Consider the following 72,089-nt stretch of genomic DNA (forward strand, 5'->3'; position numbering starts at 1 on the left):
AGAAAATCATATCATTATTCCGCATTTAGAAGATCGAACACTTCTATAATAATTCATCAATAAAGATGATGAAATATTTTTGTCTGGTAGTGGAGGTTGTCGAGAAAGGTCACAGAGATCATAGTGGATCCTTTTAATGACTGCATGTGCTATTTTGTGTACTTTCCCAAAGTACACCTTTTACATGTATCCTGCTACTCTAGTGCTCCTTTGGGGAGACATGTGGTAATCTGTTGCATTATTTTCAAATTTCAAGGATGCAAATGACAAAGCCTTCTATGCTAAATTTCACCGACATCGCGACTATGCACCTTATCTGTCTTTGTGCTCAATGCAACAAAATTATCCATATATAGCTTGTAGAGGTTCTTCACACGAACCCCAATCTGCTTCACTTGCCCCGTGGCTATGTGTCTTAGGCACTCCTTTCCTTTGTTGAAGACCACATCATAACCATGGTCTACCAAAACTTCAACATAGACAAGATTCTTCTCTAGACCTGGAAAAAACATCACATCCTTGAGTCTAAGAGGGAATCCTGGATCCCTCTGAAAGGAGGTTTTACTAATATCGGTCACGTTGTATCCTCCATCATCTCCCATATCAATGTGCACCTACAAATCATTCTCCTACAAATGATTAAAAAAATATCTATTCCCCGTAATATAGAATGAGGAACCACTGTCTAGGTACCACTGTCCAGGTACCACACGCTTCCTATCACTATGATAGCCATGCATGCAATGAGAGCAAAATCAAGCTTGAACTTTGAATCCAAAGCTTTACTTGCTACTCCTCCTCAGGTATTCTTGCTTTTGTCATTGTGTGGATACTTTGTGGCATAGTGCTTGAATTAATAATAGTGAAATACATTTATTTTGGACACGTCTTTCTTCTTTGCCCCTTGACTAGATTATTCTTGTAGGTTTTAACCCTCTACATAAATTACCCGCAAATGAATTCTTAAAGCATGAAATAAACAGTGGTGAGAAGATAAAACAAATATACAGATAGCCTTTCCCATGGATCCCAAAATCGGGGCTACCAGTTTCATTTTTTATTATATTCCTTCGAATGTTATAATACATATATATGCATGCAAATGCATTCATAAACCCCAATCCATTAACCCTAGATTAGAACATAACCATAGTTCCCTTGAATGGATCTACAAAATAGCATGGGCATAAAACCATGTACAAAACCATAGGAATATATGTATATTGGTGTGGAAAAGAAAACAACAAGTGGGAAAATGTTGGGTGTGTGTTATATTCTTTCCACGACTATTTGCATGCAAGACAGCGTCACAGGGGGGTGAAAGCCAAGTCCCCGCATATACGTATCAAATTTCTCATGCCACATCCTTGGTGACTGTTTTAACCCATACAAAGACTTTTTTAACCTGCATACCAGTTCTTTCTAACCCTTCACCAGAAAGCCTTCAGGTTTCTTCATGTATATCTCTTTGTCCAGATCGCCATGAAGAAATGATTTCTTCACATCCATATGTTCTACCTCACGATCAAAAGTAGAAACAACAGATAAAAGTAATCTAGTAGAAGCTAACTTGGAAACAAGAGTAAAAATGTCACCAAAATCAATTCTCGACACCTCAAAATAACCTTTCACTACCAACTGAGCTTTGTATTTCTCCACCTTTCTTTTTGCATTCATCTTCTTCTTAAACACCCATTTGTTTACAATGGGTTTCCTTCGAGCTAGAAACTCCACCAGATCCCAAGCCTCATCTTTGTCCAAAGATGCCATTTCATCAAGCATGGCCTCCTTCCAAAGTTTTCCATCCTCTTAATCCATTGCCTCCCTAAAATTTCTAGTATCATCATCAATAATGGATAAAAAAAAACTTTAATAGAAATAATATGGACTATATCTCTCTGGCTACCTTCTTTCTCGAATCGATCGTCTCAACACTAGAGTTTGTGGCTCTTCATCTTCCCATTCTTGCTCTACTGTAGAGTCTGATTCATCCTCCTTTACCTCAAACTCTAACTTCTCATTTTCCTTTTGTAGGAAATCATGTTTAATAACATATTTCACCTCTCCAAACACCACATCTCACCTATACACAACCTTCCTTATTTCTAGGTTCCAAACCTTATAACCTTTTAAACTATCCTTATACCCAAAAAATATGGATCTTCCGAATTTCCTATCTAACTTAGTTCTTTTCTCCTTTGGAACATGTACATATGCATCATAGCCAAATACCCTTAGATGTGAAAGAGAGGGTTTCTTATCATTCCATATCTCATGTGGAGTCCTATTCTCCAACGCTAAAGAAGGTGATATATTAAGAAGGTAACATGTAGTCTCCAACACCTCTACCCAGAATTCGTGTCCTAACCCACACCACTAAGAATGCTTCTTACCTTTTCCATCGACGTCTTGTTCATTCATTCTGCAACTCCATTTTGATTAGGTGTGTATGGAGTAGTCTTCTATTACATGTTATACCACACTTCTTACAAAAATTTTCAATTTCCCTCTTACAGAACTCTCCACCATTATATGTCCTCAACACCTTGATCTTGTTCATTGTTTCAATTTCCACTAGAGCCTTAAATTATTTAACCCTGTCAAAGACTTTATATTTGTTCCTGAGGAAATATATCCATGTATTCCTTTAGAATTCGTCTATAAATGAGACATAGTGCACAAACTTACCTAGCGATGGAATCGACACAAGTCCAAACACTTCATTGTGAACAAGCTCTAATAAACCATTTGCCCTTTAGCATCGAAGGGGAAACTCACCCAATTATGCTTCTGTTAGGTCCCTATAATACTAGTGATTACCCCATTACTATTGTAGTTGTATCCCTTATTAATATTGTTGTGCCCCTATTGTGCCCATATTGTTATTACTATGCCCCATAGAATCCCTCTATTGTTATTTTTGTGACTTTATATTATTATTGTTAGGTCGGTTGTGTTATATTGTGACTCCTTAGACTCCTATATATAGAAAGGAGGTTTTGTCATTTGTATCATCCAATAATTGTTCATTTATGTAATGTAAAGGAGGTTTCCCCCTCGAAGAGGCTGAATTCTAAGGTGTTGATCTATCTTTTCTATCTTTTGTGAGCTGGTTTCATAACATTTGGTATGAGAGCTTTGGATTCTAGGGTTTCACTGCTCCAAATAGGTCATCGTGGAATTTTTTCTATAACTTTTTTTCTGCGACCTTTCAGAAGCTAAAAAAAAACCCATTTGAGAGGAAATCGCACCGAACCTCAGGTCTGAATTTCAGAGCTTTTTGCACTACATTTGTGGAGATATGATCTGAGGAAGTTGGTCATTTTGCATACTCCTGAGTTACATTCCAAACAGGTGACCTGGGGAAAATCGTCATAACATTCTCTCTGAGCATCGGATTAAAATTTCGTAAGAAGTTACAGAAAGAGGACGGACTGTAGTTTCTTGTATATATTTTTCAGAGCCAAAGGTCGAAACAGTGACTCATGGCATGTCGTACAAGTTCTCTCTACGAAACTAGTCTATAATCAGGTCACTGTGGGATATTTGGCATAACTCTTCCCTGGAGAATCCAATTTGGATCAAACTAGTGGCATTGGAAAGAGTACGTAGAGGGATACTACAGGTCACAATTTCAGAGCTGGACAATTCGAAATTACACAGATACATTAGATTCAATATCAAGTTCCTACAAAGTGAAAAAAGGTGTGTAGTTTTTTTAAAATTTTTGCATAAGCTTGGTTTGAAAAATTAGTTTGAAGGAATTCGAAGGGAATAGTAAAGCATTATTATCGGTAATTGATGCCCCGAGGAATGAAAATGCAAACACCTAGTAAGCAACCTGAAAGCTCTAGCATGACTCATGAAGAAGAGGAAGAAATGCAACATGATATATCAAAATTACGAGACCAAGTGCAACAAGTGTCACTTGCACAAAAAGTAACAGAATCTAAGATGGATGGTTTAAAGAAAGATGTAGAAGCTAAGATGGATGGTTTAAATATAGGCGTAGAAGCTAATATGGATTGTTTAAAGAAAGGTGTAGAAGCTAGGGTGAATGACATGGAAGCTAAGATGGATGATTTGAAGATAGATTTGAAGATAGATTTGAAGACAGACATGGAAGATTTGAAGACAGGCATGGAAGATTTGAAGACAAATTTGAAGACAGATTTGACAAAGTTTCTACAATAAATGCTTACTAATGGTGAAAGGGTAGTAAAGGAAACTCATGATGAGAACAAAAGAAATGTTAATCATGATTTCATATACTCTAATGTTAGATCAAAGACCCACCATATTCCAAAAATCGATATGAGGAAGTTTGATGGCAAGGATCCTGCAACATGGATATTACAGATGGAGCATTTTTTTGATCTCAATAATGTGAAAAACACACAAAAGGTACGTATTGCAACTTTATATTTGGAACCAAATCAGTTTGTATGGTATCAATGGCTTTGTTGTCGTAAACAAATTATCACTTGGGAAATTTTTATAGAAGAATTGAAAACACATTGTGAGGATACAAAAAGCAACACCTTTTTCAGCCAATTGATAAGTCTCAAACAAAAGGGTTCAATAATGGAGCACATTGAGGAGTTCCAAAAATTGAACATAAGGGTAAAAAATATTCCAGAGGAGAATAGGATTGATGTGTTCATAGGGACTTTAAAGGATAATATCCAACATGATGTTTGCCTTTGGGAACCTGATTCATTAGAGAAGGCGTTTAGGTTAGCAAGAAAAATGGAAAGCAAAATTATGGCAACCAGGAAACATACCACTCAAAAATATAAAGATGGAAGTGTTGTTGCCCCTAGTCTTCCACAACCTATAAGGTTGACACCACAACAATTGGAAGAAGAAAGAGCAAAAGGGCTTTGTTACAGTTGTGACAGCAAATACACTAAAGGTCATAAGTGTGCTGAGAAGAAATTATTCTACATAGATTGTGAAGAGGAAGAAGAAAAGGAGCAAGAAATGTCAAAAGAAGAGGATATACTCCAGGAATAAAGCCTAGATAAAGAAGAAATGAATCCGACCATATATTGTAATGCATTGGCTGGAATTACCACTCCTCAAACCATCAAGATAGAAGGAAAAATCAAGAAGAAAAATGTAATAGTGTTGATTGATTCAGGAAGTACCCACAATTTTATTCATTGTAATATAGCAAAAGAATTGAATTTCTTCCTATATCCATCACTAGAGTTTCAAGTGATGGTTGCAAATGGAGGAATGATAAATTGCTCTGGAAAGTGCCATAATATTAAGCTATCCATGGGACAATATGTATTGACTAGCCCAATTCTTTTCATTCTAATGGGAGGTGCTGATGTTGTACTAGGAGTCCAATGGCTACAATCCTTGGGTACAATAGCTTTTAATTTTCAAGAACTTTTCATGAAATTTTCTGCGGAAGGAAAGGATGTTGAATTACCAATGCAACTTCTACATTTCAAGGTTTGATGAATTCCATTTTCAAACCCTTCCTTAGAAAATTTGTGTTAGTATTTTTTGATGATATACTAATCTACAACAAGTCTTGGAAGGATCATGTTGAACATGTTGACAAGGTGCTACAACTATTGGAGGAGAAACAATTATATGAAAAAATATCCAAATGTTTCTTTGGAGTACAAGAGGTGGAATATCTGGGTCATATTGTATCTCATGGAGTTAAGGTAGACCCTAGCAAAATTAAAGCCATTAAGGAATGGAAAATCTCCACATCCATAAAGCATTTGTGAGGATTTCTAGTGTTGACAGGGTATTATCGCAAGTTTGTTAAGAATTATGGGAGAATAGCAGCACCTCTAACAACATTATTGAAGAAAGATGCATTTTCATGGACTCCAGAAGCAACAAAGGCCTTCGAACATATTAAAGAGGCAATGTTCCAAGCACCGGTCTTAGCTACACTGGACTTCACAAAAACCTTTATTGTGGAATGTGATGCTTCAAGAAATGGAATTGGTGATGTTTTAATGCAAGATGAAAGACCCATTGCTTTTGAAAGTCATCCAATCAAGGGAAAGTTTTTACACAAAGCTATTTATGAGAAGGAAATGTTGGCAATACTGCATGCACTTAAGAAATGGCGACCCTATCTAATGGGAAGACACTTGAAGGTAAAAACGGATCATGATAGCGTTAAATACTTTTTAGAACAAAGATTATCCTCTGAAGAGCAACAAAAGTGGGTCACAAAGATGTTGGGTTATGAATTTGAAATCATCTACAAAAAGGGAAGCAAAATGTGGTGGCAGATGCACTCTCAAGAAAGGATGAGGATGTGGAAGCATTGTTGTGTGCCATTTCTATTATCCAACCAGATTGGATAAACGAAGCAAGGGAGGAATGGAAGAATGATGAAGAAGTGTGGGCACTTATTCAAAAGTTACGACAAGATTCCAGTGCATCTGATACATTTAGCTGGAAAAATGATTCACTATGGTACAAAGATCGCTTATACCTCTGTAAGAATTCCCAACTCAAACAAAAGATTCTTATGGAATTGCACACTTCTCCCTTAGGAGGGCACTCAGGATTTTTAAAAACTTACCACAGGGTTAAGAAGGAATTTTTTTGTGGTGGAATGTTTGGTTTGCCAACAAAATAAAGTTGAAACAATTAAGACCCCAGGTCTATTACAACATTTATCCATTCCAAGCCAATGTTGGGAGGAGGTTTCAATGGATTTTATCATAGGTTTACCCAAGTCTGAGGGAAAGAGTGTCATCATGGTGGTAGTTCAAAGACTTACCAAGTATGCACAATTTTTTTCATTATCACATCCATTTAAAGCTAGTAGAGTTTCTACTGCATTTATGGAAACAATTCAAAAGCTACATGGAAACCCAAAGATTATTGTAAGTGACAGAGATCCTATTATGAAACCAGCTCACAAAAAGATAGAAAAGAGAGATCAACGCCTTAGAATTCAGCCTCTTCGAGGGGGAAACCTCCTTTACATTACGCAAATGAGCAATTCTTGGATGATTCAAATGACAAAACCTCCTTTCTATATATAGGAGTCTAATGAGTCACAATATAACCCAGCCGACCTAACAATAATAATATAAAGCCACAAAAATAACAATAGAGGGATTCTATGGGCCATAGTAATAACAATATGGGGACAATAGGGGCACAACAATATTAATAAGGGATACAACTACAATAGTAATGGGGTAATCACTAGTATTATAGGGACCCAACATGCCCCTCTCCTTCAAAAAAGTGTTGTCCTCAACGCTTGAGTAGTTCTGGATGCTTCTGTATAAAATTCTCATCCTCCCATGTGGAATCTTCAGCGGATAAGTTCTTCCACTTGATAAGATACTCGAAATTGATCGATTTCGTAGCTGTCGAGTTCTTGTTTCTATGACTGCTTCTGGTTCCAATATAATTTTTCCTTCCTCGTCAAGTTCTGGCAATATTGTTTGAACTGGGAGCTTGTCGCCTATAACCTTCTTTAAACATGAAACATGGAAAACTGGGTGCAATCGAGAAGCTGCAGGAAGCTCCAATTTGTATGCCATAGTACCAATCTTTTGCAACACCTTGTACGGACCATAATACTTTGGTGATAATTTATTATCCTTCTTAGCTTGCTTGAGGGACATTTGCTTATATGGTTGTAGCCGTAGGAATACCCAATCACCTACATCAAAACTTCTTTCACTGCGATGTTGATCTGCCTGTTGTTTCATTCTATTCTGTGCCAACACGAGGTTATCCTTTAAGAGTTGGAGGACTTGTTGTTGATGTTCGATGTGATGTTCCACTGCTTGAACCTTAGAATTTTCTCTTAAATATGATGTGATGGATGGTGGCTGATATCCATAAAGTGCCATAAATGGGGTCATTTTTGTTGCTGTATGGAAGGAAGTGTTATACCACCATTCAGCCAGAGGCAACCATTTGACCCATTGTGTCTGTTTATCAGATACAAAGCAACGAAGATATCCTTCCAAACATTTGTTTACTATCTCAGTTTGCCCATCAGATTGAGGATGATAAGATGAGCTATGAGCTAACTGAGTACCAAGACAAGAAAATAATTCTGTCCAAAAATTTCCAGTGAAAATGGGATCTCTGTCACTTACAATAATCTTTGGGTTTCCATGTAGCTTTTGAATTGTTTCCATAAATGTAGTAGAAACTGTACTGGCTTTAAATGGATGTGATAATGCACAAAAGTGTGCATACTTGGTAAGTCTGTCAACTACCACCATGATGACACTCTTTCCCTCAGACTTGGGTAAACCTGTGATAAAATCCATTGAAACCTCCTCCCAATGTTGGCTTGGAATGGATAAAGGTTGTAATAGACCTGGTGTCTTAATTGTTTCAACTTTATTTTGTTGGCAAACCAAACATTTTGCCACAAACTTTTGAATATCTGATTTAAGGCCATCCCAAAAAAATTCCTTCTTAACCCTATGGTAAGTTTTTAAAAATCCTGAGTGCCCTCCTAAGGGAGAAGTGTGCAATTCCATAAGAATCTTTTGTTTTAGTTGGGAATTCTTACAGAGGTATAAGTGATCTTTGTACCATAACGAATCATTTTGCCAGCTAAATGTATCAGACGTACTGGAATCTTGTTGTAACTTTTGAATAAGTGCCCACACTTCTTCGTCATTCTTCCATTCCTCCCTTGCTTCGTTTATCCAATCTGGTTGGATAATAGAAATGGCACACAACAATGCTTCCACATCCTCATCCTTTCTTGAGAGTGCATTTGCCACCACATTTTGCTTCCCTTTTTTGTAGATGATTTCAAAGTCATAACCCAACATCTTTGTGACCCCCTTTTGTTGCTCTTCAGAGGATAATCTTTGTTCTAAAAAGTATTTAAGTCTATCATGATCCGTTTTTACCTTGAAGTGTCTTCCCATTAGGTAGGGTCGCCATTTCTTAAGTGCATGGAGTATTGCCAACATTTCCTTCTCATAAATAGCTTTGTGTAAAAACTTTCCCTTGATTGGATGACTTTCAAAAGCAATGGGTCTTTCATCTTGCATTAAAACAACACCAATTCCATTTCCTGAAGCATCACATTCCACAATAAAGGTTTTTGTGAAGTCTGGTGTAGCTAAGACCAGTGCTTGGCACATTGCCTCTTTAAGATGTTGAAGGCCTTTGTTGCTTCTGGAGTCCATGAAAATGCATCTTTCTTCAATAATGTTGTTAGAGGTGCTGCTATTCTCCCATAATTCTTAACAAACTTGCGATAATACCCTGTCAACCCGAGAAATCCTCGCAGATGCTTTATGGATGTGGGGATTTTCCATTCCTTAATGGCTTTAATTTTGCTAGGGTCTACCTTAACTCCTTCATGAGATACAATATGACCCAGATATTCCACCTCTTGTACTCCAAAGAAACATTTGGATCTTTTTGCATATAATTGTTTCTCCTCCAATAGTTGTAGCACCCTGTCAACATGTTCAACATGATCCTTCAAAGACTTTCTGTAGATTAGTATATCATCAAAAAATACTAACAAAATTTTTCTAAGGAATGGTTTGAAAATGGAATTAATCAAACCTTGAAATGTTGAAGGTGCATTGGTAAGGCCAAAAGGCATGACCAAAAATTCATAATGACCCTCATGAGTTCTAAATGCTGTTTTCGGAATGTCTTCAGTCTTCATTCTGATTTGATGATATCCTGAACGAAGATCCAACTTGGTGAAGTAAATTGATCCATGCAATTCATCCAGTAATTCATCAATGATAGGAATGGGAAACTTATCTTTAATAGTGAGCTTGTTGAGCTCCCTATAATCCGGACACATGCGCCATGATCCATCCTTCTTGTGCACCAATACTATTGGAGCAGAGAAAGAACTTTGACTTGGTTGAATTATACCAGCCTCTAGCATTTCTGCAACCATACGTTCAATTTCACTCTTTTGGGCATAGGGATATCTGTACGGCCTGATGTTTGGAGGAACACTTCCTGGAATCAGATGAATAGCATGATCATGATCACGAATAGGTGGGAGACCTTTGGGAGTCTCAAATACCTTGGAATGATTGTCCAAGACTCTTTGGAGATCTGGAGAAATAGATGATTCCAACGTGGAAACATCTAGCAAACATAATTGTGCAATGACAACTCTTTGTTCCCTTTTTAGAAGCTTTGTCATACCGTTAGATCTTATTATCTTTCCCTATTTCCCTACAATACCCATTAATTCAACTTCCTTTCCTTCCATAGAAAATTTCATGAAAAGTTATTTAAAATTAAAAGCTATTGTACCCAAGGATTGTAGCCATTAGACTCCTAGTACAACATCAGCACCTCCCATTGGAATGGAAAGCATTGGGCTAGTCAATACATATTCTCCCATGGATAGCTTGATATTATGGCACTTTCCAGAGAAATTTATTGTTCCTCCATTTGCAACCATCACTTGACACTCTGGTGCTGGATATAAGAAGCAATTCAATTCTTTTTCTACCTTACAATGAATAAAATTGTGGGTACTTCCTAAATCAATCAACACTATTACCTTTTTCTTCTTGATTTGTCCTTCTATCTTGATGGTTTGAGGAGTGGTAATTCCCTCCAATGCATTACAAGATATGGTCGGATTCGTTTCTTCTTTATCTAGGCTTTGTTCCTGGAGTATATCCTCTTCTTTTGACCTTTCTTGCTCCTTTTCTTCTTCCTCTTCACAATCTATGTAGAATAATTTCTTCTCAGCACACTTATGACCTTTAGTGTATTTGCTATCACAACTGTAACAAAGCCCTTTTGCTCTTTTTTCTTCCAATTGTTGTGGTGTCAACCTTATAGGTTGTGGAAGACTAGGGGCAACAACACTTCCATATTTATAGTTGTGAGTGGTATGCTTCCTGGTTGCCATAATTTTGCTTTCCATTTTTCTTGCTAACCTGAATGTCTTCTCTAATGAATCAGGTTCCCAAAGGCGAACATCATGTTGAATATTATCCTTTAAATTCACTATGAACACACCAATCCTATGCTCCTTTGGAATATTTTTTACCCTTATGTTCAATTTTTGGAACTCCTCAATGTGCTCCATTATTGAAACCTTTTGTTTGAGACTTATCAATTGGCTAAAAAAAGTGTTTCTTTTTGTATCCTCATAATGTGCTGTCAATTCTTCCGTAAAAATTGCCCAAGTGATAATTTGTTTATGAGAGCAAAGCCATTGATACCATACAAACTGATTTGGTTCCAAATATAAAGTTTCAATATGTACCTTTTGTGTGTTTTGCACATTATTGAGATCGAAAAATTGCTCCATTTGTAATATCCATGTTGTGGGATCCTTGCCATCAAACTTCCTCATATCGATTTTTGGAATATGGTGGGTCTTCGATCAAACATTAGAGTCTATGGAATCATGATTAACACTTCTTTTTTTCTCATCATGAGTTTCCTTTACTACCCTTTCACCATTAGTGACCATTTCTTGTAGCAACTTATTCATATTTATCTTCAATGCTTCCATCTTATCATCCATGCCATCAATTTTAGCGTCCATGCCATTCATCTTAGCTTCCATGCCATCCATCTTAGCTTCTACACCTTTCTTTAAACAATGAATCTTAGCTTCTACACCTTTGTTTAAACCATCCATCTTAGCTTCTACATCTTTCCTTAAACCTTCCATCTTAGATTCTATTGCTTTTTGTGCAAGTGACACTTGTTGCACTTGGTCTCATAATTTTGATATATCATGTTGCATTTCTTCCTCTTCTTCATGAGTCATGCTAGAACTTTCAGGTTTCTTACTAGGTGTTCGTATTTTCTTTCCTCAGGGCATCAATTATCGATTCAAACTAATCTTTCAAACCAAGCTTATGAAAAAATTCAAAAAAAAAAACTACACCTTTTTTCACTTTGTAGAAGCTTGATATTGAATCTGATGTATCTCTACAATTTCAGATCATCCAGTTCTGAAATTGCGACCTGTAGTAGCACTCTGTGTCCTCTTTCCAATGCCACCAGTCTAATCCAAATTGGATTCTCCAAGGAAGAGTATGCACAATCTCCCAAGATGACCTGATTATAGACTAGTTCAGTAGAGCGAATTTGTACGACGTGCCACGAGTCACTGTTTGGACTTGTGGCTCTAAAAAATATATACAAGAAACTATAGTCCGTCCTCTTTCTGTACCTTCTTACGAAATTTCAATCTGATGCCCAGAGAGAAAGTTAAGAAGATTTTCCCGAGGTCACCTGTTTGGAATGTAATTCAGGAGTCTGTAAAAAGACCAACTTCCCCAGATCATATCGCTGCAAATATAGTGCAAAAATCTCTGAAATTTGGACATGAGATTCACCGCGATTTCTTCTCAAACGGGTTTTTTTTTAGCTTCTGAAACGTTGCAGAAAAAAAGTTATAGCAAAAATTCCACGATGACCTATTTACAGTAGCGAAAGCCTAGAATCCAAAGCTCTGATACCAAATGTTATGAAACCAGCTCACAAAAAGATAGAAAAGAGAGATCAACGCCTTAGAATTCAGCCTCTTCGAGGGGAAAACCTCCTTTACATTACACAAATGAGAAATTCTTGGATGACTCAAATGACAAAACCTCCTTTCTATATATAGGAGTCTAAGGAGTCACAATATAACCCAGCCGATCTAACAATAATAATATAAAGCCATAAAAATAACAATAGAGGGATTCTATGGGGCATAGTAATAACAATATGGGGACAATAGGGGCACAACAATATTAATAAGGGATACAACTGCAATAGTAATGGTGTAATCACTAGTACTATAGTGACCCAACAGATCCCATTTTCACTAGAAATTTTTGGACAGAATTATTTTCTTGTCTTGGTACTCAGTTAGCTCATAGCTCATCTTATCATCCTCAATTTGATGGGAAAACTAAGATAGTAAACAAATGTTTGGAAGGATATCTTCGTTGCTTTGTATCTGATAAACAGACACAATGGGTCAAATGGTTGCCTCTGGCTGAATGGTGGTATAACACTTCCTTCCATACAGCAACAGAAATGACCCCATTTATGGCACTTTATGGATATCAGCCACCATCCATCACATCATATTTAAGAGAAAATTCTAAGGTTCAAGCAGTGGAACATCACATCGAATATCAACAACAAGTCCTCCAACTCTTAAGGGATAACCTCGTGTTGGCACAGAATAGAATTAAACAACAGGCAAATCAACATCACAGTGAAAGAAGTTTTGATGTAGGTGATTGGGTATTCCTACGGCTACAACCATATAAAAAATGTCCCTCAAGTAAGCTAAGAAGGATAATAAATTATCACCAAAGCATTATGGTCCGTACAAGGTGTTGCAAAAGATTGGTACTATGGCATACAAATTGGAGCTTCTTGCAGCTTCTCGAGTGCACCCAGTTTTCCATGTTTCATGTTTAAAGAAGGTTATAGGCGAGAAGCTCCCAGTTCAAACAATATTGCCAAAACTTGACGAGGAAGGAAAAATTATATTGGAATCGGAAGCATTCATAGAAATAAGAACTCAACATCTACGAAATCGATCAATTTCTGAGTATCTCATTAAGTGGAAGAACGTATCCGCTGAAGATTCCACATGGGAGGATGAGAATTTTATACAGAAGCATCCAGAACTACTCAAGCGTTGAGGACAACACTTTTTTGAAGGAGAGGGGTATGTTAGGTCCCTATAATACTAGTGATTACCCCATTACTATTGTAGTTGTATCCCTTATTAATATTATTGTGCCCCTATTATCCCCGTATTGTTATTACTATGCCCCATAGAATCCCTCTATTGTTATTTTTGTGGCTTTATATTATTATTGTTAGGTTGGTTGGGTTATATTGTGACTCCTTAGACTCCTATATATAGAAAGGATGTTTTGTCATTTGTATCATCCAAGAATTGTTCATTTATGTAATGTAAAGGAGGTTGCCCCCTCGAAGAGGCTGAATTCTAAGGCGTTGATCTATCTTTTCTATCTTTTGTGAGTTGGTTTCATAACAGCTTCCATATACACAATGTTCATAGGAATTGAAATCTAGAGAGAAATTAGTCATACCTTCTGTTAGGGTCCTATAATAATAGGATTCATAATTTTGAATTGTCTATGGTTAGACTTGTAATATTGTACATACCTTTTCTTTTTGCAAAATGTTTCCCATATTAAAAAATTAAAAAATTTAAAGAGGGTGTGTCCTAAAAGAATAATCAAAGGACAAAACAAAAGAGAAAAAGGTCAAAATAGTGAAAATATGAACCCCAGAAATGAAATAAAACAGATCATGCAAGTGTGCAAATTCAAATGCCACTAATTTTTTACTTTACTATGCAAAATAAGGTTGTGTGAAGCTTTTTAGAAATGCCACAATCCATGATGGTCAAACAGTTTAATCTTGACTCATTCATGATTTAGATTTTTATGTTGATAGATACAGAATAAATATCTAGCCAAACTGTTTAACCTTGGTAGATCAGTACTTAGGTAGAGAATAAAAATGTGCTCATCAGCTTAATTTGAGCCATTGGAAGTTATAAGGTTTGTATTAGATAGTTTTCTTGTCAAAAGAAAAGGAAATAAAGGGTCTGCTAGCTTAAATTCACCCAATAATGTGAAGAAAAAATGTTAGGATAAATAAAGGGTAGGTAGAAGAAATACTGCAAATGTACAAGGTTGCTCAGTTAAAAGCATATTTATCATGCTTAATCTTATGTTTCATGTGCAGGAGCATTTACGAGAGTGAAGAGGTATTCAAAAGCTTGTTTGACTAATTCCCCCTCATTTCATTTCACCCCGACATACTTACTTGCTAATTTCCCCATTATTCCCCCATTCGTTATAAAATCCCCTTTTCCCCTCATTTTGACCCTTTCCCCATGCTTTCACACATTCCTGTAGGAATTACCCTGCAAAAATCATCCGCCTACCCAAAACCCCTTTTCCCTAGTGTGAAACCCATTCCCCATTGGAAATATTACCCTCCCCCTTATTAATTTCCTTATTTCCCTTCAAAACCCATAAAAAACCCCCTTATCATAAGTTTTAATCCCCCCGCATTATTTAATTAACTCCTTGTTTCATATTTCCCTGATAAAACCCTTTTAACCCACCAACCCTTCGTATGGTTAAGAAACCCCGCAACAATAACCCCTACTCCCACTCCATTAAAACCGCACTTATATTTAATCTCGACCTTATTTATTAATTAATTACAATTATTTGTGATTAATGCCTCGGGCCTCACAAATCCCAATCCCAATTCCAACAGTGCATCTTGACCACGTGACAGCTGTCTGATCTCCCACCCCCAAATCTGATGGTGCGCATCCATATCGTGCACGATCACTGTCCAACCGTTACCAGCCCGAGAGCATGTGAGATTTGTGGTTTTGCCTGAGCACTTTTCTGCTACGTGGCAGCCCCACGCTAGATTGTGTGCGCACAAGGAAATATTGCTTGCCCTTCAAAAGTGGTGCGACGGCCCGAAAAGCTGCCTCCCCACCAAGACCAAAACCGTCCACTATTCATTTGTAAATTCCATGCCAAATTGTAACCGTTTCCGGTTAAAAGGCCGAAGACACCCCATTTCATCCTTCTCTCTCGTTTTCATTGTGAATGCCGATCAAACCATTTTGCGACCCCCTGAGCCTCTGCAACCAAAATTGATCACCGTCTGTCACCTAAAGAAGCTCCAGACATCCAATTTGAGCATCCAATTCATAGTGGAAGCAACCGTACCCTCTGCAGTTACCATTGAAACTAGTTTGCAGCCCATACCACCAAATTTCAGGTATTCTTGGGAAAACCAGAACGACTCTTTAAATTTGAAAACATACAGTCTATTTTAAAGATCAATTAATTGAAATTAGTTAATACAGTTGACTAATTGAATAGTAATTTACCTGTATACCCAAAACCCCTCTTTTGCAAACTGTACTTACCCTCTCACTAAACCAAAGCCTCCAAACCATACTTCTACAACAACCATAAGCCTAATTGATACCTCTATTTCTAAATATCGATTCCCGTAGCTCTCTGGACATGAAACCCCTATGAACCCCTCACCTAGACATCGACCATTTGTCACTAGTAGACAAGGATTTCCATATAAAGGACATTGCTTCACTAGCCTACCTCCTGAAACTCCACTGCTGGAGTAAGGATAGATTCCTAAACCAAAATGATGACATGTACCTTTGGGAATCCAATTTACGCAAGTATTTATTCCCAGAAGTACACCCATTCCCTGATATCATACATTTTTGTCATCCTTGATATATCCCTAGCCAAAGGGCTATTGTTGCCCCTAACCAGCAGTTTTTATTCACCATCATTGCAAAATCCATCAACCAAATGCTACAGGTCCAACACAGTCCAAATGAAACCCCACTATCCATTGGTGACTTGCTAGACCTTTATGTAAAATTAGACCTAGCTAAAATAGCACAAATTTTCCAGACCTTCATTAGAGAAGACCGCCATACTCCCACAGATAGTCTTCCTTATGCTGCCACCATTTTTTTAGAGAGAGGAAAAAAGATAATTAACATGCTCTCTTGCATCCTAGGATATACCTCAGATGAGCATGTGGATGAGGTTATCCTAGCCTTTCTCTCCATCTTCACCCTAATCAAGCCTCCTGCTATCATGTAGAACTATGCTGATTTCATTTCAAATAGGATGGATGAACATTTTACCAGACTGCCAACTGAAAGAGTTTTCAAGTACTCTTCAGTGTTATTTCACATGTTTTTGTATTATCAAGCAAATAAATTCCTTGCCAGCATCCAGAAGTTGGATATGAAGGGGAAAGAGAGGTTAGTTATTTATTGGAAACCCTTGCTCTAGAAATAGTCCACTGCATTCACATATAATGACTCCATCGGCTTATTTTTCTATCCAGTCATGAACATGCTGACTAGTACCCCTCAACCTAGAATCAGCCAAGAAATAAAAAAGGTGTTACAGTTGGCTAAGAATAGCAAGGTAGGATACTGGTATCTGTACCAGAACCACACTGAAATCAGAGTTTATGGATGGCAACTTTCCCCTTATAAACTACCCAAATACCTCCCTATGAGGATATTTGCACTTGAGTATTTTAGGAAAATCATCAATTCAGATGAGGTAAACTTCCTAGCAGCTTGGAAGAAGACCCAATTTAAAATGAAGAACCAATTGTGCCCCTTCATATGTAATAACAGAGAGCTAGACCTCAGGCTGACAAAATGTTGCAGGACATGAAATCCAGGAACAAATTCATGTCGCAGTATGACCCTCATGGGGTCATAAATAATTTGAGAATCAAGGTCAAATTGGGACCTTTCATCCACCATCCTAGACCTGATATTGAGAATTTTTCCAACCAATCAGAATGGTTGCAAAACACATTGATTGACATGGATAGCACAGTAGTGGATGTAGAGAACACACTCATTGATGTTGAAAATCAAATTGACCAGAGTTCGTTCTTGCAAGTTCCAGAACTATGGGAATGAATGAATAATCGTCCTATCTTATAGACCCCAGCCAATGAGGAGAGGAATCCAAAGAGAAATAGGGAGGACGGTTCCAGTTCTACCATGGAGACTACAGATGAGTATTTTGAACTCATGAAAAGGCCCAAGATGAATCTTGTGTCTGAACAGGAAGAAAACATTCAATCAGTGGAAATCAATGACACTGAAACAATGGGGCAAAGAAGCAAAGACACAATTGCTTCAGGAGAGGCACAACAACCATCAACCTCCAACACTCAAATGATTGAGAGACAACTAAGTGTTGAGGTTTCCTCCTTCACTATGCCAGCTGATAAAGAAAGGGACATTGAAGATAGGTACAAGGAGATAAAGATGAGGAATGAGAAGTTAAAGGTTGAGACATATGCCCAATACTTCAAGCACACACCAGCCAACTAGAGCAGGTTGATGTCAGCTTTTGACATCAAAGCAAGAAAGATGTAGGTCTCATTCATGCAGCCAACTATCCAGTAGCCAAAGACTTCAATTGATTACAGAAACACCGATTTTGAGGTATTGGCCAGGGATGTTCATTCCATTGACTAGATAGAGTTTCATAAATAGGATGGAGAGATGATTTACTCCACCCTAACAGGAAATGTCGTGGTTGCACATAGGCTACAGGGTTCACTGGACAATATCACAGCCCAATACAAATTGGAGAAGACCTCCTCACATGCCAAAGACAACAAGATCAAGTCATTAGAGTACTTGGTCATTGAGCTGGGCCATGATCCGAGTGACATTAAGGTTGATGAGAAGTTGATCAAAAGGAAGAATGAGGATATAGCAGCTCTCAAGAAACAACTAAAGCTACCTCATTTAGAACACCCACAAACAAAAGAGGTCCTGGAGAGCCAAAAAAATCATGAGGAGATGATGGACCTGGTGCTTCAATTGAATGATCAGCTAAAGGAGATGGAAAAGGAATTGAATAGCTTGATACAGGTAAAACAAGCTAGTCTTGAGACTTCTCTTCCACTATCATCCCAACAGTTACTACTGCAGTACCTTCCACTTTGGCAACATCCTTAGATCTCACAGCTCCAATGGCCATAACATTGCCAGCATCTACACCATCTAAATCAACAACATGGTCTACAAGAGATGATGCAAGTAGATTGGTCAAGGCAATGGAAGACATGTCCATTCGGACCAATGAAATGAACAAGCTTAAGGAGAAGGTGACCAGTTTGGAAACTGGCTACAAGCTTGCCCAAATCATGCACAAAGAAGAAGTGCAAAAAGCAACCAAGATGAACAAAAGAATAAAAAGCCTGGAGAAGGAACTTACATTGAAGGAACCCCTTGGACAGGCTAAGGAACAATTGTGGGCCAATATCATTGACTCTGTCAATGATATTTGGCCATCCATCCAAGTAATTTTTGAGCAAATTGATTTGATAAAATAGGCTACAGAAACCATACAGAGAGTAAAAGTAGAACTTGGAGACATGCCAGAGGAATCTACAAGGATTATACACTTCCTCAACTCCAAAAACAAGTATGAGTTGCAGGAATGAGAGATACCTGATAGAACAGGTGCAATGTGAAAAGGGTCCTCACCAAGAGGAATTTAATGTTAAACCTGGAAGACAAGATCCGAACCATGCAACTGGCCATTGACAGATTCATGGTCAAATTTGAATTTTTGAGGCAGAAGGGTTTACTGAATCCCTTGGTAACAAATCATAAGGTGATGACATAGGAGGATTACATTAGAAAAATTAGAGAAGTAGCCAGAGACCAAGTGAATACTTCATCCATGAAGGGCATACCTATTGGCAAGGTCTTGTACCAAGCATTTGAGAATTTGTTTTACCTCCAGCATGAGGTAAAACACATTTTTGTGAATAAGCCTACTTTTGCCAAGTATACAGAGGCCGATAAGATTTACAGGAAGATGTTGAATATCCAATTACCAGATGCTGAAACATGGGGAAATTAAATAACTTACTATAGAAGTACACCGTCGAAAGGTTAAAATGTACAGTAAGAGTAAGCTGGTTTGTGGTTACCTCTAATCATTTCTTTCTCCAACACTCAAGAGAAATATCTGAGTGATAACATCTTGGCGACCATACTGGGGAACTTTGATCCTCAGTGTAATAAAAACTTAAGGAAACCTTAAACTTTATCTTGTACCCCTTAAGGTTAATTTTTGAGTGTTTTTAAAAAGTTTCATAAAAACAATTAAAAAGTTAAAATTATGCCTCCCAAGAAGACCCACTATATCAAGGCAAATCCAGATCCAAACCCTGCTACCATAGTTGATGACTCAGACAAGATTTTAAGAAAACCAAAAAAGGTAGAAACTCAAGCAAGTAGTAGCCAGTTAGTTAAATAAAATTCACTCCCCGAGGAATTATCAACTTTAGAGGAAATTCTATTTGATTTGTCATTTAATCTCTCATTGTTTAGAACTAAATCAGAGAATGCAATCCATGAAACTGTGTTAGACCATAATTTTATTCAATTCATTGAGTCAAAAAAGGTGCCTATACATCCATATTTAGATAAGTTTGTGTTGGATACTTTAGACAAGTTAGAAGCTTTAATATTCACACTGATAAACCATATGGATGATGCTTACCTTCAACAATCAGTGGAACTAGCTTCCCTTACTACTATTGCCTTTGGAATTTCTATACAATCTTCAAATACTATAAATACACCTTCATCTACTACCATCTCACCAATGGTATTCACCATAATCCATTCCCCTAAACCAGTCATTCATTAGCTTCCTATCCAACCAAACTCCTCATCCTCATCTATTTAATCTCCATCTGTTTCAAGCCCTACCTCAAGTACCAACACTTTACCCCCTAGTCAAGCCAAAATCTCAACCATGGCAAATAGATATTCACCTTTGGTTTTACCAGCATGACTCCATGCTATGCCCCAGGATTATCAAAGAAAAATCTTTTAGTTTGATGCTACTGGTCAGTACACTACCCAAAAACATGTGAACAAAATGACTGAATATTTTGAGTTGCATGAGATTGATGAGTCTGATGTCCAAATGAGGTTGTTTGCCCAAACATTAACTAGGGATGTTAAGAAATGGTTCAAAGCTTTACCTACTAATCATATTGCAGACTTAGCTCCTTTTCGTATATTGTTTATTGATATATGGGAGAGAAAGAAAAACCCTCTCAAAATGCTTTCTGAATATGATAACATTAGAGGAGCTCCTAATGAGTCAGTTCAGGATTATTGTACTAGGTTCAATAGCATCTACAATGCAATCCCTGATAATCTTAAGCCTCCACCAGACTTGGCATTGATCAAATTTCCTGATGGTTTTGACATTGATATGTCATACCAGTTAACGGAAAGAAACCCTGAAACATTGGAGCAAATGCAAAGTAATGTTGTTAGTGTAGAAGCCAATCTATTAACTAAGAAAGCTAGAATGAGGAATGAAAAGAGAGTTGTCATTAGAGAGGAAACTTCCACTTCTGATGGTAAAATAGATAGTTTAGCAAAGAGTGTAGAAAGAATAATGGATAGATTAGAAAACATGGAAAGAAAAACTCAATGGGAGAATCAACAGCCACCCCCAATAAGAAACGCCAACTTCAGCAAGAATCCTAACACTAGGAAGAATGCAATACCAGATCAGCAAGCTAGACCACCCTTCTAGGAAAACTATGCTAAGGGTTCACAAAGCCATGAGGGAGAGGATGAAACCCAGATAAACTTATTAGGAATAAAAAATGAAGATGTTATTTTTCTTACTTAGGAAAAACGTGAATTGTAAATGCTGCAACAATTGCAATTCGAATCTGGGGAGTCCTTCGACTTTAAACAGGGATATGAATCTGCCATATATGAGGTTCACAAATAGTATAGCTTAATAACTAAAAAGAACAACAAAACTCCCACTAAGAGATCAATCCAGACCCAAACTAAAAAGAAAACATAAGCTCTTGTAACCAAAATGCTGCAAATCCTTCCTAGGGGAATTCAGGAGACTTCTAGCCCAAAAATTGTAGGTATAACTGCATCTGAAACTTGAACTGAAATAGTTACTCAAAACATTCCAAATAAGACAATTCAAAACAAAACTGATGAAACACAGACTGAAGTGCCTAACACTAAAAAAGAAGATAAAAACACATTGACCACATTCGCTAAGGAAGATCTCATCTAGTCAAACAAAACTCAATTGCCTTTCAACATTAAAACTGAGATAGCAAAATTAAAGATATCAGTCCCTTTGACTGAGCCACTGAAAAATGAATCATATAGATCACTGATCACTCAAACATTAAATATAGGTGAAGGGGAGGATGCTGTGAATTTGAATAATGATCAGCCTAAGTTATTGTTTGGCCCTGAAGTAAATGGCATCCATCACCAACGGGGTATCCCTCCTTTCTACATTAGTTTGAACATTCATAAAAAAATATTACATAATGCAATGCTAGATTTAGGAGCATCCCATAACTTAATACTAAAGGCAATCAAGTAGAGGCTAAACTTAGATATCGCCAGACCATATAAGGACCTATTTTCCTTTGATTCTAGACAAGATAAACACCTCGGCCTAATCAAGGATTTGTGTGTGACTCTAGTCCAGTGCCTAGCAAAAAGTATTGTGATGGACATAGTAGTTGCTGACATCCCACCCAAATATGGAATGATGTTATCGCGCTCATGGGGAGAAAAATTGCAAGCATCTTTACAATTAGATATGTTATATGCCACCATCTTTGTTTTTGGTCAACAAAGAAAAATTTATAGAGAAACCTTGATGAAATACATGGCGAGCAGTGCAGAAAAACCACAGAATTTTCCTATATACTCCATGCATTCTGATATGGAGTCTTTCATGTTGTACAATTCAAACCATGACAAAAAAGAAATAACAACTATAGAACATAAATATAAAACACTTGACAGTGTGTGAGGTTCCTATACCAATAAGAGTCATAATTTTTAATGACTAAGGTTAAGCCTTGTAATATTGGACATACCTTTGCTTTCTACAAATGTTTTCCATATTAAAAAGTAAAAAAAATGTAAAGAGGGTATCTCCTAAAAGAAATATCAAAGGACAAAAAGAATAAGAGAAGGTCAAAAAATAAAAATATATGAAGCCCAAAAACAAAAAGAGACCATGAAAGTGTGCAAGTTTAAATGCCACTACTATTTACTTTTATGCATAATAATGATCGTGTGTAGCTTGTTACTCATGCCACAATCCATGGTAACCAAACTATTTAATATTGGTTATTTCACGCTTTGAATATTATGTTTATATTTAGAGAATAAAATATGACCAGACAGTTTAATCTTGGCAGATCATTAGATAGGTAGAGAGAATAAAAGGAGCTCATCAGCTTAATCTGAGCCCTTGGATGATATAAGGTTAGAAGTAGATAGTTAACTTTTCAAAAGAAAAATGAATGATAAGGGTCTGCTAGCCTAAATGTACCCAAATTAATGAAGAAAAATTTTTAGGGTAAGTAAATGGGTAAGTAGAAGAAAGGTTGCTGAACTATAAAGTTGATTGGATCAAAACACATGCATCATTCTTAGACACATATTTCTATATGTATGATCAATTATGGTAGCAAAAACAAAGGTTTGCAATTTAATGTGATTAACTCCCCCTCATTCATTTTCCCCCTTACTTACTAATTTCCTATCAGGGAAAATTTTAAGAACCCCCCCTAAATTTATAAATATAATAAATGGGCGAATCTCCATGGTATATAGGAAAAATGAAAGGCGATTTTATCAATAATATAATATGTACATATAATTTTTTGGCGAATCTCTCACCAAGCATGGCGAATATTTTACTCCATTATCAAATCTTGTAAGATCTTGGCGAGTCTTTCACTAAATAATAAAACTTTGTAAAGTCCTAGTGAATCTTAGCATAGGTTACATGCTGGTTTAATTCCCCCATTTAAATAGGCTACATTCCAAGTGAATACCATGGGTCAATACCATGTTCCATTTTGGTGAATACCATGGGTCAATACCATGTGCCATTTTTATTTTTATTAATTCTAATATTAGGGTTAATAATGGTTTTTTGCATGGTATTAATAACAATCTAGTCCATGGTATTTGTCCCATAGTATTTTGGCCATAGGTTTCACCTAAATATAACCCATTTTTTGAGTGTTCGTAAATATAAGGTGACTTATGGAGTAAATATAAAAAAATGTTTTATTTGTTTACCATATCTCTCGTTTATTTATATTTTTATTAATTTACCATACCTATTTTACAAATATGGTATTTGGCCCATAGGATTCACTTAAATAAAACCTCTTTCTTGAGCCTTCATAAATAGAATGAGGGTTATGGACTAAATATAAAAAGAGGTTTTATTTATTTACGATACGTCTAGTTTATTTATATTTTTATTTATTTACCATACCTTTTGAGTAAGTATAAAAAGACATTTTATTTATTTACCATACCTCCACTTTACTTATATTTTTATTTGTTTACACCCTTACATGTATATAAGGTGACTTATGGAGTAAATATAAAAAATGTTTTATTTATTTACCATACCTCTCATTTATTTATATTTTTATTAATTTACCATACCTCTTTTATAAATATGGTATTTGGCCCATAGGATTCACTTAAATAAAACCTATTCTTGAAAATGGGCGAATGGATTCACTTAAATAAAACCTATTCTTGAAAATGGGTGAATGGAAGGTTGTAAGTCCTAATTTCAAGGGCTAAATTTACCTTTTTTACCCTCTCCCTTAAAATAAGGTGGGCTATTTGAGGTGATTTGTAAAAATGTACTATGATACAAAATATTCGCCGACTAAAAATTTAAAACCCCTTAATTTCGCCAAAGGGCGAACATTCGCCCCTAAAATTATCCTTGTTTCCTATCCACAAGTATGTTCTAGTACTTTAAATCCTTCAAGTCAAAGAGGCTCAGGGTTTTTTCTGATTTTTGGAGGGACTGGACCTTCAGCTTAATGACTTACGGACATCAAGTGTTAGAATTCCCTTCATAAGATTCATTTTCTCTTCATTACCCTAATAAAACCCCTTTTCCTAAGGATAAACTTCATTTGCCTAGGAAAAGCAAAAACCCCCATGTTAAATCTATTTCACTCAAAAAACCCACGAAAGTGTTTTATCCTAAGTATCAAATGTATGACAATAAAATCTGCAAATTTTACATTATCCTAAGGGTATGCTCACTCTGCTCATTTCATATTAATTTTTAACTTAATTATAAAAATCCCAGATATACATTTTCCTGTATCTTAAATAAATCCCCTAAATAAATATCCTAACCCTTAGTTTTAATATAAACTATACCATTTACCCCATATCTTGAAAAAATAGATAAATCTCGCCATTAAACCCCGCCTGGCCAATTAATCCCCTCATTTGCTTTGAATAAATCCCAAACCATCGAGGATTAAATCCCTGGGCCCCCTACGACACCTTAGTTCATTTCATCCATGCACCTTCTTCACCTGACTACCGTCCAATCATCATCGCTCGCACCTGACGGTCCATATCCATATCAGTTGCACCCAATAGCCGACCCTTACCCACCTGATAAGGTGGTTTTCCCCGGCACCCTCACTGCTACGTGTCGAGCACTGGAGTAGATCGGGTGACCCCTCCTCAATACTGCCTCCTACACAAAAGCGGTGTGATGGCCTGGGAAACCACCTCCCGCTCAACCCGATAAACCACCTACTATTCATTCATAAAATTCCCGCTAGAAAGTGACCGTTGCTTAATAAGAAGGCTGAGAAGCACTTTTTCATCTTTTTTCACTCGAGCTCTTTGAAAACCTCTGCAAACTAGTGCAGCACCTGTAAACCTGAAAACTACCAATTAACCGCATTTTAGTCCTCAAAGAATCTACAGAGACCACCTTCAAAGCTCTCAAAGCCCTTTCAACCTTCCGCCATCATCCAGAACAGTAGTTTGAAGTCAATTCATGTAAACTCTAGGTATTTGTGAACGAATTACCATACGCCCTTTCAAAATTTGAAAACGCTCACTCTTAAAGTGCTTTAATTAAGTAAAATTAGTTGAAAAATAATTTCAAGTTAACACCACATACCCAAGCCCTTCTCAAAGTTTCCAAATGGCCTTCCAACCCTCTGATACAACCCTACACTGCCAAATTCAAATCCACAATAACTGAATTGTGGCTGCCCCTATCTCCATGGATGTCATACCTATCACTACTCCCCATTTGGACCTAGACCACCTCCCCCTAGTTGACAGGGATTTTCAAATCACAGATACAAGTGCATATGAGGTTCTGCTCAAAATTCATTGTTTGAGTAGGGATAGATATCTGAACGATTCTGATGACATTGGTCTTTAGGAATCCAATTTTACTAAATACCAATTTCGCCAAGTACATGTTTTTCTTGAAATTGTCCATATGTGCCATACCTGCTACATTCCTAGCCAAAGAGCTATAATGTCCCCTGACCAAAAAGTCTTGTTTACCATCACAAATGAATCAATCAATGAGATGTTACAAGTCTAGCCAGGTCCAAACTTGACCCCACTCTCAATTGGAGATTTGTTAGACCAGTACACTAGGTTGAGTCCATCAAAACTGGCCCAATTGTTTCAAAATTTCATTGTAGAAGAGCAACACATTCCCAAAGATTCCCCTCCATATGTTTTTGCCATTTCCTCTGAAAGAGTCAAGCATATTGTCACTATGATATCATGTATTTTGGGCTGCACCAGTGATGAATTTGTTGATGAGCTCATCCTGGCCTTCATGTCAATTTTCACCCCAAGAAAGCCTCCTGCTACTATATACAATTATGCCTAGTTCATAGCTGAAAGGATTCATGAACAATTTACTAGAATGGACAATAAGAGAGTATTCAAATACTGATATGTATTGTACCACATGTTTCTATATTACCAGTTAGACAGATTTCCCTTTACCCTCCAGAAGCTTAATACTAGAGGCCAACCCAGGTCTGTCATATTTTGGACTCCATTATGCCACAAGTATTCATCACCATACACTTATACAGACTTCATTGACTCTTTTGTCCATCCAGTCATGACCATGTTGAAAGGAAGCCCTCCACCCAGAATAAGCCAATATATCAAAAGAGTCCTCCAGTTGTCCATGCAAAGTAAAGTGGGAGATTGGTACCTTTACCAAAACCACATTGAGATAAGAATCTATGGGTGCCAACTTGCCCCATACAAACTCCCAAAATACCCCCCCATGAGGTTATTTTCTCTAGAGTATTATAGGGAAATAATGGATTATGATGAAGTCAATTTTGTCTCATCCAGGAAAAGAACACAGTTCAGAGTCAAAAACCAGTTAGGCCCTTTCATTTGCAATTCTAGAGAAGCAGGGCAGGAGGCAGATTTGATTCCGCAACAGATGAAGTTCCAAAACAGTTTTATGTGGAGATATGATCCTCAAGGGTTTATGACCAGACTTAGATAAAAGGTCAAATTAGGGCCTTACATTCATCATCCCATACCAGGGATTGAAAGATATGTAAATCAATCTCAAAGGTTGGAGAACACTCTTGTAGATAGGGATAGTACAAAGGTGGATGTGGAAAATAACTTATGTGATTTAGAAAGACAACTTGATGAAAGTTCATTCCTGCAGGTACCACAACAAGAAGAAACAATGAATAACCCTAAAATTTTGCAGACTCCCCAAAAAAGAATCCCAAGAGGGACAGGGGGGAGCCTCCACATCCGACATGGACACAACCAATGTGCAATATGAAGGTAGCCAGAGTAAAAGACCAAGGCTCAATCATGTTCCAGAATAGGAAGACACAAAAGGCTCAACAGAGGTAACTAATACTGAGTTTGACATGAGCAGGGGCACAACTCTATCTAGAGAAACACAGGAGCCATCTACCTCACACACTCAAATGTTTGAAAGATAGGTCAATGTAGAAGTTTCCTCATTTGGTAGGCCTGTTGATAAAGATAAGGATATTAAGGACAGGTTTAAAGAAATCAAAATGAGAAATGAGAAACTAAAGGCACTGTCTTATGCTCAATATCTCAAGATTACACCTACAAACCAAACTAGACTGATGTCAGCTTTTGACATCAAGGAGGGAAAGATGCAAATTTCTTTTGTAAAACCAACTGTACAACAACCAAGGTCATCAACAGATTATAAAAAGATTGATTTTTAGGTATTGGCAAGGGATATTCATCCCATTGACTAAATTGAATTTCACAAACAAGCTGGAGAAATGATTTACTCCACCCTTATAGGTAAAGTCGTAACTGCCCATCAACTCCATAATTCTTTAACCAATATCTCAGCTCAATATCAATTAGAGTAGGCTTCCTCACAGGCCAACAATACCAAAATCAAGTCTTTGGAGGACTTCGTGATTGAATTGGTACATGACACCAAAGACATCAAAGCAACTGAACAACTTATCAAAAAGAAGAATGATGACATTGCAGCACTTAAAAAGAAATTAAAGATACCCCAGCTACAACATCCCCAGACACAGGAAGTCTTGGAAAACTACACCAGACATGAAGAATTGATGGACTTTGTCCTAAAATTAAATGATTAGTTAAGGGAAACAGAGAAGGAATTGGACACTTTAATTCTATTGAAGAAAAGTGAAATTTCCACTACATCTGTAAATGTCATTCCACAACAGAATATGTTTCAACATAGTCTATATCAGCAGCACATACAGTAGGTGAAGAAGTAGCAAAGTTGGTTAGAGCCATGGAGGAAATGTCCATATAGGAAACAGAGATGAATAAGCTGAAATAGAAGGTGACAAGCTTGGAAACTGATTACAAGCTTGCCAAAATCATGCGCAAGGAATAAGTGCAAAAAACTGCCAGAATGATTGAGAGATTAAAGGCCATGGAGAAGGACCTGACACTGAAAGATCCCCTTGGGCAAGCTAAGGAACTATTATGGGCCAATATCATTGACTCTGTCAATGATATTTGGCCATCTATTCAGGTAATTTTTTAGCAGATAGATTTAATAAAGATGGCTACAGAAGCCATCCAAAAGGTAAAATAACAATTAGGAGAGATGCCCGAAGATGCCACTAGAATCATCCAATTCATTAACAATAAAAACATGTATGAGCTTCAGGAATTGGATATAGAGGATAGAGCAAAAACAATTTTGGAGGTAAGAAAGGTCCTCTCCAAGAGGAACTTAATGCTAAACTTGGAGGACAAGTGCCAGAATATTTAGGTATTCGTTGATAGATTGATGACTAAGTTTCAAATTTTGAGAGAGAAAGGGTTACCCAGTCCCTTAGTAATAAACGACAAGCTCATGACACAACAGGATTACAACAACAAAATCAGAGAGCTAGCCAAAGAACAGGCTAGTAGGTCATCAATCAAGGCATTGCCATGAGGCAAAGTACTTTATCAGACCTTTGAAAACTTTTTTTACCTCCAGCATGAGGTAAAATACTTGTTTGTCAATAAGCCTACTTTTTTCAAGTACACCAAGGTAGATGAAACATACAGTAGGATGTTGAAGATCCAATTATCTTATGTTGAGACATGGGAGAAATTGACTGATTTATTATGAGAAATATGGAGTAAAAAGGTTAAAGTATAGTAAAAGTAAAACAACTAGGTAAAAAGATAAAGACAGGTCAGCAGAGTCAAAGAGTATCAGATGAAAGCCAAATGTAAATGAAGATTTCAGCGTGAAAGATTAAACAGCAAAGCAACACAAAGGGCTAAAATCAAAGCATAAATGCCAACAATACCAAAATAAATGGGACAACGTGAAAGCAGTTCAATCACTGTCCCTATCTTCTTGCAAGAAGATATTTTTATTTCCTAGATTAAATCTCAAATTAGTTTGAGATATTTTGTAATAATTTTTGTATAAATACTTCACAATTCGAAGTATGTAGGGTGGATTCTTAAACATTTCTATAGAATTTTTTATCAAAAGGACTATAAATCTATTATATCGTTGACTGACCCAGCAAGATGGATTGATGAATAAAGACAAGATATTTCATAGGATTGATGTGTTGAGCGAAGTGCAGACAAGTATTTTCATATGTTATCGTTATTTTTCTTAAAGTTTTTCCACAATCTTTAATGTATTTCTGAATCTGAATGCTATAACTGGAACAATATCTCAGAATTTGTTTAATTACACTCTGTTTTAACAGTTATGCATATAAATGTTTTCTACTGATATCTAATTTAAGGAATTCTTAATTACTCAGTAGTTTAGGATGTTTCTTGCTAATCCATATCAAAGGATTCTTAATTGCCCTTTGCTTTCGATTACCCTCTATTCCTCGTTTATATCTTAGTATGAGAACCCTTAATTGCTCTCTCACACTAATTAAAACCATTTCACCCCCCCTATTCCAAAGACTTGCACTTTACTTTGCTAGCTTGACTTTTCAACATTCCCTTTAGTGAGTTGATCCAGTTCTGTTGCCCTTCTATTGACTCCATAGCCCAATGGTCTAAAGACATCATTCTATCCATCTATTTCAACGATCCCACCATCCAATCTCAAATACAAATCAAAAACCCCCTGAACATTCATAACTATCTTGAAATCTGAACAAATGAAGCTAAATCATAGAGAGAGCGCTCTTTGAGCCTAGGTTGGCTAGGGCCTATGCTCCAAAGTTGGTTTGTGGTTACCTCAGTCATTTTCTTTCTTCTAATAACTTCTAGAGAAATTTCTGAGCGATAGCATAGTGACAACCATACTAGGGACCAGAGAATCCTCAGTCCTAATAAAGATTTAAGAAAATTCTAAATCTACATTCTCAGCCTCTTAAAATAATTTGTTAGAAGTTATTTTGAAAAAATATCACAAAAAAATAAAAAAAAATTAAATTCTCGCTTCTAGGAAGACTCATTTTACTAGGGCTAATCCAGATCCAAACCCTGCCCCAGTAGTTGATAATCCCAAGTTAATTTCAAGAAAATCTAGAAAAGAAGAAAGTTTGGTTAGCCAAATACCATTAGTTAAAGCTAATTCATGTCCTGATGAGTGGTTATTTTTAGAAGAACTCTCCTTTGATGTGCCATTTGATCTTTCATTATTTAGAACAAAATCTAAAAATGAAATCGATGAAACTGTTCTAGATCCTGATTTTATTGCAGACCTTGAAGTTCAACAGACCAACAAATCAATTGATGAATACATTCTGAAATCTCCACAATCATCCATTAATACTTCCACAACCCCTGATCTTTCTGAACAATCATCCATTACTTTGAGTTCACCATTGTTCCCTTCAACTTCAACAATAATACCTTCTGAAGTCCATTCTTCACCACCATTTATACCTACACTCCCTCACCAACCTATCATTACTCATTCATCATCTACTAGTCCTGGTTCTTCATCCACTGCTACATCATCTCCAAGTACCTGAACCCCACATCTCAGCCTCTCCCAGCTTACAACAATGGCAAACAGATATGCTCCTCTTGTTTTACCTGCCCAACTTCATGTTATGCCTGCAAATTATCAGAGTAAGATTGCCTGTTTTATGCTTCTGGTCATTACACTGGCCAGTAGCATGTAAACAAGATGTTTGAATTTTTTGAATTGCATGGAATAGATGAAGCAAATGCCCAGATGAGACTCTTTTCCCAAACATTGACTAGTGATTTCAAGAAGTGGCTCAAAGCCTTTCCTGCCAACCATATTGCAGACCTGGAAAATTTTCAAAGATTATTTATTGATAGGTGGGAAAAGAAAAAGATGTTGGCATTATGATTCAGGTTTGGTGTTATGGCATAGGTGTTGTACTTGATGGCAACTCACTCAAGTGGAAAAAATCTATTCAGGCTCTCAAAATGATGGAAAATAAGGGCTTCGCAGGTGCACCGTTCAAAAGGTGCGAACCCACAGGTACGTCGACCAAGAAGTGCAGACATACCCACAGATTCTCCATTCAGAAGGCACGGACCCAAGTTCACTCACTCCAATGCAGAGAAGCGCACTCACGTGGGGTTTCTTATGTTTGGCCCTTGGTATTTAACCCGTCAATCATGATCCTATGGTTTTGGTCCGTGGTATAGGATCTAAAGTATTGAACCCCAGTTTGGATCCCTTGTATTGGTTTTCGATGGTTTTGTCCCATGGTGTGAATAAGAGCTTTCCTATAAAAAGGAAAGGAGATCACTTGGCTAGATACTTGTGAAACTTGAATATCTTAAGATTTGAAATTTTGGGTGATATTTTTGGGTGGTCAGTTTTAAAAAGCTAGATCTAAATCAAGGTGAAATTTGTAAAGTTTAAGGCGGATCTGTTGATAGGCCGTGATCTCTCAGGCGCATGATCAAATCTGTGGATCTGACTGTCTGTGGCACATTGGAGGACTGTTAATTTGGCCCTAATCAGAGGTCCGTAGGCGATCCACGGCATAGGTGCGGGGGTACGCAGAGAAGCAGAAGGCGCAGTGCAGGGATCCGCAGCGCAGCAGAAGGCACAATGTGAGGTACGCTGCGCAGAAGAAAGCACAGTGCGGAAGGTACACAGGGGAGCGGAAAGAAAAGTGTGGAGGTACGCTGTTAGGCAGACAGTATAGCTGCAGATCTGAGCAGAAGTACGTAGGGAAGCAGAAGGATAAGGTGTGGAGGTATGCAAAGCAGAAGAAGGACCAAGTGCGGATTAGCGCAGTTTAGACACAGAAGAGCTGCGGATATTCGCAGGTTTATATTGGTGAAATTGCAGACTTTTCTTGAAGTATTTGTTGGCTGCCTTTTTCTATTTGCTGCAGAGTTCTGGGTTTAGATTTTTGGTATTGCTTCTCTGTTTACAGCATTCTGAGAAGTTGGGTGATTCATTGGTTGATTGTATAAGGAGTTTGGTTGATTCACACATACTTGATGATTATTTGATCTTCTTGGGTCCAGTTTGAAAATTTATGAAAAGTGGTCCTTGGAAGAAAAGAAGTAGGGGGTTGTAGCTCCCTTCCAGGAGAGATTGGAAAATGAGAGAGGGTTGTAGCTCTCTGCAGGTTTCAGCCTGCGTACTGGTAAAGGACTGCACCAGTACAAAATCATTGTAAAAGAAGAAGATAGAGACATATTGCAGCAGGTGGTTTTCACCCACATTGGGTTTCCACCTTATATCTGGTGTTCTTTGGTGTAATTATCTGTTTTTCTTGTTCTTGCTCATTATTATATGGTACTGACATACAAACTAATGATCAATATCTAAAAAATAAATTAAATAAGATATATTGAAAAGAATTTGATAATACTGATTCACCCCCCCCTCTCAGTGTTATTTCCAACAATTGGTATTAGAGCAGGTTCTTCTGAAGAAGCTTGATCGCTTGAAGGAAGATCTATCATCATGAGCAACTATGAGAGGAAAGCATCAATCAGGCCACCGGTTTTTGATGGGACAAACTTCGTATATTGGAAGGTAAGAGTTACTACCTATCTTCAATCTCTTGGTACAGAAGTCTGGGATATCATAGATACAGGGTACACTTTTCCATTAGCAACTCCTACAGATCCGACTGAGAAGAAGAAATATGAAACAAATGCAAAGGCTATCAATACTCTTCTAGGATGCCTATCTCAATCAGAATTTGTCAAGGTAATGCAGTATAAATCCGCAAAAGAAATATGGGACAAGATTGTTCTGAGCTATGAAGGAGATGAACTGGTAAAATGAGCAAAACTTCAAACCCTCAGGATTCAGTATGAAAATCTCAGAATGTACAATGATGAAAGTGTGGCTGACTATTTCCTTCATGTAGATGAGATTGTTAATTGTATGAAAAATTTGGGTGAAGAAATAAAAGAGGCTGTTGTGGTTGAAAAGGTTCTAAGATCTTTGTCCCCTAAGTTTGAATCTAAAGTTTCTGCAATAGAAGAAAAGGAGAATCTACGAAACCTTACCATGTCACAGCTGCATGGAATTCTGACTGCTTATGAAATGAGGAAAGGAGGACCATCAGACAGAAGAGAAGCTGCCTTCAAGGCTTCCGGCAAAGGAGATTACTATGAGTCAGGACACGTGTCAGAAGAAGAAGAAGAATCAAATTTTGTCAAAAATCTTCAAGGGGTTGCTGGACGATTCCGAGTTAAGTTACCTTTCAAATGCTTTGCTTGTGGAAGAGTCGGTCACTATGCCACCAAATGTCCTCATAAGGATACGATTGACAAGGGGAAGGAACCTATTAGATGGAACAAGAAACAGAATGCAAATAAGAAAAGCTATTACACTCATGAAGATAGTGATGGACTTTCAAATAGTGACGAAGATGAACGAGGTAATGATTATAAAATTTTAATGGCTTTTGAAGATGATGATTACATGGATGCTATAGATGAAGAAGGTTTTTATGAAGAGATTTCTAATCTCAAAATTTGCTTAGAAGAGAAAAATGTGATTATTGATTCTCTGCAATATCAACTGGCTGAAAGGGAAAAACATCTTGAAAAATTGGAATGTGAAATTGTTGGTCTTAGAAAAGAGATTGAGAAAACAAAAGCTCTTAATCTTAAATTTGTTAAAGGATCTAAAACTCTGGATGAGATTATCAATGTGCAACGTTCTCCACTAATCAAGACAGGTCTGGGATATAATGGAGAAGCATCTCAAGCATCCACCTCCAAAAGTTATATGGATACAGCAAGGAGGAGCGAGCAAAGGCCTAATAGAAATCATCAGGTAAATCAGGGATAGTTTACCTCAAAAACGAACAAATACTATCAAGAAAATCGGGGGCAAGCCACCTTAGGACAAACAGAAGCTACAACCAGCCACAGGTAAAATCTTCCCAATTTGCCTCAAGAATGGATGTTGGTAGAAACTACAATCGGTTGGATGATAGATTTGATAATCGCAGAAGTTTCTTCAATGGTGAATGTTTCTCTTGCCATAACTTTGGTCACAAAGCAGCTCAATGTGTTGCCTATAAGACAATCACGACTAGAGAATCTCAAAAACAAAGAAGTATGTCTGGAATCACGAAGAGGACCTATAACAATTTTTCTGCCCTTGAAAGTGAAATTGAATGTTCTATTTGTAATAACTTCGGTCATGAAGAGTCTGAATATAGGAGCAGGTTTCGGAAGACAACTCAGAAGGAACAAACCCCAAATGCCAGAATATGGAGAATGAAGGAACCACAACCAGAAAGATGTGGGATAGCTTTCTATGCAGAAGGACAGGAAAATCTATGGTACATCGACAGTGGATGTTCGAAGCATATGACAGGTGATAAAGAAAAACTTGAATCATATAGTGTTTTAGAAATGATACCCCTGCAGTCATAAAAGGAAAAGGCACTGCTCATTTGAAAGAAAGGGTCAAAGCTGGAAACATTTTGTATGTTGATGGCTTGAAGCATAATCTCCTGAGTGTCAGTCAGATGTGCGATCAAGGAACCGAGGTAATATTTCGATCAAATGGATGTAGTGTTCGTGATCTTGATACAGGAAAAATGGTGATCAAAGGCAGAAGAACCCCAAATAACTTATACATATTTGAAGAAGGACAACAACAATGCTATTTGAGCAAGGATGATGAACACTGGTTATGGCACCAGAGGTTGGGGCATCTAAGCTTTTCACAAATAAGGAAAGCATGCAAATATCAAGCAGTTCGTGGTCTCCCAGATATCAAAATTCCAGACAACACCATATGCAAATCATGTCGGTTTGGTAAGCAAACCAGAACCAACTTCCCTGAGAAGGAAGGTTTAGCCAGTAGGCCTCTTGAGCTAGTCCATACAGATGTATGTGGTGCATTTAGGACAAGGTCACCTCGAGGAGAAGAATACTTTATATTATTCATTGACGACTTCTCCAGGATGGTTTGGTTAGGACTTATGAAGCACAAAGACGAAGCATTCAAAAAATTCAAATCCTTCAAAGCCTTGGCTGAAAACGAATCAGACCACAAAATTAAGTGCCTCAGGTCCGACAGAGGTGGGGAGTTTACCTCAAATGAATTTTTCGATTTTTGTGAAGAACATGGAATAAGAAGGGAATTCTCTATAGCTAGGACTCCTCAGCAAAATGGAGTGGTGGAAAGGATGAACATAATGGTCCAACAAATGGCTCGTGCTATGCTTGATGAGTCTGGAACTCCTGCAACCTTCTGGGGTGAAGCTGCATTTGCTGCAGTTGTTATTCTCAACAAAACAAATGTCCGAGTAAACAGCACTCAAACTCCTCATGAGCTCTGGTATGGTGAGACTCCTTCGGTAAAGCATTTCAAAATTTTTGGAAGCAAATGTTATATTAAGAATAATGATGAACAGCTTGGCAAACTTGAACCTAGAGCAGGTGAAGGGATTCTCCTTCGTTATTCTCCCCACAACAAAGCATACAAGTGTTACAATAAAAGACTTGGAAGAATTGTTGACATCATTGATGTAGTGGTTGATGAAAAAGGATACATTCCTAGGCAAGTAAATTATGAAAATATCGAAGAGGATGAAGACTACTCTCCAAATCAGGCTGATGATGAAGAAGAACCTGAAGAGGCACCAAAGGAATAGATAAGGATAGAAGAAAAGACTCCATCCAGGTATGTTCAAAAGAATCATCCAGAATCTCAGATTTTGGGGCAGAAAGAGGCAGGTGTACAAACAAGAAGAACAATTGCAGAAGCCTCAAGCTATTTGGCATTGCTCTCCTCCACTGAACCTCAAAATGTTAAAGAGGCATGCAAAGATGAATGTTGGGTCAAGGCAATGGATGAAGAACTTGAGCAGATCGAAAAGAATAACACTTGGGAGTTGGTTCCTAGACCAAAAGATAATAATGTCATAGGGACAAAATGGGTCTTCAAAAATAAGTTGAATGAAAATGGGGAAGTAATTAGAAACAAGGCCAGACTTGTTTGTAAAGGGTATACTCAACAAGAAGGTACAGACTTTGAAGAAAATTTTGCTCCTGTTGCAAGACTTGAGGCTATCCGAATGTTCCTTTCTCTCTCAAGCTTTCAGAAGTTCAAAGTATTTCAAATGGACGTGAAATCATCCTTTTTGAATGGAGACTTAGAAGAAGAACTATACATTGAGCAGCCAGATGGTTTCATTCTTGGGAATGATCCAAATCTTGTATGCAGACTGAAAAAGGCTCTCTATGGTCTTAAACAGGCTCCAAGGGCTTGGTACTACCAGTTGGACAAATATCTTCATCAACAAGGTTTTTCAAAAGGATCCGCAGATAACAATCTTCATATAAAAATTGAAAATGACAAATTGCTAATACTTGTTGTGTATGTAGATGATATTATCTTTGGCAGCAATGAAGAAGCTATGAGTCAAATCTTTGCCTTGGTGATGCAAAAGGAATTCGAAATGTCTTTACTTGGAGAACTGACATATTTTCTTGGTTTGCAAATCCAACAAAATGAAGACGGTATCTTTTTGTCTCAAACCAAGTATCTCAAGCAGATCTTGAAGAAATATGGCATGGAAGATGCAAAACAAGTATGTTACCCCCTGGTTACAGGATGCAGCCTCAGTGCAAATGATGAATCGGCAGTAGTGCATCAGCCAACCTATAGATCTATGATTGGAAGTCTACTTTATTTGACAGGTACCCGACGAGACATCATGCATGCAGTGGGAATAGTTGGAAGATTTCAGGCAAATCCAAAGGAAACTCATCTTCAGGCAGTGAAGAGAATTTTCAAGTATCTTCAAGGAACTCAAAACTATGGCTTATGGTATCCTAGAGATACAGATCTCACACTTCATGCTTATACAGATGCAGATTGGGCCGGAAGCGTGGATGACAGGAAGAGCACAAGTGGTGGTGCATTCTTTATGGGTTCCAGATTAGTATCTTGGTTCAGCAAGAAACAGAGTTCGATTTCTTTATCTACAGCTGAAGCAGAATATGTGGCTGCTGCATCTTGTTGCACTCAACTTCTTTGGATGATGCAGACCTTGCAGGATTTTCAAATCACTTGTACACCACCTATCTCCATCCTATGTGATAATACAAGTGCTATCAGCATTTCAAAGAACCCAGTCATGCATTCAAAGACCAAGCATATACCTATCAAATATCATTTTCTTCAGGAACAAGTGCTTGAACAAGAGGTCAAGTTGGGGTATGTTCCTTCTAAGGAACAAGTTGCTAATATACTCACCAAACCTTTGCCAAGGGAGACCTTTGAATACCTCAGGCAAAAGCTGGGGGTAGTTGATGCATCATCTTATTGTTGAATCTCATCTGTTTTAGAGATTGTTGGTTGTACGCGAGTTTCATACGGGGTATAAGTGTGCATTTGCTGGTTTATGGATTGGTCAAAGATCGAATGGCACAGGTTCAGGGGGAGCATATATAATGCATGGGTTCATTGTTGGAATTATGGTAGGAGATCTTGGAGAAGAATGTACAGAAGGAGAACATGAATGCTGATCTGAATATTGCTGCTAATATGTCTCTATCTCTTTCACGGTCATGATGGATTATGGTTCTTCCTGAAGAAATTTTTCTTTTGCAGATCTGGTCTATAGACAGGGGGAGCTCATTCAAAAGTTTCAGCAGGCACTCAGGGGGAGTATGGACAGCAAAGGAAGAGAATATCTTGGTCCGTGCTTTGCCCTTGATGTCAAAGGGGGAGAATGACTTTGAGGATCTTGGGGTTGCCATCAAGTCCAAAGGGGGAGATTGTTGGCATTATGATTCAGGTTTGGTGTTATGGAACAGGTGTTGTACTTGATGGCAACTCACTCAAGTGGAAAAAATCTATTCAGGCTCTCAAAATGATGGAAAATAAGGGGTTCGCAGGTGCACCGTTCAAAAGGTGTGGACCCGCAGGTACACCGACCAAGAAGTGCGGACATACCCGCAGATTCTCCATTTAGAAGGTGCGGACCCCAGTTCACTCACTCCAATGCAGAGAAGCGCGCTCACGTGGGGTTTCTTATATTTGGCCCTTGGTATTTAGCTCGTCGATCATGATCCTATGGTTTTGGTCCATTGTATAGGATCTAAAGTATTGAACCCCGGTTTGGATCCCTTGTATTGGTTTTCGATGGTTTTGTCCCATGGTGTGAATAAGGGCTTGCCTATAAAAAGGAAAGGAGATCACTTGGCTAGATACTTATGAAACTTGAATATCTTAAGATCTGAAATTTTGGTGATATTTTTGGGTGATTAGCTTTAGAAAGCTAGATCTAAATCAAGGTGAAATTTGTAGTGTAAGGCGGATTTGTTGATAGGACGTGATCTCTCGGGCGCATGATCAGATCTATGGATCTGACTGACTGTGGCACATTGGAGGACTGTTAATTTGGCCCTAATCAGAGGTCCGCAGGCGATCCACGACACAGGTACGGGGGTACGCAGAGAAGCAGAAGGCACAGTGTGGGGATTCGGAGTGCAGTAGAAGGCGCAGTGTGAGGTACGCTGCGCAGAAGAAGGCACAGTGCGGAGGTACGCAGCGGAGCGGAAAGAACAGTGTGGAGGTACGCTGTCAGGCAGATAGTATAGCTGCAGATCTGAGCAGAAGTACGCAGGGAAGCAGAAGGATAAGGTGTGGAGGTACACAGAGCAGAAGAAGGACCAGGTGCGGATCTGCGCAGTTTAGACACAGAAGAGCTGCGGATATTTGCAGGTTTATATTGGTGAAATTGCAGACTTTTCTTGAAGTATTTGTTGGCTGCCTTTTTCTATTTGCTGCAGAGTTCTGGGTTTAGATTTCTGGTATTGCTTCTCTATTTATAGCATTCTGAGAAGTTGGGTGATTCATTGGTTGATTGTATAAGGAGTTTGGTTGATTCACGCATACTTGATGATTATTTGATCTTCTTGGGTCTAGTTTGAAAATTTATGAAAAGTGGTCCTTGGAAGAAAAGAAGTAGGGGGTTGTAGCTCCCTTCCAGGAGAGATTGGAAAACGAGAGAGGGTTGTAGCTCTCTATAGGTTGCAGCCTGCATACTGGTAAAGGACTGCACCAGTACAAAATCATTGTAAAAGAAGAAGATAGAGACATATTGCAGCAGGTGGTTTTCACGCACATTGGGTTTCCACCTTATATCTGGTGTTCTTTGGTGTGATTATCTGTTTTTCTTGTTCTTGCTCATTATTATATGGTACCGACATACAAACTAATGATCAATATCTGAAGAATAAATTAAAGAAGATATATTGAAAATAATTTGATAATACTGATTCACCCCCCCTCTCAGTATTATTTCCAACAAAAGAATCCCCTACAAATCCTTTCAGTATATGAGAATATTAGAAGAGGGCCTAACGAAACTGTTCAAGAATACTACACTAAATTCAATAATATATATAACGCAATCCCAGTTAACCTTAGCACCCACCTGACTTAGCGTTAATAAATTTACCTGATGGTTTTGACACATATATGGCATACCAACTTAGGGAAAGAAACCCCTCAACGTTAGAAGAAATGCAAAGTGTAGTAGTTACTGTAGAAGCTAATTTGTTAGCTAAGAGGGCTAGAATTACAAATGAAAGGAGAGGAACTACAAAGGATGAAACTTCACCATCTGACATTAAAATAGATAGTTTAGACAAAAGTATGGAAAGAATAATGTATAGAATAGAGAACATAGAAAGGAAACCCCAATGGGATAACCAACAAGCACCTCTAGTTAGAAACCCAAATTTTAGAAAAAAACAAAAACATTGGGAAAAATGGAATGGATCAGAACATTAGACCTCCTTTTCAAGAAAATTATGTAGAGACATCCCATCCAGAAGATCCAGAACAAGATACACAAATTAACCTAATGGGAATAAATGATGAGGACACTGATTTTCTAACCCAAGATGAGCAGGAACTGTATATGTTGCAGCAATTACAATTACAGTCTCGGGAATCATTTGATTACAAACAGGGATATGATTCTGCGATCTTTGAAGTTTACAAAGAGTATAACCTAAGAAGAAAAAAGAATGTTGATGTCCTTTACCAAACTAAGAAAATAGTAAAAAATCAACCCAAGAAAATAAAAGAAGCCCATGTTTCAAAAATCCTCCAAATTCTCCCTATGGGAAACCCAAAAACTTCTAGCCCCACAATTGTAGACATAACCTCTGATCAACCTTCTGCTGATCAACCGTCCACTTCAATTCCACCTAAGGAACTAGTGGGCGAAGCTCAAAACATTAGATTTGAAAATCCACATAAGGAGGTCCCCAATAAAGGAAAAGAAGACAAGCTTACTCAAATCCCTGCTGCAAAAACTCAAAACCTTCTAATAGAAAAAGTCGCTTTTCCATTCAATTTGGGAGCAGAGATAGCAAAGCTAAAGATTCCAGTTCCTTTAACAAAACTACTCAAGAATGAAACTTATAAATCACAGATAACCCAGACCTTAAACATTGCTAAAAATGAGGATTCAGTAAACTTATTTGATGACCAACCCAAACTCATATTTGGTCCATATGTTAATGGAAAACCATTAGAAGGAGGAGTTCCACCTTTTACATTAGCCTTAGTATATGGATACAAAATTCTACACAATGTAATGTTGGATTCTGGGGCCTCTCACAACCTAATGCCCAAATCAGTGACGGAGAAATTATTCCTAGACATTACGAGGCCTTACAAAGACTTCTTCTCATTTGACTCCAGTCAGGTAAAGTGTCTAGAATTGATTAAAGACCTGTGTATCACTTTAGTCCAATATCCTGCCAAAAGCATCCTTATGGATATTATAGTTTTTGACATCCCACCAAAGTCTGGCATGCTATTATCCAGATCATGGGGAGCCAAACTTCAGGGATCCTTACAACTAGATATGTTATATGTAACAATCTTTGTTTTTGGACAACCTAAGAAAATATACCAAGAAATCTTAATGAAATATATGGTAAGTAGCGAAGATCGGCCTCAAAACTTTCCCATCTACTCCATACACTCAGATATCGATTCTTTTATCTTGTATAATGTTGATCAAACCCAAGAAAAAAATTTAGACAATACTAATACAGAACCAAAAGAAATTGCAGTTTCTACACAAAATGAAACAGACCAGACTACAAAACTTTTCAATGAACAAGACGGTCAGATTGCTATAAATGATGAAAAGTTTGTTCCATGAGATAGTGTAAATATATATCATGAGATGTTATGGTATTTAGATTTTGATAGATCAGTCAATAGGTTAGGAGCAGGAGAAGGGCTGTGGATAGATAATTTGGAAAATAATTACTCAGAAGGCCATGCATATAGATTGAATTTTAAGTGTACCAATAATATGGCTGAGTATGAAGAATTAATTTTAGGTCTTAAGTTAGTTATGAATCTAGGAGCTAAAAGAGTTTCTGTCATGGGAGACTCTAAATTAATTGTAAAATATATTGATGGTATATATATATGACAAAAGACCCTAGATTAAGTTGTTATAGGGGAACTATCATAGAAATACTTAACACTTTCCTAGAATCAAGGCTTGCGATAATTCCCAGAAAACATAACATGCAAGCCCATAATTTAGCAATGCTTTCCAACACTTGCAAATTACCCTTCCAACTCAACCATCAGTACACTGTTAAAGTTAGGCATAGACCTGCAATTCCAGACAATTTGAAGAAATGGCAAATATTTTCTGATGATAAACAGATAAATAACTTTTTAATTTTAGAAGAAGAGTTTACCAATAACAATATAGATAATGATACATCAATATATCCTGACACTAAGGATAAGATAGAAATAAATGAGATAGAAGGTGATGAAATAGATAGAGTCAACCCAATTAAATTTACCAAATTAGATGTAGATAACTTAGAGAAAATTGAGATTGATGAAATAATCAGTGAATAAACCGAAGTAATTAATCTTAAAGATAACTTCTTACCAAAGGAATTAACCCCTCAGGAAGATTTATATGACTCAAATCATTTCCTAGGAAACCTAAAATAGAACCTTCAAGTTCTCAGATAGACGAATGTAATATAGGCACTGATGAAAATCCTAAACCGATCAAACTTTAAAAATCATTACCCCCAACTGAAAAAGTGAAATACATTAACTTGTTGAAAGAATTTTAGGATGTCTTTGTTTGGAGTTATGAGGACCTCAAATCCTATGACACCAACATCATCCAACATACAATTCCTATTAAAGAAAATCAAAAGCCTTTCAAACAAAAACTTAGAAGGATTAATTCTGTCTTATTACTTGCAATTGAAAAAGAAATTCAGAGGATGTATGATGCCAAAATAATTGCACGAATCAGATTTTCTAATTGAGCCTCAAACTTGGTGCCAACTAGAAAGAAAACTGGTGAGATTAGACTCTGTGTGGATCTCAGAAACCTCAACAAAGTGTCACTAAAAGACAATTACCCTCTCCCCAAAATGGACCACATTTTACAGAGAGTAGTTGGATCAACTAGAATCTCATTGTTGGATGGGTTTTCTGGTTACAATCAAATCTTGGTTCATCCAGATGACCAACCCAAAACTGCCTTTACTACTCCTTGGGGCACATTTATCTATGTGAAAATGCCTTTTGGGCTAATAAATTTAGGAGCCACTTTCTAGAGGGCTATGGATATAGTCTTTGCAAAAGAAATTCATGATTTCCTTGTGATATATCTAGATGATATTACTGTATTTTCAAAATCTGACAATCAATGTTTGGATCATCCAAGTCAAGTTTTTATTAAATGCGGGAAATTGGAATCTCATTAAACCCCAAAAAGTAATTGTTTGGGTTAGAATAAGGAAATTTGTTAGGTCACATAATTTCAAAAGATGGTATAAAAATAGACCCTGCTAGAATAAAAGCCATCCTGCAAATAAAACACCATAGGAACATTAAAGAGTTACAAGATTTCTTAGGAAAAATTATTTTTCTTAGAAGATTTATATCTAATCTGGAAGAGTTAATTAGATCACTAAACAACATGATAAAAGAGGAATCCGCCATAAAATGGACTTTCGAGGCTAAAAAATCCTTTGAAGACATTAAAATAGCCTTGACTAAAACACCTGTGTTAATCAGTCCTAAATTTGACAGAGATTCCTTCTTGTTTTCCTTTTCTTTTGAGCACACAATTGTTGTAGTTCTATTGTAGAAAAATGACGAAGGCTATGAACAACCCTTTTCTTTCTTCAGAAAAGCCTTGGGAGATGCCCCCTTGAAATATAATATAATGGAAAAACAAGCCTTGGCTTTAGTCAAAGCCATAAAGGACTTTAGGGTATACATCTTATATTCTCATATAGTGGCCTATGTTCCTAATTCAGTAGTTAAAGACATCCTAACTCAAGATGGTCCTGATGGAAAGAGGGGAAAGTGTTTTGCTACTATTTTAGACTATGATATAGAAATCAAACCTACTAAGTTAATCAAGGGCCAATGTTTAGCCAAACGCATGGCTGAATAAAACTGTTATGCCTTGGATATAAACTTTATTGTAGCAATAGATAATGAACAGGAGATCGTGACTCCACTAATCAGCCAAGCCTTCACTAAATCACCTTGGTATGCTGATATTATTTATGTTTTACTGAATTTACAAGCTCCTACTGAATTATCTAGGACTAAAAGAAGGTTTTTGAAGATGAAATCTTTGAAATTTTGTATATTAGACAATGCTCTATTTTGGAGAGATCATGAAGGTATTTTTCTCAATTTATTATTAAAAGATGAGGCTGATAATATTTCTTAAGAGTTTCATGCAGGTGACTGTGGAGGACACCTCTACTGGAAGACCACTGCAGATAAAATCCTTAGAGCTGGTTTCTACTACCCTACCTTGTTCGCTGATGTCAAAAAATATGTGACCTCCTATCACAAATGCCAAATTTTTTATGGGAAGAAAAGTCTCTTACGTTTACCCCTCAAGCCAATTTTTGTAGAAATACCTTTTCAACAACAGGGTTTAGACTTCATTAGTGAAATTCACCCACCCTCCTCTGCCCAACACAAATGGATCCTCACATCCAGAAACTACTTCACAAAATGGATGGAGGCTATACCTCCAAGGCAAGCCACAGATACTGTTATCATAACCTTCCTTGAAACCAATATTCTATTATGATTTGGATGTCAAACTAAGCTCGTTACTGATAATGCAACAGCCTTTAAATCCAAAAGAATGATAGATTTCTGCAATAAATACCATATCACCCTTGGCCATTCCACAACCTATTACCCTCAAGGTAATGGACTAGCATAATCCTCCAACAAAAGCCCAGCAAACATCATCAAGAAGTTACTAGAGGACAATAAGAAAACTTGGAATAAAAAGCTAGTCAATGCCTTATGGGCAGACATATTGACTACTAAGAAATCAATTGGTACCTCTCCCTATCAACTAGTTTATGGGATGGAAATTGTCTTTTCGTCCTCTTTGGGAGTACCAGTAATGAAGATACTTCAAGAGTTGTAGGTTGAACCAAATAGTATCCAAAGAAGAATCAACCAAACTATTCACCTACGACAAACCAAGGAAGAGGTCTATGTCAAGTCTCAAGTAGTGCAGGAAAAGATTAAAAAGATTTTTGATAAGAGAACCAAGGCTGAATATTTCTACATTGGTGACAAAGTGCTTAAGTGGGATTCAAGAATGGAAGACAAAGGAAAACATGGGAAATTTGATTTCCTATGGAAAGCTCCCTATGTCATTTATGCTTACAAAGGAAGTAATGCTTTCTTATTGAGAGAAATTAATGGTACATATGCATAAGGTGGGCCAGTGAATGGCCGAATGATAAAAAATTACTTTAAACCAAGTTACTAATTTTCATTTCTCATTTGTACATGCCTTATTTACAAAGTCTAGTTTGGATTGGATGGTGATCTTTGAAGTTGAAGCCCAAAGAGAAGGCCCTGAGCTTTAAAAAGATTTATTGTCATAAGTATCAATAATGTAGATTCACAGAAGCAAACTTTGCAAGGTAACATCAGCAACAATTCAAAGGCTACTGATATTTAGAGTTCTTGACATTTCACTAGAAATTGCCATCCCCAAGTGGAGCCAATGTTAGGTTTGTATACCAATAGGAGTCATAATCTTCAATGACTAAGGTTAAGCCCTGTAATATTGTACATATATTTTCTTTCTGCAAATTTTTTCCATATTAAAAAAATAAAAAATGTAAAGAGGGTATTTCCTAAAAGAAATATCAAAGGACAAAAAGAATAAGAGAAGGTCAAGAAATGAAAATATATGAACCCCAAAAACAAAAAGAGACCATGAAAGTGTGCAAGTGTAAATGCCACTACTATTTCATTTTATGCATAATAATGATTGTGTGCACCTTGTTATTCATGCCACAATCCATGGTAACCAAACTATTTAATCTTGGTTATTTCATACTTTGAATTTTATGTTTATAGTTAGAGAATAAAATCTGACCAAACAATTTAATCTTGGCAGATCATTAGATAGGTAGAGAAAATAAAAGGAGCTCATCAATTTAATCTGAGCCCTTGGATGATATAAGGTTAGAAGTAGATAGTTTAATTTTCAAAAGAAAAATTAATGATAAGGGTATGCTAGCCTAAATGCACCCAAATAAATGAAGAAAAAATGTTACGGTAAGTAAATGGGTAAGCAAAAGAAAGGTTGCTGAAGTATAAAGTTGATTGGATCAAAACACATGCATCATGATTAGAAACATATTTCTATATGTACGATCAATTATGGAAGAAAAAAAAAAGGTTTGCAAGTTAATGTTATTAACTCCCCCTCATTCATTTTTTCCCTTGTTTATTAATTTCCTATCCACAAGTATGTTCTAGTACTTTAAATCCTTCAAGTCAAAGAGGCTCAGAGCATTTCTATGACTTTTGGAGGGACGGGACCCTCGGCTTACTGACTTATGGACATCAAGTGTTAGAATCCCCTTCATAAGATTCATTTTCCCTTCATTACCCTAATAAAACCCCTTTTCCTAAGGATAAAATTCATTTGCCTAGGAAAAGTAAAACCCCAATGTTAAATCTATTTCACTCAAAAAACCAACAAAAGTGTTTTATCCTAAGTATCAAATGTATGAGAATGAAATGGGAAAATTTTACTTTATGCTAAGGGTATGCTCACTCTGTTTGTTTCATATTAATTTTTAACTTAATTATATAAATCATTGATATACCTTTTCCCGTATATTAAATAAATCCCCTAAATAAATATCCCAACCCTTAGTTTTAATATAAACTATACCATTTACCCCATATCCTGACAAAACAGATAAATCTTGTCATTAAACCCTGCGCAATCAATTAATCCCCTCACTAAATTTGAATAAATTCCAAACCGCCGAGGATTAAAGCCCTGCCCCCCCCCTCCCCCCCCTACACCTTAGCTCATTTTATCTGTGCACCTTCTTCACCCGACTACCATCTGATCATCATCGCCTACATCTAACGGTCCATATCCATATTGACTGCACCCGACAACCGACCTTTACCCGCCTGATAAGGTGGTTTTCCTAGCCCCTCGACTGCTACGTGTCGAGCACTGGAGTAGATCGGGTGACCCCTCCTCAATACCGCCTCCTCCACAAAAGTAGTGTGATGGCTTGGGAAACCACCTTCCCGGTCAAGCCAATAAACCACCTACTATTCATTCATAATTTTCCCACCAAAAAGTGACCGTTGATTAATAAAAAGGCCGAGAAGCCCTTTTTCGTCTTTTTTTTCTCAAGCTCTTTGAAAACGTCCGCAAACTAGTGTGACAACTGCAAACCTGAAAACTACCAATTAACCCCATTTCAGTCCTCAAAGAAGCTGCAGAGACCACCTTCAAAGCTCTCAGAGCCCTTTCAACCTTCCATCGTCGTCCAGAACACCAGTTTGAAGTCAATTCACCTAAACTCCAGGTATTTGTGAACGAATTACCAGACGCCCTTTCAAAATTTGAAAACATTCACTCTTAAAGTGCTTTAATTAAGTAAAATTAATTGAAAAATACTTTCAAGTTAACACCACATACCCAAGCCCTTCTCAAAGTTTCCAAATTTCCTTCCAACCCTCTAATACAACCCTACACTACCAAATTCAAATCCACAAGAACTGAATTATGGCTGCCCCTGTCTCCGTGGATGTTGGACCTATCACTACTCCCCATTTGGACCTAGACCACCTCGCCCTCGCTGACAGTGTTGGGTTGTGTTATATTCTTTCATGACTAGCCCACGTAGTTAACAGGGGGGTTAGAGGAGGGGCGGAGTCCTGCCTTCGTTGCACTGATTGCGTAGCGGTGGGGTCACAGGGGGTTTGAGGGGTGCAAGTAACCCCACTCTATGGGGTCCGGGGTAGCGCCCCAGAAAATTTTGGTTTTGGAACCTATGTTAGGTTGGGTGGACCCACCTATGGTTTTGTGCATGATTTTTGGACAGGTTTTTGGACGCGATGGTTTTCGGTCCATGGTTTTGGATGTGATGGTTTTTCAGTCCATGGTATTGGATGCTTCAGTATGTATAAATATGTATTATAACATTGAAAGGAACATAATGAAAAATCAAGCTGGTAGTCTCAGTTTTGGGATCCAAGGGAAAATCTCTGTGTATATGTGTTTTATGTGTTATGGTCTCGCATTGTTTATTTCATGTGTTTTAGAATTCGTATGTAGGTAATTTCTGTATGGGGTTAAAACCTACATTTGGTATCAAAGTTGTTTTTACTTCAAAGGTACGCCTTTGTTGCTAAGGGCTTTCGCTTGGGCCTATGGTAGACCCTGCTCAGTGGGAGATCTGCGAGATCTATTATGGTGGTGAAAGAAGATGGCGAGCAGTGGAAAATAGAGATCGAGAAATCTAATGGTTAGAGTTTTGAGTTGTGGAAACTTAAGATGGAGGATCTGTTGGTGGATAAAGATCAGTGGATTACGGTAGATCCAGGTACTAAACCAACGAGAGTGTTCGATGAAGAATGGAAGAAGTTGGATTGGAAGGCAAAGAGCATAATACGATTGTGTGTCTCATATTTAGTATTGCTAAATGTATCAGGGGAAGCTACGTCGAAGACTTTTTGGGACAAGTTAGGGACTTTGTACCAATCTAAGTCTCTGGTGAGTAAATTGTTCCTACGGAAAAAGCTGTATAGCCTAAGGATGAAAGATGGAGACTTGGAGATAGAGCATCTTAATGCATTTAATACCATGGTAAGTTAGTTAGCATCTGTTGATATTAAAATTTCAGATGAAGATAAGTGCATCGGTTTTTTGTGTTCTCTACCAGATTCATGGGATAGTCTGGTTATTGCAATAGGTAGCAATGCAACTGCCTTGCAGTTTGATGAAATAGTCTCATCCTTGCTAACAGAGGAGATGAGATAGAAAAATATGGAGAGCCAAAATGGTGATGCCTTGTTTGTACAAGGATGGTCCCAGAGTAGAAACAAAAATATGTCATCGAGTGGGAGATCTAAATCTAGATGGAGATCTAAATCTCCAGGAAAACCTATAAAGGTGGTGTGCTAGAAATGCGGAAAGGAAGGGCACTACAAAAGGGACTGTAAATCTAAAGCTCTTGATAAAGGAAAGGGATCTGATGATGCTCCTTCTGCAGAGGCAAAAAACACCTCAGATGAAGGTGGAGATGTGTACTTGGCTTCTTCAAGTACACATGTAGATCATGAGGCATGGTTGATTGACTCAGGTGCATCCTTTCACTTCACTCCCTATAGAAAGTGGTTCAGCGAGTATGAGAAATATGATGGTGGTGATGTATTCTTACGGGATGAAAGGAAGGCTAGAATCATTGGTTGCAGAAAAGTAAAGATGAAGTTGTAGGATGGAAGGGTTAGAACACTTCCGGGTGTTCTTCATACTCCTACATTGGCCAGAAATCTGATTTCTGTAAGCAAGTTGGATGATGCAGGTGTAAAAACAATGTTTGAGAAGGATACCGGCAAGATGGTTCGGGGAGCACTGGTATTGATACAGGGAGTTTGGATTGGAACTCTGTACAAGCTGCAAGGTAGCACGGTTGTTGATGGGTGCAACAGTTCTGTGGTTCCTGAAAGTGGAGCAGAAAATCTAGTGGTCTCTGGAGAGAAGACCATGTTATGGTATGAAAGGCTTGGACATATTAGAGAGAAGGGCCTTCGAATACTTCATGGTAAAGGTATGGTAGAAGGTATGAGTAATAGCTGTCTAGATTTTTATTTTTATGAAAATTGTGTATATGGGAAGCAGAATGGGGTGAGTTTCCCCTCTGGTGGTAAGAGGGAGAAACATATATTAGAGCTTGTGCATAGTGATGTATTTGGACCTGTGAAGGTTCCATCACTGGGTAAGTCTATGTACTATGTATCATTTATAGATGACTTCTCAAGGAATACATGGATATATTTCCTTAAGAAGAAATCTGAAGTCTTTGCCAGGTTTAAAGAATTCAAGGCTCTAGTGGAAAACTAGACAGAGAAGAAGATAAAGGTGACGAGGACAGATAACGATGGAGAGTTTTGCAGTAATGAATTTGAAGAATTCTGTAAGAAGTGTGGTATAGCACGGTAGAAGACTACTCCATATACACCTCAGCAAAAAGGAGCTGTAGAGAGAATGAACAAGACGTTGATGGGAAGGGCAAGAAGAATGCTCAGTGGTGTCGGGTTAGGACAGGAATTCTGGGCAGAGGCGGTGGAGACAGCATGTTACCTAGTCAACATATCACCTTCATCAACGTTGGAGGATCAAACTCAACAAGAGGTATGGACTAGTAAGAAACACTCTCTTTCACATTTGAGGGTATTTGGATGTGATGCATATGTACATGTTCCAAAGGATAAACGAACCAAGTTGGATAATAAATCTGAAAAGTGCATCTTTATTGGGTATAAGGATGGTTTAAAGGGTTATAAGCTTTGGAACCTAGTAACAGGGAAGGTTGTGTATAGCCAAGATGTAGTGTTTAGAGAGGTGAAAGATGTTATTAAACATGAAGTCCAACCAAAGGAACCTGAGAAGATAGAGTTTGAGCTAAAGGAGGAAGAATTAAACTCTACAGCAGAGGAGGAATCAGAAGATGAAGAGCCACAAACTTCGGGTGTGAGAAGATTAGTTCAAGAAAGAAGGCAGCCAGAAAGGTATAGTCCATCTACTTTCTATTGAAGGAAGCAGTAGATTCAGAGGATGGAAAACTCTGGAAAGAGGCCATGGTTGATGAAATGGCATCTTTGCACAAAAATGAGGCTTGGAATCTGGTGGAGTTGCCGGCTGGGAGGAAACCCATTGGCAACAAATGGGTGTTCAAGAAGAAGACAAATGCAGAAGGAAAGGTGGAGAAATACAAAGCTCAGTTGGTAGCAAAAGGTTATTCCCAGGTGCTGGGAATTGATTTTGGTGATATTTTTTCTCCTGTTGCCAAGGTAACTTCTGTTAGATTACTTTTATCTGTTGCTGCTGCTTTTGATTTTGAGGTAGAACAGATGGATGCGAAGACAACATTTCTTCACAGGGATCTGGAAGAGGAAATCTACATGAAGCAACCTGAAGACTTTGCGGTGAAGGGTAAGAAAGAACTGGTATGCAAGTTAAATAATTCTCTGTATGGGTTAAAATAGTCACCAAGGATGTGGTATTAGAAATTTGATACATTTATACGGGGACTTGGCTTCACCAGAAGAAAAGCAGATCATTGTGTGTATTTTAAATTAATTGGTGATCGTGTTATTTATTTGGTCTTGTGTGTGGATGATATGTTGCTGGTTGGAAATGACAAAGAAATTATCCAGGATTTGAAGACCCAATTATCCTCCAAATTCGACATGAAAGATCTTGGTGCTAAAAACTATATTTTGGGCATGGAAATTAAAAGAGATCGGACAAAGAGGAAGCTCTGCTTAAACCTGAGGAAGTATGTCAAGATGTTATTGTAGAGATTTAGTATGTAGGATAGTAAACCGGTGAAGGTTCCTATTCCTATAGGTGTAAAGTTATCTGCTGAACAGTGTCCCAAGACACAAGAATAGGAAGAGGACATGTCCCATGTTCCTTATGCAAGTGCATTTGGTAGCATGATGTATGCAATGGTCTGTACTAGACCAGACATTGCACATTGAGTGGGAGTATTGAATAGGTTTATGTCAAAACCAGGAAAGGAGCATTGGACAACAGTGAAGCGGGTTTTCAGGTATTTGCGTGGCACTAGTGATTATGGTTTGTGCTACCAAGGAATACCATGATTGGACAGAGTGTTGGATATTTGTGGCTTTGTTGATGCAGACTAGGCTGGAGATCTGGATCGGAGAAGATCTACAGGTGGGTATGTGTTTAATCTATTTGGAGGTGCAGTCAGTTGGATGAGTAAGAAACAATTTGTAGTGGCACTATCAACTACAGAGGCAGAATACATAGTAGCCACTCATGCAAGCAAGGAAGCAGTTTGGTTGCAGAGATTGTGTTCAAGTATGGGGTTAGTACAGGGAGCTATAAGGATAGACTGTGATAGCTAAAGTGCAATTTTCTTGGCAAAGAACCCTGCATATCATTCAAAGACAAAGCACATTGATGTTCAGTATCACTTTTTGAGGGATATGATAGAAGACAAAAAGATGTTTCTGGTAAAGCTGGACACTTTGAAGAATACTGTAAACGCATTGACAAAATCTGTGAGCTCTAAGAAGTTCTCTTGGTGTAGAGAAACAATGGGTGTTGCAGGGTTGGATAAATGACCAAGCTCTCTTGTGGCCCCCTGTGGAAAGAAAACAAGAAGTGGGAGAATGTTGGGTTGTGTTATATTCTTTCATGACTAGCCCACATAGTTAATCGGGGGTTAGAGGGGGGGCAGAGCCCCCCCTTTGTTGCGCTGATTCCGTAGTAGGGGGGTCACAGGTTTTGTGCATGATTTTCGCACATGTTTTTGGACGCGATGGTTTTCGGTCCATGGTCTTGGACGCGATGGTCTTTCGGTCCATGGTATTGGATGCTTTGGCATGTATAAATATGTATTATAGCATTGAAAGGAACATAATGAAAAATCAAGTTGGTAGTCCCAGTTTTGGGATCTCGGGGAAAATCTCTGTGCATATGTGTTTTATGTATTATGGTCTTGCATTGTTTATTTTATGTGTTTTAGAATTCGTATGCAGGTAATTTCTGTATGGGGTTAAAACCTACAGATAGGGATTTTCAAATCAGAGATACAAATGCATATGAGGTTTTGCTCAAACTTCATTATTTGAGTAGGAACAAATATCTGAACCATTCTGATGACATTGATCTTTGGTAATCCAGTTTTCCCAAATACCAATTTCCCCAAGTGCATGTTTTTCTTGAAATTGTCCATATGTGCCATACCTGTTACATTCCCAGCCAGAGTTCTATAGTGTCCCTTGACCATAAAGTCCTTTCTTCCATCACAACTGAATCAATCAATGAGATGTTACAAGTCCAACCAGGTCCAAACCTGACCCCACTCTCAATTGGAGATTTGTTAGACCAGTACACCAAGTTGAGTCCATCAAAATTGGCCCAATTGTTTCAGACTTTCATTGTAGAAGAGCAGCAGATTCCCAAAGATGCCCCTCCATATGTTTCTGCCATTTTTGCTGAAAGAGGCAAGCATATTGTCACTATGATATGATGTATTTTGGACTACACCATTGATGAATTTGTTGATGAGCTCATCCTAGACTTCATGTCCATTTTCACCCCAGGAAAGCCTCCTGCTACTATATACAATTATGCCCAGTTCATAGCTGAAAGGATGCATGAACAATTTACTAGAATGGACAATGAGAGAGTATTCAAATACTCATCTGTATTGTACCACATGTTTCTATATTACCAATCAGACAGATTTCCCTTTACCCTCCAGAAGCTTGATACTAGAGGCCAGCCCAGGTCTGTCATATTTTGGACTCCATTATTCCACAAGTATTCATCACCATACACTTATACAGACTTCATTGATTCTTTTGTCCATCCAGTCATGACCATGTTGACAGGAAGCCCTCCACCCAGAATAAGCCAAGATATCAAAAGAGTCCTCTAGTTGTCCAAGCAAAGTAAAGTGGGAGATTGGTATCTTTACCAAAACCACACTGAGATAAGAATCTATGGGTGCTAGCTTGCCCCATACAAACACCCCAAATACCTCCCCATGAGGTTATTTGATCTAGAGTATTATAGGCAAATAATGAATTCTGATGAAGTCAATTTCGTCTCAACCAAGAAAAGAACACAGTTCAGAGTCAAAAACCAGCTAGGCCCTTTCATTTGCAATCCTAGAGAAGCAAGGCAGGAGGTAGATTTGATTCTGCAACCGATGAAGTTCCAAAACAGTTTTATGTGGAGATATGACGTTGAAGGGTTTATGACCAGACTTAGACAAAAGGTCAAATTAGGGCCTTACATTCATCATCCCGTACCGTAGATTGAAAGATATTCAAATAAATCTGAGTCGCTGGAGAACACTCTTGTAGACAGGGATAGTACAAAGGTAGATGTGGAAAATACCTTATGTGATTTAGAAAGACAGCTTGATAAAAGTTCATTCCTACAGGTACCACAACAAGAAGTAACCATGAGTACCCCTACAGTTTTGTAGACCCCTCAGAATGAGGAAAATAATCCCAAGATGAACGGGGAGGAGCCTCCACTTCAGGCATGGACACATCCAACATGCAGTATGAAGGTAGCCAGAGCAAAATACCAAGGCTCAATCCTGTTTCAGAATAGGAAGACACAGAAGGCTCAACAGAGGTAACTAATACTGAGTTTGACATGAATAGGGGAACAACTCCATTTGCAGAAACACAGGAGCCATCTACCTCACACACTCAAATGTTGGAAAGACAACTCAGTGTAGAAGTTTCCTCATTTGGTAGGCCTACTGATAAAGAAAAGGATATTAAGGACAGGTTTAAAGAAATCAAAATGAGAAATGAGAAACTGAAGGCACAGTCTTATGCTTAGTATCTCAAGATTACACCAACAAACCAAACTAGATTGATGGCAACTTTTGACATCAAGGAGGGAAAGATGCAAATGTCCTTTGTAGAACCAATTGTACAACAAACAAGGACATCAACACATTATAAAAAGATTGATTTTAAGGTATTGGCAAGGGATATTCATCCCATTGCCCAAATTGATTTTCACAAATAGGTTGGAGAAATTATTTACTCCACCCTTACAGGTAAATCCATAGCTGCCCATCAACTGCAGAATTCTTTGACCAATATCTCAGCTCAATATTAGTTAGAGAAGGCCTCCTCATAGGCCAAGGATACTAGAATCAAGTCTTTGGAAGACTTAGAGATTGAATTGGGACATGATCCCAAAGACATCAAATCCAGTGACCAACTCATCAAAAAGAAGAATGATGACATTGTAGCACTTAAAAAGAAATTGAAGATACCCTAGTTGCAGCATCCCCAGACATAGGAAGTCTTGGAAAACCAAACCAGACATGAAGAATTGATGGACTTGGTCCTAAAATTAAATGATTAGTTAAGGGAAATAGAGAAGGAATTGGACACTTTAATTCAATTGAAGCAATGTGATATTGCTACTACATTTGTAAATGTCATCCCAATAGTCTCAACAACTGTCCCTTCTACATTGGCCACGTGATTGGCTGCCACGGCTCTTATGGCCACAACAGAACAGGTTTCAACACAGTCTACATCAGCAGTAGGTACAACAGGTGAAGAAGCAACAAAGTTGGTTAGAGCCATTGAGGAAATGTCCATACAGGCAAAAGAGATGAATAAGCTGAAAGAGAAGGTGACAAGCTTGGAAACTGATTATAAGCTTGCCAAAATCATGCACAAGGAAGAAGTGCAGAAAGCTGCCAGAATGAGTGAGAGATTAAAGGCCATGGAGAAGGACCTGACACTAAAAAAACCCCTTGGGCAAGCTAAGGAACTATTATGGGCCAATATCATTGACTCTGTAAATGATATTTGGCCATCTACTCAGGTAATTTTTGAGCAGATAGATTTAATAAATATGGCTACAGAATCCATCCAAAAGGTAAAAGAAGAAATAGGAGAGATGCCCAAAGATGCCACCACAACGATCCAATTTCTCAACAATAAAAACAAGTATGAGCTTCAGGAATTGGATATAAAGGACATAACAGAAACAATTTTGGAGGTAAGAAAGGTCCTCTCCAAGAGGAACTTAATGCTAAACTTGGAGGACAAGAGCCAGAATATCCAGGTAGCCGTTGATATATTTATGACTAAGTTTCAAATTTTGAGAGAGAAAGGTTTACCCAGTCGCTTAGTAATAAACGACAAGCTCATGACATAGCAGGATTACAAAAAAAAAATCAGAGAACTAGTAAGAGAACAGGCTAGTACATCATCAGTCAAGGCATTGCCAATAGGAAAAGTACTTTATTAGACCTTTCAAAACTTGTTTTACCTCCAGCATGACGTAAAACACTTGTTTGTCAATAAGCCTACTTTTTCCAAGTACATTGAGGCAGATGAAATATACAAAAGGATGTTGAAGATTCAATTACTTGATGCTAAGACATGGGAGAAATTGACTGATTTAATGTGAGAACTATGCAGTAAAAAGGTTAAAGTATAGTAAAAGTAAAACAACCAAGTAAATAGATGAAGACAGATCAACAGAGTCAAAGAGTATCAGTGTCAAAGAGTATCAGATGAAAGCCAAAAGTAAATGCAAATTTCAGTGTGAAAGATCAAACATCAAAGCAGAACAAAGGGCTAAAATCAAACCATAAAGGCCATCAGTACCAAAATAAATGGGATAGCACGAAAGTAGTTCAATAGCTGTCTCTATCTTCTTGTAGGAAGATATTTTTATTTCCTAGATTAAATCTCAAATTAGTTTGAGATATTTTGTAATAATTTTTGTATAAATACTTCACAATTCGAAGTATGTAGGGTGGATTCTTAGACATTTCTATACAATTTTGATCAAAAGAACTGTAAAGATATTATATCATTGACTGAGCCAACAAGCTGGATTGATGAATAAAGACAAGATATTTCACAAGATTCATGTGTTGAGCAAATTGCAGACCAGTATTTTCATATGTTATTGTTATTTTTCTTAAAGTTTTTCCACAATCTTTAATGCATTTCTGAATTTGAATGCTATAACTAGAACAATATCTCAGAATTTGTTTAATTACACTATGTTTTAATAGCTATGCATATAAATGTTTTCTACAGATATCTAATTTAGGGAATTCTTAATTTCTCCTTAGTCTAGGTTGTTTCTTGCTAATCCAGATCCAAGGATTCTGAATTGTCCTTTGCTTTCGATTACCCTCTATTCCTCGTTTATATCTCGGTCTCACAACCCCTAATTTCTCTCTCACCCTGGTTAAAACCATTTCACCCCCCTGTTCCAAAGACCTGCACTTTACTATATTAAATTACCCTTTGAACATTCCCTTTAGTGAGTTGATCTAGTTCTGCTGCCCTTCTGTTGATTCCATAGCCCAATGGTCTAAAGAAATCATTATATCCATCTGTTTCAAGGATCCCACCATCCAATCTCAAATACACATCAAAAACAGCCTGAACATTCATAACTAGCCTAAAATCCCAGTAAACAAAACTAAATCATATAGAGGGAGCCCTCTCTGAGCCTAGGTTGTCTAGAGCCTATGCTCCAAATTTGGTTTGTGGTTACCTCGATCATTTTCTTTCTTCTATTAACTTCTACAAAAATTTCTGAGTGATAACACAGTGAAAACATTTTTCATGAACCACTATGGCATTTGGATTTTGATGGATCTGTGAATAGACTAGGATCAGGTGCAGGAGTGTGGATTCACAACATGGAGAATAATCATTCTGAAGGTCATGCATTTAGGTTAAATTTTAAATGCACAAATAACATGGAAGAATATGAAGCTATAGTCTTAGGATTACAAATGGTTAGAAAACTTGGAGCCAAAAGAGTTTTTATAATGGGAGACTCATAATTGATTATTAAACAAATCAAAGATGAATACTCTATAAATAATCCCAGACTGAGCCAATATAGAGAGACTGTCCTAGATTTTATCAAAGATCTTCTAGAAACAAACTTTGATGTCATTCCTAGAAAACAGAATATGCAAGCCCACGGTCTGGCCACTTTCTCTAGTACCTGCAAACTGCCTTTTCATCTGAACCACCATTACACTGCAGAAGTGAGACATAGGCCTATCATACCTGACAATTTGAAATATTGGCAGATTTTCTCATAGGATTCCCAAATTTATGGTTTCATGAATGCTAAAGGTGAGTTTCAGAATTATAATATAGATACATATTGTACAGTAGACAATGACATAGATAGTGTGATAGATGTAAATATTTTAGATATAGATGAAAAGGTTAAATACATAAATCTATTTAAAGAGTTTCATGATGCATTTTCGTAGAGTTATGAAGACCTCGAGTCTTATGACACCAGCATAATTCAACACAAGATACCAATGAAAGAAGATCATATACCGTTTAAACAGAAACTTAGGAGAACTAATCCAGTTCTTATGCCATCTATTGAGAAGGAGGTAAAGAGAATGTATGATGCCCAAATCATAGCTCCCATTAGGCTTTAGAGTATACATATTGTATTCACACATCATTGATTATGTTACAAACTCAATAGTAAAGGACATTTTGACACAAAATGGGCCTAAAGGGAGGAGAGGCAAATGGATTGCCACTATTTTGGAATATGACATAGAAATAAAGCCTACAAAACTTATCAAAGGCCAACGTTTCGCCAAACTCATGGCTGAATCGAACTTTGAGGCCCTAGATATAAATTTCATTGGTGCCCTTTATGATCAGGAAAAGATGGCGAGTCCACAGATCAGTGAACATTTTACAGATTCACCTTGGTATGCAGATATCATATCTGTCTTACTAAACTTACAAGCTCTTCCTAGTTTATATAGAACTAAAGCTATATTTTTGAAAATGAAATCAATGAGATATTGTATCATATATAATTCTTTATTTTGGAAAGATAATGGTAGTATTCTATTAAACTGTTTACTGAAATATGAAGCTGATAAAATTATGCAAGAATTTCATGGAGGAGATTGTGGAGGACACTTGTATTGGAAAACTACTGTTGACAAAATTCTGAGGGCCGGTTTTTACTGGCCCACTCTTTTTGTAGATGTTAAGAAACATGTTACCTCCTGTCATAAATTTCAGATATTTTAGGGGAAGAGAAATCTTTTACCTCTACCTCCCAAACCCATTTCCACAGAAGTGCCATTTCAACAATGGGGTTTATACTTCATTGGAGAAATTCACCCAGCCTCCTCAGCCTAGCATAAATGGATTTTCACAACCACTGATTCCTTTACCAAACGGATAGAAGCCATCCCTTATAGACAAGCTACAGACTCTATCATTATCTCCTTCCTAGAAAACAATATCCTATCAAGATTTGGATGCCCCCAAAAGCTCATTACTAATAAAGCAGATGCGTTTAAATCCAAGAAAATGGTTGACTTTTGTAAGAAATACCACATCACCCTTGGCCATTCCACTGCCTATTACTATCAAGGTAATGGAGTTGCAAAATCCTCTAACAAAATCCTTGTCAATATCATTAAGAAATTAATGGAAGACAACAAAAAAACATGTAACAAAAAGTTAGTCAATTCCTTATGGGCACACAGACTAACTACCAAAAATTCCATTGCTACATCTCCCTATCAGTTAGTATATGGCATGGATGTTTTTCTTCCATCCTCTTTGGGAGTGCCAGTGATGAACATCATCCAGGAGTTGCAGATAGAACCAAATGATATCTAGAGGAGGATAAATCAAACAATACACTTGCAGAAAACCAGAGAATAAGTCTATGTCAAATCACAAGTAATCCAGGATAAAATAAAAAATATTTTTGATAAAAAGACTAAAGCTGATGATTTTTACATAGGTGAAAAAGTACTTAAATGGGATTCAAGAAGGGAAGACAGGGGAAAACATGGAAAATTTGATTTTTTGTGGCAAGGCCCTTATGCCATGTATGGTTACAGAGCTAACAATGAATTTTTCTTGAGAGAGTTAGATGGGACAGACCTACCAGGAGGGTCTGTCAATGGTAGAATGCTGAAGCATTACTTTTCCACAGATTAATAGTAGTTCACTTTACTTTACTCATTGTATATAACAGTGCAGAGTTTAGATTGGATTGGATGGTGATCTTTTGAAGTTGAAGCCCGAAGAGAAGGCCCTGAGCTTTGAAGGGTTCACTATCATAAGTATGAATAAAGTAGAATCACAAAAGAATAGTTTACAAGGTAATGTTGGCCACATTTTCAAAGGCTATTGATCTTAAAGCTCTTGAGATTTCACTAGGAAATGCCATCCCCATGTGGAGACATTATCAGGGTCGTATAATAATAGGATTCATAATTTTGAATTGGATATGGTTAGTCTTGTAATATTGTACATACTTTTGCTTTCTGCAAAATGTTTTCCATATTAAAAAATTAAAAAATGTAAAGAGGGTATGTCCTAAAAGAATAATCAAAGGACAAAAAGAAAGAGAGAAAGATAAAAAAAAGTGAAAATATGAACCCAAAAAAAGAAATAAAACAGATCATGAAAGTGTGCAAATTCAAATGGCACTGCTTTTTACTTTACTATGAAAAATAAGGTTGTGTGCATCTTGTTAGAAATGCCACGATCCATGATGGTCAAACAGTTTAATCTTGACTCATTCATGTTTTAAATTTTTATGTTGATAGATAGAGAATAAAAATCTAGCCAAATTATTTAACCTTGGCAGATCAGTAGTTAGGTAGAGAATACAAATGTGATCATCAGCTTAATCTAAGCCATTGGAAGTTATAAGGTTTGAATTAGATAGTTTGCTTGTCAAAAGAAAAGAAAATAAAGGGTTTGCTAGCTTAAATGCACCCAATAATGTGAAGAAAAAATGTTAGGATAAATAAAGGGTAGGTAGAAGAAAGGTTGCAAATGTACAACGTTGCTCAGTCAAAAGCACATTTATCATGCTTAATCTTATGTTTCATGTGCGGGAGCATTTATGAGAGTGAAGACGTATTCACAAGCTTGTTTGACTAATTCCCCCTCATTTCGTTTCACCCCCACATACTTAATTGCTAATTTCCCCATTATCCCCTCATTCCTTATAAAATCCCCTTTTCCCTCATTTTGACCCTTACCCCATGGTTTCACACATTCCCATAGGAATTACCCTGCAAAAATCATCCCCTACCCAAAACCCCTTTTCCCTAGTGTGAAACCCATTCCCCATTGCAAATATTACCCTCCCCCCTTTTTAATTTTCCTATTTCCCTTCAAAACCCATAAAAAACCCCCTTATCCTAACTTTTCATCCCCCCACATTATTTAATTAACTCCCCGTTTCATATTTCCCCGATAAAACCCTTTTAACCAACCAACCCTTGGTATGGTTAAGAAACCCCGCCACAGTAACCCCTAGTCCCACTCCATTAAACCCGCACTTATATTTAATCCCGACTTTATTTATTAATTAATTACAATTATTTGTAATTAACCCCCCCGGCGCCGCAAATCCCAGTCCCGGTTCCCTTCGTGCATCATGACCACGTGACATCCATCGGATCTCCCACCCCCAAATCCGATGGTGCACATCCATATCGCGCACGATCACTGACCGACCAATACCAGTGTGAGAGCATGCGAGATTCGCGATTTTGCCCAGGCACTATTCTGCTACGTGGTAGTCCCATGCTAGATCACGTGCTTGCAGGAAAATACCGCTTTCCCTCTAGAAGTGGTGCAATGGCCCAAAAAACCACCTCACCACCCAGACCAAAACTGTCCATTGCTCATTTGTAAATTTTCTGCCAAATTATAACCATTGCTAGTTAAAAGGCCGAAGACACCCCATTTCACCCTTTTCGCTCGTTTTCACTGTGAATGCTGCTCAAGCCATTCTGCGACCCCCTAAGCCTCTACAACCAGAATTGACCACCATCTGCCACCCAAAGAAGCTCTGGACATCCGATTTGAGCATCCAGTTCATAATTGAAGCACCCATACCCTCTACAGTCACCATTGAAACTAGTTTGCAGCCCATACCACCAAATTATAGGTATTTTTGGGAAAACCAGAATCGATCTTTAAATTTGAAAATGTACAGTCTAGTTTAAAGATTAATTAATTGAAATTAATTAATAAATTTGCCTAATTGAAGAGTAATTTACCTGTATACCCAAAACCCCTCTTTTGCAAACTGTAATTACCCTCTCACTGAACCAGAGCTTCCAAACCTTACTTCTGCAGCAACCACAAGCCTAATTCATACTTCTATTTCTAAATATGGCTTCCCAAACCTCTCTGGACGTGACACCTCTGTCAACCCCTCACCTGGACATTGACCATTTGGCACTAGCAGACATGGATTTCCAGATAAAGGACACTACTTCACTAGCCTACCTCCTGTAACTCCACAACTAGAGTAAGGATAGATTCCTAAACCAAAATGATGACATCTACCTTTGGGAATCGAATTTACCCAAGTATTTATTCCCAAAAGTGCACCCATTCCCTGATATCATACATTTCTGTCATTCCTCCTATATCCCTACCCAAATGGCTATTGTTGCCCCTAACCAATAGTTGTTATTCACCACCACTGCAGAATCCATCAACCAAATGCTGCAGGTCCAACCCAGCCCAAATGAAACTGCACTACCTATTGGTGACTTGCTAGACCTTTAGGTAAAATTAGACCTGGCTAAAATAGCACAAATTTTCCAAACCTTCATCATAGAAGACCTCCATACTCCCACAGATAGTCCACCTTATGTTGCCACCATTTTTTCAGAGAGAGGTAGACAAATAATTACCATGCTCTCTTGCATCCTAGGATATACCTTAGATGAGCATGTGGATGAGGTTATCGTGACCTTTCTGTCCATCTTCACCCAAGGGAAGCTTCCTGATATCATGTACAACTATGCTCAATTCATTAAAGACAGGATGCATGAACATTTTACCCGACTGCCAACTCAATGAGTTTTCAAGTACTCTCTAGTGTTATTTCACATGTTTTTGTATTATCAAGCAGATACATTCCCTGTCAGCATCCAGAATGTGGATACCAAGGGGAAAGAGAGGTCAGTTATTTATTGGACACCCTTGATCCAGAAATACTCCACTACATTCACATATAAGGACTTCATCGACTCATTTGTCCATCCAGTCATGAACATGCTGACCAGTACCCCTCAGCCTAGAATCAACCAAGAAATAAAAAGGGTGTTACAGTTGGCTAAGAACAACAAGGTGGGAGACTGGTATCTATACCAGAACCACACTGAAATCAGAGTTTATGGATGCCAACTTGCCCCTTATAAACTGCCCAAATACCTCCCTATGAGGATATTTTCACTTGAGTATTTTAGGAAAATCATCAATTCAGATGAGGTCAACTTCCTAGCAGCTAGGAAGAAGACCCAATTTAAAATGAAGAACCAATTGGGCCCCTTCATATGTAATAACAGAGAAGCTAGACCTGAGGCTGACAAAATGTTGCAGGACATGAAATTCAGGAACAACTTCATGTGGCAGTATGACCCTCACGGGGTCATAAATAAATTGATAATCAAGGTCAAATTGGGACCTTTCATCCACCATCCTAGACCTGATATTGAGAAGTTTACCAAACAATCAGAATGGTTGAAAAACACATCGATTGACATGGATAGAATAGTAGTGGATGTAGAGAACACACTCATTGATGTTGAAAAGCAATAGGATCAAGTCATTGGAGGACTTGGTCATTGAGCTGGGCCATGATCCGAGTGACATTAAGGCTGTTGAGAAGTTGATCAAAAATAAGAATGAGGATATATCAGCTCTCAAGAAATAGCTAAAGCTGCCTCGCTTAGAATACCCATAAACAAAAGAGGTCCTGGAGAGCCAAACAAATCATGAGGAGATAATGGACCTAGTGCTTCAATTGAATGATCAACTAAAGGAGATGGAAAAGGAATTGGATAGCTTGATACAGGTAAAACAAGCTAGTCTTGAGACTGTCCCTGCCACTATCATCCCAATAGTTAGTACTGCAGTACCTTCCACTTTCACAGCATCCTTAGCTCCCACAGCTCCAATGGCCACAGTACTACCAGCATCTACACCATCTACATCAGCATCAAGGTCTACAGCAACATGGTCTACAGGAGATGATGCAAGCAGATTGGTCAAGGCAATGGAAGACATGTCCATTTAGACCAATGAAATGAACAAGCTTAAGGAGAAGGTGACCAGTCTAGAAATTGACTACAAGATTGCCCAAATCATGCACAAAGAAGAAGTGCCGAAAGCAACTAAGATGAACAAAAGAATAAAAAGCATGGGGAAGGAACATACATTGAAGGAACCCCTTGGACAGGCTAAGGAACAATTGTGGGCCAATATAATTGACTCATTCAATGATATTTTGCCATCCATCCAAGTATTTATTGAGCAAATTGATTTGATAAAACAGGCTACAGAAGACATACAGAGAGTAGAAGCAGAACTTGGAGACATGCCAAAGGAAGCTACAAGGATTATACACTTCCTCAACTCCAAAAGCAAGTATGAGTTGTAGGAATTAGACATACCTGCCAGAACAAGTACAATTTTGGAAGTGAAAAGGGTCCTCACCAAGAGTAATTTAATGTTAAACTTGGAAGACAAGTGCCAAACCATGCAACTGGTCATTGACAGATTCATGGTCAAATTTGAAATTTTGAGGCAAAAGGGTTTACCGAATGCCTTGGTAATAAATCATCAGTTGATGACATAGGAGGACTACAATAGAAAAATAAGAGAAGTAGCCAGAGATCAAGTGAATACTTCATCCATGAAGGGCATACCTACTGGCAAGGTCTTATACCAAACTTTTGAGAATTTATTTTACCTCCAGCATGAGGTAAAACAACTTTCTGTGAATAAGCCTACTTTTGCCAAGTATACAGAGGCCGATGAGATTTACAGGAAGATTTTGAATATTCAATTACCAGATGCTGAACATGGGAGAAATTAAATGAGTTACTGTAGAAATACACAATCAAAAGGTGAAAATGTACAATAAGCATAAAAATACATAGTAAAAGGATAATGACAGTTTAGCCAGGTCAAAGTGTATCAGATGAAAGTGTATTAGTTGAAAGGTCAAGAGTAAATATAACATCCAGCGTGAAGACTAAACAACAAAGAAAAGATTAGAAGGCAAAATATCAATGATTCAAGATAGCACAACCTAATAAACAGGGACGACAAACAACAGTTCAATAGTTGTCTCTATCTTCTTGCATGAAGATTTTTCTTTCTCCAAGATTAGTTCCCAAGAGAGTTTGGGATATTTTGTAAATTATTCTTGTATAAATACTTCATAATTCAAAGTATTGAGGGTGGATTGCAATGCATTTGTAAAGTTATTTTTATCATAAACCTAAGGGTTATTGTACCAATATTTCAATTCAACAGACTGGAGCAAGTAATAAAGAGATTGCATTACAAGATTCATGTGTATAGCTATTACAGTGAAGTATTTTCTTTGTCAATCTGTTATTTTCTTATGTTTTTCACAAACTTAAATGTTATATAAAGTTGAATGAATTAACTAGAAGTTTATCTCAAAGTTTGTTTCAAGTACACTCTGTTTTCAACAGTTAATCATTTACATGTTTTCTTTTGATATCCTGAGAATCCTTAATTGTTCTCCCATCCCGGTTGACCTCTTTCACTTTCTTCATAATCCGGCCTAAGCAACCCTTAATTATTCTTCGGATTTGATTGAAAAACACTTCACCATCCAACCTTGAGATCTGAAGTAGTTCTGCTATCTTGCCCCATAAACACTATTTTTAGAACTTGATCCAGTCTTGTTTGTATGACATTTGACACCATAGCCCAATGGTAAAATACACCCCTCTTTTCATCTAAGCAAGTGATCCCACCACCAAATCTAAATCAAAATCCAAGCACAATCATAACTAGCCTAAAATCGAAGAACTAAACAAAGTTAAATAAAAAAGAGAGAACCCTCTCTGAGATTAGGAAGGCTAGATCCTAATCTCCAAAGTTGGTTTGTGGTTACCTCTAATCATTTCTTTCTCAAACACTCAAGAGAAATATTGGAGTGATAGCACCTTCTACCATACCATTACCATGTAGTATTTAAAGGTACTTCTCTCCAATATGTCTAAGCCTTTGATGCCATAGCATGGTCTTTCTCCAGAGACCACACGGTTTTTCGCTCCACATTCAAGAACCACATAATTATTTCACCCATATATAACAGTTCTACCCATAAGCTTGTACATAGTTCCAAACCAAACTCCTTGCATCAATACCAGTGCTTCCCAAACCATCTTACAAGTATCTTTCTCCAACACTATTTTTACACCTGCATCATCCATCTTACTTACATAACTCAGATTTCTGGCTAATGAAGAATATGAAGAACACTAGGAGGTGTTCTAATCCTTCCACCTTGCAACTTCATCTTTACTTTTCCACATTCAATGATTCTAGCCTTCTTGTCATCCCCTAAGAAGACATCACCAACATAATATTTATCATACTCACAAAACCACTCTCTATGGGGAATGAAGTGAAAGGATGCACCTGATTCAATCAACCATGCCTCATGATCTACATGTGTACTTGAAGAAGAATCCAAGTACATATTCCCATCTTCATATGAGGTGGTTTTTTCCTTTGCAGAAGGAGCATCATTAGATCACTTTCCTTTCTCAAGAGCTTTAGATCTACAATATTTTTTTTAGTGCCCTTCCTTTCCTCATTTCCAGCACACCTTTACAAGTTTTCTTAGATATTTATATTTCCCTCTAGATTTAGATCTCCCACTTGAGGAATTATTTTTGTTTATGTTTTGGGACCATCCTCGTACAAAAAAGGCATCTCCATTCTATTTATCCATATTTTTCCGTCCCATCTCCTTTTATAGAAAATATGATACTATCTCATCAATCTTTAAGATATTTGTATTGCTACCTATTGAAACAACCAAACTATCATATTGATCTCATAGAGAACACAACAAACGGATGCACGTATCTTCATTTGAAATTTTAATATCAAAAGTTAACAACTCGCTTAGTGCTAGGTCACTATAATACTAGTGTAACCCTTTATTTGTACTGTTAGTGTAGCCCCCTTATTTCTAATGTTGTTCTAATGTAGCCCCCATATTGTTATTATTGTTCCCCATAGAAGCCCACTATTGATATTGTTGTGCCCTTACATTATTATTGGAATGTAGTCTCTGATTATATTTTGACCCCTTAAAATCCTATATATAGAAATGAAGTTTTTTCATTTGAATCATCCAAGAATTGTTCATTTATGTAATCTAAAGTAGTTTTCCTCCTCAAAGAAGATAATTTTTAAGTCGTTGATCTATCTATTTGTGAGTTGGTTGCATAACATTTGGTATGAGAGCTTTGGATTATAGGATTTCACTTCGATAAACAGGTCATCATGGAATTTTCGCTATAACTATGTTTCCATAAGGCTTCAGAACTAGAATTGTTTACCACATGGAGCCGAAATCTCACGGAACATCACATGAAAATTTAGGATCTTGGTTCGCTATATTTTGGGAGATATGTTTTGAGGAAGTTAGGATTTTTGCGGGCTCCAGAATTCTGTCACAAAGAGATGACCTAGGGAAAATCATCGTAACTTTCGTTTCAGGCATTGGATTTGAATTCTTTAAAAAGTTACTAAAAGTGCACTTAATTTACTTTTTAGTGTAGCAATTTCAGGGACAATGGTTGAAACAGTGACATGTTGTATCTCGTACAACTTCCCTCTACTTAACGAGTCCATAATCAGGACATCATGGGAGATTTGGCATAACTCATCCTTCAAGAATCCAATATTGAGAAGACTTGTGGGGTTAAAAAGATGACTCAGAGAGATACCATAGGAAGATATTTAAGACTTGTAGATCCTAAATTATGGAATTACAATCGTTACAATAAGGATTTCCTAAAAAGAAAGAAGAAGGTGTGTATTTTTTAAATTTGCATAACTTTTGTTTGAAAAATCAGTTTGAAGTGATTCAAAGGGCATAGTGAAGCATAGATATTATTGTTTGATTTCAAAATTCATTGAAACAAAAAATGGACACACTTAGTAAGAAACCATAAATATCTTATATGACACTTGAAGATGAGGAAGAAATGCATAATGATATATTGAAATTGTGAGATCAAGTGTAACAAATTTCAATCTCACAAAGAGTAATAAAATATGAAATGGAAGCTACGATGGATTGTTTAAAGAATGTTTTAAAATAAAACATGGATGGTTTGAAGGATGGAATTAAATCTAATATGCATGCTACAGAAGAAACAATTAAAGAGAACATGGAATATTTGAAGAATGGTTTAAAAGAAGACATGGAAGGTTTGAAGGAAGGTTTGACAAAGTTGCTACACGAATTGCTTCCCAATGCCAAAAAGGTATTATATAAAACTCATGATGAGAAAAAAAGAAATGTTAATCATGATTTCATAGACTCCAATGTTGGATTTAAGACCCACCATATTCTAAAGATCAATATGTGGAAGTTTGATGGCAAGGATCCAGTAACATGGATACTACAGATGGAGCAATATTTTGATCTCCATAACGTGAAGAACACACAAAAGGTATGCATTGCAACCTTATATTTAGAACCCAATTAGTTTGTATGGTATAGATGGATTTTCTCTCGTAAACCACTTGTCACTTAGTCAATTTTTATGGAGGAAATGATAGCACATTATGAGGATACAAAGAGCAACACCTTCTTTATCCAATTGATAAAAGTAAAAAAAAATGGTTCAATGGTGGAGAACATTAAGGACATCCAAAACTTGAATATAAGGGTAAATGATATTCCATAGGAGCATATAATTTATGTCTTCATAGGTACTTTAAAGTATAACATCCAAAATGGGGTTCGCCATTGGGAATATAATTCATTAGAGAATACATTCAGGTTGGCAAGAAAAATTGAAATAAAAGTTATGGCAACAAGGAAGCCTACCATTCAAAACTAAAAATATGGAAGTGTTTCTCCTCCTAGCCTTCCACAACCTACAAGGTTGAAACCACAACAATTGGAAGAAAAAGGAGCACAAACGCTTTGCTATAGTTGTGATAACAGATACACTAAAGGTCATAAGTGTGTTGATAATAAATTATTTTATTAGATTGTGAAGATGAGGAGTAAAAGGAACAAGAAACTTCAAAAGAAGAGGATATACATCAGTAACCAACCCTAGAGAAAGAAGAAATGAGTCCGACCATAACTTGTAATGCATTGGCAGGAATTACCATTCCTCAAACTCTCAAGATAGAAAGACATATCAAGAAGAAAAATGTAATAGTGTTGATTGATTCGGGTAGTACCCATAATTTTATTCATTGTAACATATTCAAGGAATTGAATTACTTCCTATACCTAGCACTAGAGTCTCAAGTGACGGTTTCAAATGGAGGAACTATAAATTTCTCTAGAAAGTGGCATAATATAAAGATAACCATGGGGGAATTTGTATTAAATAGTTCGATGCTCTCTATTCGAATTGGTGGTGATGATTTTGTACTAGGAGTCCAATGGTTACAATATTTGGGTATGATAGCTTCTAATTTTCAAGAACGCTTCTTGAATTTTTTTTTGGAAGGAAAGGAATTTGAATAAAGGGGTATCATAATGAAACTAGAAAAAGATAATTAGCTCTAATAACATGAAAAATATTCCAAATAAAGAACAATAGGTCGTAATCGCACATTTATCCTCACTAGATGTTCAAACATCAAAATCATCTACTTTTCTAGATCTCCAAAATATCTTGGACAATCATTCCAAGGTATTTGAGACTCCAAAAGGCCTCCCACCTATTCTTGATCATGATAATGCTATTCATTTGATTCCAAAAATTGTTCCTCCAAACTTCAGGCCTTATAGATATCCATATGCCCAAAAGAGTGAACTTGAACATATGGTTGCAGAAATTCTAGAGGACATATCATTCAACCTAGTCAAAGTTATTTGTCGGCTCTAGTAGTATTGGTGCACAAGAAGGATGGATCATGGTGCATGTGTCATAATTATAGGCAGCTGAATGAGCTCACTATTAAAGATAAATTTACCATTCCTGCCATTGATGAATTATTGGATGAATTACAGGCAGAAATTTACTTCCCCAAGTTGGATCTTTGTTCAGGATATCATCAAATTAGAATGAAGACTAAATACATTTTGAAAACAACATTTAGAACTCATGAGGGTCATTATGGATTTTTGGTCATGCCTTTTGGCCTTACTAATGCATTTTCTACATTCCAAGGTTTGATGAATTCCATTTTCAAACCCTTCCTTAGAATATTTGTGTTAGTATTTTTTGATGATATAGTAATATACAACAATTCTTGGAAGGATCATGTTCAACATGTTGATAAGGTGCTCAAACTATTGGAGGAGAAATAATTATATGAAAAACCTCCAAACATTTCTTTGGAGTACAGGAGGTGGAATATCTAGGTCATATTGTACCTCATGAGGATATTAAGGTAAACCATAACAAAATTAAATCCATTAAGTAATGGAAAATCCTGACAACCATAAAGCATCTGTGACCATTTCTCGGGTTGTCAGGGTATTATCACAAGTTTGTTAAGAATTATGGGAGAATAGTAGCACCTTTAACAACATTACTAAAGAAAGATGCATTTTCTTGGACACCAGAAGAAACTAAGGTCTTTGAACATATTAAAGTGGCAATGTGCCGAGCACCATCTTAGCTACACTAGACTTCACAAACAAATTTATTGTGGAATGTGATTCCTCAGGAAATTGAATTGGTGTTGTTTTAATGCAAGAAGGAAGACCCATTGATTTTGAAATTCGTCAAATAAAAAGGAAGTATTTACACAAACCTGTTTATGAGAAGGAAATGTTGGAAATACTACATGCACTAAAGCAATGATGAACTTACCTAATCGAGATACACTTCAACGTAAAAGAAGATCATGATAGTATTAAATACTTTTTGGAACAAATATTATCTTCAGAAGAACAACAAAAATTGGTCACAAAAATGTTGTTTTATGACTTTGAAATCATCTACCAAAAAGGGAAGCAAAATATTTTTGTAGTTGAACTCTAAAGAAAGGATGAGGATGTGAAAGCATTACTTTGTGGCATTTTTATTATCCAACTACATTGGATAACAGAAGCAATGGATGAATGCAAGAATGATGACGAAATGTGGATACTCATTCAAATGTTGTAGAAAGATCCCAGTACATCTGATACATTCAGCTGGACAAATGATTCATTATGGTACAAAGATCACTTATATCTTTGTAAGAATTCCCAACTCAAAAAAAATATTCTTTTCAAATTGCACACCTTTCCCCTGAGAGGGCACTCAGGATTTTTAAAAACATACCATAGGGTCGAGAAGGAATTTTTTTTGGATGGCCTTAAATCTGATATTGAAAAATATGTGGCATAATGTTTCATTTTCAAACAAAATAAAGTTGAGACAATTAAGAACCCGAGTCTATTAAAACATTTATCCATTCCAGGTCAACTTCGGGAGGAGGTTTTAATGGATTTTATCACAGGTTTAGCCAACTCTGGAGGAAAGAGTGTCATCATGGTGGTAGTTGATAGGCCGACCAAGTATGCATAGTATTTTCCATTATGTCATGCGTTATAGACAATACGATTGCTGATGCATTTATGGAAGTAATTCAAAAGATATATGGAAACCCAAATGTTATTGTTAGTGACAGAGATACAATATTCACTGGTGTAACACCCTCCTCCCACATTCACCAAATTAATCATGCCAACTAAGGTAAACATTAGAAGAGAGGTTACTATGAATGGATTCGACCTCCTAAGTGACCTTAAGTAAGTGGAATCGATGGAACAGCACACACAGTCATCCAACATCACCAACATAAGCCTCAGGAGACAAGTCAACCACTCAGACAACCTCCCCCTCGGTCCCACTATTGTTCTGGATCTCTTGGGCCATAGTAACTCTCATGCTATGGGCAAGAAAGAAACCAACAACCTAAAGTCGCTTTCACAGTCTTTCCTACCAACAACCAGGGACCCAAATTGCCATTTTTGTGCTAGAGAACCTAAGATTTAAGCCACTTTTTGAGGTCGAGATCCTAGGCCACTGACGAGAAGGGCGTGATAGCTTGAAATTACTAAAACTACATGGAAACAATGATGCAAAAGAAATAATCTAAACAAGGCCGTAACCAAACCCCTACTAGCCATGATAGTCATTTCCTCAAACACATAATCAACATGTAACCTACATGTGTAAACAACATAATTAAGTGTAGGGATCTCATACTTATCTGAGAACCAATATCAACAATTTTTCCCTCATATCAATTGATTCATTATCCTCTATTAGTTCATAGACACATTATCCATTCATACACAAGTAAAAACATGCTGAGAGCCATACATAGCTGCTATCATAAAATATAAATATAACTAGCATAATAGGAACTGAAATACCATAAACATATCAACCATCAAATTCCACATATACATCAATACATTTACACATGAAAATCAAGGGAATGAATTTCTCATTAATGAATGAAATGAACCAATCGGAGATGGGACTACCACATTCCACCTGA

The sequence above is a fragment of the Pinus tabuliformis genome, chromosome X, assembly GCF_031772625.1.
Source record: "Pinus tabuliformis cultivar Carrire ecotype Pingquan chromosome X, CPIR1, whole genome shotgun sequence".
Taxonomy (NCBI): Eukaryota; Viridiplantae; Streptophyta; class Pinopsida; order Pinales; family Pinaceae; genus Pinus; species Pinus tabuliformis.